General features: G+C 45.4%; 3 protein-coding genes across 6 annotated transcripts; 1 reads left to right on the top strand and 2 right to left on the bottom strand.

The window, feature by feature from the left end:
- Positions 1-12663: 12663 nt before the first annotated feature.
- On the bottom strand, positions 12664-15622 carry PIGBOS1 (PIGB opposite strand 1). Of its 3 annotated transcripts, none has more exons than XM_066592567.1 (2): positions 15288-15622; positions 12664-13110 (listed from the first exon to the last, which is right to left on the bottom strand). In XM_066592567.1, the coding sequence occupies exon 2, from the start codon at positions 13057-13059 to the stop codon at positions 12895-12897; it is 165 nt and encodes a 54-aa protein (XP_066448664.1). In that variant the 5' UTR covers positions 13060-13110; positions 15288-15622; the 3' UTR covers positions 12664-12894. The 3 variants fall into 3 exon arrangements, with proteins under 3 accessions (XP_066448664.1, XP_066448662.1, XP_066448663.1); XM_066592565.1 differs by having other exon boundaries at positions 15339-15604; XM_066592566.1 differs by lacking the exon at positions 15288-15622 and adding an exon at positions 13564-13826.
- Positions 15512-29170, top strand: PIGB (phosphatidylinositol glycan anchor biosynthesis class B). Its single transcript, XM_066592564.1, has 12 exons — positions 15512-15686; positions 17530-17665; positions 18120-18237; positions 19868-19972; positions 20644-20774; positions 20861-21001; positions 22065-22116; positions 23222-23433; positions 24818-24882; positions 26526-26727; positions 26835-27015; positions 28822-29170. Exons 1-12 carry the CDS (start codon positions 15590-15592, stop codon positions 28939-28941), a joined length of 1560 nt encoding a protein of 519 aa, XP_066448661.1. The 5' UTR covers positions 15512-15589; the 3' UTR covers positions 28942-29170.
- Positions 29140-67927, bottom strand: CCPG1 (cell cycle progression 1). Of its 2 annotated transcripts, XM_066592562.1 has the most exons (10): positions 67784-67927; positions 58968-59032; positions 56568-56682; positions 56410-56486; positions 48659-48899; positions 40840-41088; positions 39965-40086; positions 36903-37028; positions 33721-35090; positions 29140-29737 (listed from the first exon to the last, which is right to left on the bottom strand). In XM_066592562.1, exons 2-10 carry the CDS (start codon positions 59025-59027, stop codon positions 29563-29565), a joined length of 2535 nt encoding a protein of 844 aa, XP_066448659.1. In that variant the 5' UTR covers positions 59028-59032; positions 67784-67927; the 3' UTR covers positions 29140-29562. The 2 variants fall into 2 exon arrangements, with proteins under 2 accessions (XP_066448659.1, XP_066448660.1); XM_066592563.1 differs by lacking the exon at positions 36903-37028.
- Between the last annotated feature and the right edge of the window lie 3676 nt (positions 67928-71603).

Below are 71603 nucleotides of genomic sequence, written 5' to 3'. Positions count from 1 at the left end.
ATTTCCGCTGTAGGGAACGTTCCATATCGGCTATTCAAATGAATGACCATCCATGCAATGCATGAAGCATTAGCTCCATTCTGTTACATCATGGGAGGATGTCCATCTTGTATGTATCATAGGCCCCAATGGGGCATCTGGATGGGGATTGCTTTTATGAGACAACCCCTTTAAGAAGTAAGATTGATCCACAAATTTAGGTTTTGACTGCATTCGGACTTGTATTTAAATCTATATCATATGAATCCTATACACAGTAGTAATGCTTTTCAATGACATTGTGTATACCACCGTTTAAAAAGATGGCAAGACCCAGTGATTGTTATTCCTTCTTAATATCCCAAGCTGGAATGATATTTTCTCTTGCTTCACTAAGGCCCAATGTCCATGGGCAAATTTGATTTCTGGGACCTGCGCGGGAGGTCCACAAATCAAGCCGCCCATAGGGATAAGGCAAATGGAATCCTTGCGTGCAAGTGGACATGAGGCCTAACAGTGATTCTGCATCTCTGTGTTCAGTACTGTGTTACATTGTATTTATTGTGACATCATATTTTCCTCCTGTATTTACTTTAGGCTTTACTGTAACCCTTTCATGACCAAGGGTTATTAATGCTCCTGTGTCTAGGTAACAATCCATTTTGATTCAGTTCTCAGACTTTAAAGTGCCATAAAAAGGGTTAAAAGATGCAATCTGAGTTACCTCTGATCTCGGCTGTTGGAGCGAGCTCGCCTACCGAACTGCTGCATACACATCTATGTAAACATCTACATATGTCCTAACTGTATGGGGTACGTGTAGTTAGAAGGTATATAGCTGTATTTATGATGGGAAGGGGTAATAGTTTCAGGCAATATTCTGTTAAAAGAGATTGTGCCAAAGTGCACAATTCCATTGAGAATGTGAGGCTCATGCCATGTCCTGCTCTTGGCACTTCAGGCAAATGGTTGATTTTGCAGGGTGAAGCCTCAGCCAGCCTGTCATTTTTCCTGCAGCTGGAAATGTAGCATTTAGTATTGCAGTTTGGCCATTCACATGAATGTCCGTCCAGTAATCCAGAAGGTCCGCAAGGACAGGAACCACAGTTACTATATGGCTCTTCATTCTGACATGTAGAGTTTGTTCTGAGTGGTTTCTCCACTCTATTATGTTTGTATGCTGTAATAGGTCATATAATCAGCAAATGCCATCTTGGCACAACCCCTTTAATTAATTTACCATGCCAGATTTGATGCACATAGTACATTAATTTTTTTTTGTTACCTCGATTATGTGTCTAGATCTGTGATCTCCAACCTTTCTTAACTTGAGAGCCATATTCACCACCAATTGTCAGTGCCGTAGACTTTTAATGGAGCAGCAGGGCATATGGTCCATCGCCGCACTATTCAATTTCCTCCTAGTTGCAACCTGGCGTCTGGTGGGAATAGGGTCTTCTGTTCAGGTGATCAGTGGGGATCATGGAGATTGGACGTTAATCATATAGCATTCATCCCCTACCTGATGGATAAGTGATATATGCTTTTAACTGGAATATGTCTTTGGTTTTTTTATAGGGCCTCTCACTATCCAAGCCAGAATCCTACTGCACACTAATGAGGGTCAAAAACCCGGAAACAGAGGTCTGTATATGATATTCTGGCTTGATTTTCCATTCTCAACCATTGTTATAAAAACCTGTACAGTCGGACATTGATTTGCAGGAATGCTGCCATCCAGTAGATGGCGCTGCAGAGGTATTGTTCCATCTTCCTTATTTGCATATTACCCAGAGGAGCATGCATGGCCTTATTAGTCTCCTCACTCGCCTTCTAGGTGCTCTCCTTAAGGAGAGATGATACCCCTCCTGATTCACAGTGAGGCACAGATGGCTGGGGTCAGAAGTAGGATCAGGACACTAACCAGACAAGAAGCACAGCATAGATATTGGCTATCATGCCATGAGTGAGGCAGCTGACAGGGTAGATATAGCAGAGCCTAATTGAAAACGGCAAATAGGTGATGAATGTTGGAGTCCAAAACAGGAAAGGCTTAAGGCCAGCTGCACATGAGCGGGTCGGATTCCGGATGTGGGATCCCACAGAGGAATCCCACCCTGTCCCTGGTCGGTGACCCCGCATACCTATCAGTCATCTTCTTTCTTCTGTACTGCAGATGCTCTGGAAAGCTCACCATTAGACATGCACAGTACAGATTTTACTGCGCCTTCGCCTAGTGATGATGCAAAATCTGTGACCTGTCTGCAATGTTAATTGCGGATGGTCCGTGGGTTGGATGGCTTCCTTTGACTTGAAAATTGCAATTGATTTCCACCCGTGTGCAGGAAAAAGTGCTTTTTCATAGCATGCTATGGGTAGTATTTGCTGTGGAACCCAGAGGTGGACGCCCGCTCCGGATTCTGCACTGCAAATCCGGCCGTGTGCAGTTGGCCTTACTGTTTCTTGATTGGAGATGTTATATAGAAGAGAAATAGAACAGCAGAGCCATGGTACAGAGAAGTAGATTCACTGGGTTCAACTACTATAAAGTTTCCAAAGTTCATGACACTAGTTCTCTAGTTTTTTTTTGGGGGGGGGGGGTGACTCCTGAATTTTCGCTAACATTATACTATGTGGAGTTTTTTTTTTGTTTTTTTTATCTTAGACTGTATCATATATGCATAATAACAGTCCATGTGGGAACTGTATGTATAATACTAACACTGGATCAAATGAGACTGCAGAAAACCTTTCCCAAATCTGGCACCAAATGCTCCCACAGAGCTGTGTTACGCTGATGATTGTACTGTAATGCAATGAAAGGTTGTATTCTACTGCCATCTACTGGTGAAGCAGGAAATAAGAATTATGCTTTTCTCAGGATCTAATTGCAGCCAATTCAGAAATAAGAGTATCATTTCAAATTAGAAACTTTAAATGAACTGTTTCTGATTTTCCAAACCTTAAGGCCAGCTGCACACGGACATATTTGCATAGCGGAATCCAGAGCGGGCGTCCGCCTATGGATTCCGCAGCAAATACTGCCCATAGCATGCTAAGGAAAAGTGCTTTTTCTTGCACACAAGGGGAAATTAATTGCGATTTTCCGCTCGCTGAGGAAAAATAACAGCATGCTCTATTTTTAAGTAGATTCCACATGGATGGCTTCTATTGAACACAGGGATTTAAGAAAAGGAAGGAAAAAACTACAACAAAAACTACTGTGCATGTCTGACTGCTCGCCATACGAACCATCCACAGTGCAGAAAAGAAGATAAGACAGGTACGCTCAGATGCCAGCTGGGCACAGGGTCGGATTCTGTTGAGGGCTCCTGCATGCGGAATCCGACCTGGTCGTGTACAGTCGGTCTAGAAGACACACTGAAAACTGCCGGCATACCTTTAGGCCTCCTGTCCACGGGCGTTGTGAAATCCTGCGGCGAATCTCCGCCGCAGGAGCCGACAGGCGGGTCTCCGCGGTCAGCCTGTCTGACAGATAGGCTGACCGCGGAGTATCACGGCAATTCGCAGCATGCTGCGAGTTGCGGGCTGCGAGCGGAGAATCGCTATGATTCTCTGCTCGTGGACAGGGGGGAAGTGCTTTTCATAGCAATGCTGGAAAGCGTGCATTGCGTATCGCCGCGTGGAACGCAATTCAAAAACGCACATGGACAGGGAGCCTTACAGCTGCTGTTTTACTGATTCCTTTTTATTCTTTTCCTCCTAACGTCACCCTCTCTCCATCCACCCAACACCAGTGCCGTTCATTCAGCACCTTACACTAGTTTTGGATTGTTAGAAATTGGGTGCTGAAACTAACAGCACCATTTTAAAGTTACATGGTGAAGGGGGCATAGATAGCAAAAACTGCTGTGGAATGGGTGAAGTTATGCATGTGAGTTGTGTGGGGATGTGACAGGTCCTCTTCAATCATTCCTGATTGTTTTCTCTAAATAGCAGCATGAACTCCTGGCCATAGGACATAAAGTAAACTATGAGATTCCACAGCGTGAAGCCTCGTGTATGTCATCCATCATCGAGAACCGCATTGCGTACAGTATTGTGACACGTATCTCCCCATGGGGTGTTTTATCTCGGATAAGACTTCCTTCTAGAAGTGCATAGAATGGTGATGCCATTATAGAAGTCTCTTCGGTATATAACAAAGGGAGCAGGCTGCAATTTTTGAAGAGAATCTTTTTAAACCTCTGTATTTTTATACAGGGTATAGTGAAAAAGATGGATCCAGCACTATATTTCTATACTGGTGTCCTACATTGAAGTAACAGTAGCGTAACTGAATAAGGGCTCCTGCCCACAGACAGATATTTGCTGCAGAATCTGCGGTGGGCGTCTGTACTGCAGATCTGCAGCAAATAGCGCCCATAGCATGCTGATCGGTGTTTGGGTACTGGCCTGCTCTGCACTCAGGGTGTTCCTGATCGGTGTTTAGGTACCAGCCTGCTCTGTACTCAGGGTGTTCCTGATTAGTGTTTGGGTACTGGCCTGCTCTGGACTTGGGATGTTCCTGATCGGTGTTTGGGTACAGGACTGCTCTGCACTCGGGGTGTTCCTGATCGGTGTTTAGGTACTGGCCTGCTCTGTACTCAGGGTGTTCCTGATTGGTGTTTGGGTACCGGCCTGCTCTGGACTTCGGATGTTCCTGATCAGTGTTTGGGTACAGGCCTGCTCTGGACTTGGGGTGTTCCTGATCGGTGTTTAGGTACCGGCCTGCTCTGTACTCAGGGTGTTCCAGATTGGTGTTTGGGTACCGGCCTGCTCTGGACTAGGGATGTTCCTGATTGGTGTTTGGGTACAGGCCTGCTCTGGACTTGGGGTGTTCCTGATCAGTGTTTGGGTACAGGCTTGCTCTAGACTTGGGGTGTTCCTGATTGGTGTTTGGGTACCGGCCTGCTCTGGACTAGGGATGTTCCTGATTGGTGTTTGGGTACAGGCCTGCTCTGGACTTGGGGTGTTCCTGATCAGTGTTTGGGTACAGGCTTGCTCTAGACTTGGAGTGTTCCTGATCGGTGTTTAGGTACCGGCCTGCTCTGTACTCAGGGTGTTCCTGATTGGTGTTTGGGCACCGGCCTGCTCTGGACTTGGGATGTTCCTGATCGGTGTTTGGGTACAGGCCTGCTCTGGACTCGGGGTGTTCCTGATTGGTGTTTGGGTACCGGCCTGCTCTGGACTAGGGATGTTCCTGATTGGTGTTTGGGTACAGGCCTGCTCTGGACTTGGGGTGTTCCTGATCAGTGTTTGGGTACAGGCTTGCTCTAGACTTGGGGTGTTCCTGATCGGTGTTTAGGTACCGGCCTGCTCTGTACTCAGGGTGTTCCTGATTGGTGTTTGGGCACCAGCCTGCTCTGGACTTGGGATGTTCCTGATCGGTGTTTGGGTACAGGCCTGCTCTGGACTTGGGGTGTTCCTGATCAGTGTTTGGGTACAGTCCTGCTCTGGACTCGGGGTGCTCCTGATCGGTGTTTGGGTACCGGCCTGCTCTAGACTTGGGGTGTTCCTGATCGGTGTTTAGGTACCGGCCTGCTCTGTACTCAGGGTGTTCCTGATTGGTGTTTGGGCACCGGCCTGCTCTGGACTTGGGATGTTCCTGATCGGTGTTTAGGTACCGGCCTGCTCTGGACTCAGGGTGTTGCAGATTGGTGTTTGGGTACCGGCCTGCTCTGGACTAGGGATGTTCCTGATTGGTGTTTGGGTACAGGCCTGCTCTGGACTTGGGGTGTTCCTGATCAGTGTTTGGGTACAGGCTTGCTCTAGACTTGGGGTGTTCCTGGTCGGTGTTTAGGTCCCGGCCTGCTCTGTACTCAGGGTGTTCCTGATTGGTGTTTGGGCACCGGCCTGCTCTGGACTTGGGATGTTCCTGATCGGTGTTTGGGTACAGGCCTGCTCTGGACTGGGGGTGTTCCTGATCAGTGTTTGGGTACAGTCCTGCTCTGGACTCGGGGTGCTCCTGATCGGTGTTTGGGTACCGGCCTGGTCTAGACTTGGGGTGTTACTGATCGCTGTTTGGGTACAGGTCTGCTCTGGACTTGGGGTGTTCCTAATCGGTGTTTGGGTATCAGCCTGTTCTGAACTCGGGATGTTCCTGATCGGTGTTTGGGGACTGGGCTGCTCTGGACTCAGGATGTTCCTGATCAGTGTTTGGGAACTGGGCTGCTCTGGACTCGGGATGTTCCTGATCGGTGTTTGGGTACAGGCCTGCTATGGACTCGGAGTGTTCCAGTTCGGTGTTTGGGTACAGGGTTGCTTTGAGTTGAAGTGTTCGGAGTTTCTTTTCTTTGTTCTTTATTAGGTACAACCATAGTATTGTGTAATAACATTGCATTTGCAGTTTTAAGTCCTCTGTATCTACAAGATTATTTTAGTTGGTTTCTCTTACTGAAAACAATCACACTTTGAAGTAAGGAAAGCATACTTGCAGTGGTCTCCTTCTACTATGATATGGGCAGATCATGCAGGAAGTCATACACTGTCTTCTGCAGGAGATTCAGGTACCCATCTGCGTAGAGAGACCCTGGAATTAACACAGTTAATGTCGGCTCCACACACATATCATAGCAGGAGGCAGCCATAATTATTTATACTTACCTCAGAGTTTTTTTGGTTCGGCACGTGTGAGGAACCTGCTTCCATCTGAGCCTTACCACCCACCCTGCATGATCTGCGAGTAGACATCACAGAAACCATTGCATCAGTCAATCGTGATACAGAATATATATGGCAGGATCCCGACTAGAGGCTCGATTTAAGTCGAATGCCAAAGGGGTCACATTGATCACCTCTGTTGTGGAAATATTTTTGATGTTGTGCAACAAAACTGTTAGTTTGTTTCCATTGATATCAAATTTATGTATCTGAGTGTCATTAAACCTGAGTTATGAGGGTTCAAATCAGAATCATTTGTAATAACTAGAGATGAGCGACCCTACTCGATAAGGCAGTTACTCTCACTCTTCCTCCCACTCCGCCCCGCCCCCGCAGCCCACCCGAGCCTGCTCTGATCACTAAGCAGTTACTCGAGAAGAGCAATGCTTTTCTTACATTTTCTGTTAATTTTATTTCAGTTTGTCTCCACTCTGTCCTGCATCTGTCTGCTGTCAGCTCTGTCTGGTTCTGTGTATTACTCCTTCAGGGATAGTCAGGTCCGAGGTTCCAGGGCAGGGCTGCCTTCATCGAGGCGATCCCCTTGCTTACAGGTAGGGTTCTGCCATTCTCCCTGCAGCTTGGGGTCAGCTGTCTTGCTAATGTAGGGACTTGCAAGACAATGAGGAGCCTTGTAGTGGCTTGCAGGCTTAAGTGACTTGGCCAATCCACTAACCAATACCTCGTACATTCATAGAATTTCCATCTGTTATGTGTGCTGGTATGCAAGGTGAGTGTTTGGGTCCTGTTGGCAGTCCTTATCTCTGGTAAAGTTCCTGTGGGCCTGTTGCTCACTTGCCCACATGAACGTAACAGAATGCCCCTCTTTTGACACTGGGAGGCGTTGTATTATGTTATATCATACCATGTTAGTAACCTGTCCATTTTAGTAACATGTCTCTGTTACGTTATGTTGGTGATCCGTCTGGGTTACATGCAGTCTGGTATGTCCGTTTGCTCCTTTTTCATAACTTTGCTTTGCACCTTGTTCATGTCCATGTCTGCCAGTATTCGTAACAATATATAAATGTGTAATTTTGGAGGAATGAACAAAATGTACATGTTTCAGGTGGGATTGTACGTGTCATTTGGGCCCCTCCTCTGTGGTGTGTTATGTCTGTCCTTGAGTACAGTTTTTCGAGTTTCTGTGTTCCTGAGTTCTTCTGTGAACTGGACTTAACAGAGTGCATATCTATTGAGGTAGGAGTGACTAGACCTCAATGTTACCCAAGAACATGATTAAAACAAGGCTAGACAAAACAGAAAAAAGGATTGTTTAGATAACAGTAAATATTGAAGGATATAGAATGATGGAATGTATTAAGAGGGGGAAAGTTAAAAAGAAAGGGTTATATATACTGAAAGTTAGTGAATGAAGATAATAGGAAGGAGGATATAGAAATATGGAAGGTATTAAGAAAAGAAAGATATAAATGAAGGGTTATATATATTGAAGGTTAGTGAATGAAGAGTATAAGAAGGATAGTGAAGGAAAAACTGTTATACAAAGAAAAGAAAGTAAAAGATGGACATCTCAATAGTACCTAACGCAAGCTGTGCACGGCCTAAGCGTATTTATGCATAATTTGCGCTGCGATGAACGTGTGTGCATATATTGTGCGTATTTTTGTGCACGCATGCCCTGTGTATTTGTACGTGCAAAAATACACAAAAGTTTGCTCCTATTAATTTCAATAGGAAATTAAGTTTAATATGTGCTATTTTTGTGCACAATATGCATGAAAATAGGACATGGTGCATTTTTCTTTTGTGCAACCAAAATGCGCAAGCAATAAACACACCTGACCAAAGCCTTTGAAATTAATGGGTTCTATTCACTGCGTATTGCACATGAAAATTTTGCACACTTAATAAGTAGCGCAAAAGCTTTTTGATGAGTCCTTAGGTTACGTTCACAGTTGTTTACAAATCTCAGAATTTTACCCCTTTGGCTGGCTGCACAAGAGCTGGTCGGATTCCACACACAGGAGCCTGCAGTGGAATCTGACCCTGTGACCAGCCGGCATCCGTGCGTACTTGCTTTTCTTCTTGACCGGCTGTACTGCGGATGGTTGTCACAGCGAGCCATAACACATGCGCAGTACAGTTTTTCTTTTATTTTTTTTTTAATTCCCGCGTCCTTTACCACAATCTCATTGAAGGGCTGCGTGTTGTACAGCTTCCAATGACTAAAATGAAAGCAGTCTGTGCAGAAGCCGCACAGGTATAGAGCATGCTGCGATTTTTTTTTCCCTCTGCAAGCGGGAAAAAAAATTGCAATTTATATCCGCTCTTGTATAGGAAAAAGTGTTTTGCCATAGCATGCTATGGGCGGTATTTGCTGTGGAATTCGGAAGTGGATTCCTGCTCCCGATTCTGCAATGCAAATCCACCCGTGTGCAGGCGGCCTTTAAGTACCAGCCACTTTTTAGGTTTTGCTTTTATCATCCTTCTGTTCCAAGAGCTATAACTTTATTTTACCATTGACATACCTGTATGAGGGTTTTTTATTTTTACTTGTGGGATGAGTTGTATTTTTTAACGATCCAATGTAATGCACCACATAATGCAAAACATTTAAATATTTTTAAGTGGGATGAAATAAAAAAAACAAAACTTAAATGTTTTATTTTTTCAGGTGCGTTTTGCTTTTGCGGCATTCATGGTGCGTTAAGAATGGCGCTAACTTAATTTTATAGGTCAGTACTGTGATGATGATATGGTTAGGTTTATAGTTTAGGTTTATATTTTATTTAATTAATAGCCCTTTTATTTAGAAAATGCTCTTTTACCGTCATATGCTGAGCTCCATAACTTTTATATTTTTCCACTGATGGCACTGTATGAGGGCTTGTTTTTTTAAAGGGTGAGCTGTAGTTTTTTTGTTGCTACCATTTTTGGGTATACAAACTTGTTTATTGCTGGTATTGCTTTTATTTATTGAGTTAAATAATATACTTTGTTTAGGCTTCTTTTGACTCAGTTCTACCATTTTTTTTCTATTGTTTAGACTGTTCTGTAGGAAAAGGAAGGGGGTTGAATTTGAAATTTGTTTTTTTTTTCATTCAGCTTTTGCATTTTTCTAGTGCCCTTAGGAGACGTGAACTTGCAATGATTTGATCCCTTCTACAACATACAGTACTACAATACTTAGTATTGTAGTATATTGTAATTTTAACGATCACATATTAAGCCCTGCCATTTGCAGGGCTTAAAGGGGTTGTCCCGCGCCGAAACGGGTTTTTTTTTTTTTCAACCCCCCCCCCCCCCGTTCGGCGCGAGACAACCCCGATGCAGGGACCTATAGAAAAATCCGCAGAGCGCTTACCTGAATCCCCGCGCTCCGGTGACTTCTTACTTACCGGCTGAAGATGGCCGCCGGCATCTTCTCCCTCGGTGGACCGCAGGGCTTCTGTGCGGTCCATTGCCGATTCCAGCCTCCTGATTGGCTGGAATCGGCACGTGACGGGGCGGAGCTACACGGAGCTACACGGAGCCCCATAGAGATAAGAAGAAGACCCGGACTGCGCAAGCGCGGCTAATTTGGCCATTAGACGGCGAAAATTAGTCGGCTCCATGGAAACGAGGACGCTAGCAACGGAGCAGGTAAGTGAAAAACTTCTTATAACTTCTGTATGGCTCATAATTAATGCACAATGTACATTACAAAGTGCATTAATATGGCCATACAGAAGTGTATAGACCCACTTGCTGCCGCGGGACAACCCCTTTAATATAGTTGCACACATGGCAGCCCTGGGAGCCTACACTCAGACCAAGGCTACCATGGCACCCCACGATCGCATCACAGAGGGCAGATGGTGAGTTGAGACCCCACCTTCCAGATGACAGCTTACATGCCTTGATCTGGATTGATAGCACATGTAAGTTTTTAAACATTCGCAATTGGAGTTAGCTCCAATCACAATTGTTTCAAATGGTGAGCACTTGCCTGGTATGCAGCAGACTCTGTTCCCGAACCCGCTCCCGTGCCCACCCTGCACCTCTGTGACGTACATAGTGGGAAAGGCTTAAAACTTGGTTAACCTATTGGTAAACATTGTGGCAAATTTAGGATTTGCATGTGCCCTATGTGTTTAATCTGTCACAGCATCCATCACTGCCATTCACTGTCACACTTCCTAAATTACCACACTTATTCTATGGCACGGTCCGTGGGGAGCAGAGATGTAGCTTTATTGCAACTTTGATGTGTTGAGATCCTGGCCAAGTCGTTAGCAACACATACTTTTCCCTCCATAAACTTTGTGGTTGGCTTTAATAGTTTTTCTCCAAAAACACATTTTGCAGCAAAAGACGCTGCAACCAAGTGTTAGCTGTAGGTCAGTAGGGAATTATGAACTACAAACAATGGGGCACATTTACTAACACCGGTTATATTGTGCAAAGTAAAGGCTCATACCCACGGCCGGATCAAATTTCGACTGTGAAATCTCGCAGCAGAATCAGACCCAGCACCCCACAGAGACCCCATACTCACCACACCGGATCTGCCGCGAGTGTCTCAGCTGGCGCACATGACGCGTCAGCACTGAGCAATGACATGGATTCGTGCAATACTTCCGCTGTGCTCAAGTATTGCGGTACGGGCAGCTTCCATTGACTCCAATGGGAGCCATCTGTGCGATTTTATGCACAGAATAGAACATACTGCAATTCTCCCCGGCGAGCGGAAAATCGCAGTTAATTTCCCCTCGTGGGCAGGGGAGATTCGTTTACCATTGCATGTCTATGGATGGTCACTGCTGTGGAATTCGCTGGGGGGGCATCTGGCTGTGAACCCCTCAGCGATAATCTGTCCATGGGCATTAGCCCTAAGACAGCCAGTCTGAAAATTCACCAGATTCATCACAGCTGGATGGTAAATCTGTCAAATTTTAAGGCTGTTTAGTCTAAGTTTATACCACCTATTAGCTGGCTTAGTTTATGCCAAAAATGTTAGCAAAATTTAGTGCAATTTTGAGCACACCCCTCTTTCTAAAAATCAGAAAAAGTGTCTAAAAATACATAGCAAATGTGGTTCAATACACGCAAGACAGTTTTCTGGTGCAATATGCTACAGCAGCTCTTAAGACGAAAGTAGACAACATGCAGCATGTCAATCGGTAAGTGTTCACACGAGCGATGAGTTGTCATGCTGGTTTCATCGCAGCCAAAATGTGCATTTTCTCGTCCAGTGAGAGCTTGCCGGCTCTGATTAGCTGAGCCAGTCAATGAAGGGCTGTGATTGGGCATCGAGCCAGCGCCGAGAACCAATCACAGCAATCTATTGCTGGAGGCGGCGTTCTCAAACCTGGCCTACGGCAATAGACTTGTGAGTGCAGTGGGAGCCCGGATCAGCGGCTAGTTGAATTTTACCTTTTTTTTTTCCCTCTATCTAGTGTAGCTCGGACTGATTTTCAGGGTAGGGCTTATATTGCAAGCCCTCCCCCCCGAAAATCGGTGTGCGGTTAACGCTGCCAAAAACGTGGCACCAAGTGTTGCCGTGTTTTCAGTAGTGCTGAAACCGCTGCTCATTCATTTCAATGGGCGACGCAGGGCTGAAAATGCCCAAAAATAGAACATGCATCGCTGTCAAAGGCAGGGTTGAAGACGCTGTGTTTTCAGCCCTGTGTTAGCAGCCCAATTGAAATAAATGGGTATGCCGGAATAGCGTTTAAAGCAGCGCTGAAAATGCAGCGCTAAACGCTGTACAAAAACGCCTGTGTGAGTGAGGCTTAACGAGTATCGCAGACTGAATGGAGGCAGACTGGGCCAGGGATCATTCCGGCACACCTCCATTCACAGTAAGCAGGCAATCGTTCAAAAGTGAATGACTGCCTGTTTACACGCAACGATCCGTAGCTCGGTTTTCTGCATGCAGAAACTGAACAACACACGAGAAGTGAATGAGTTCTCGTTTGTCGTTCAGTCGCTTCATGCATTTCTACTGGAGGATAATTCTTCAGATTCTTGCTGGGTCGCGGGAATCCAAGCAATAAGCGGTCCGTGTAAAGGCAGCTATAAAGAAAGCCATCTGTGTGGCTGCTTGCAAACACTGAAAAACCAGCTGTTTATTTAGGAGTTTGTACATCACAATCAGTAGGAACAGGAAAGTATGTGCTGGAGTTTCCTTTCATTCCCAGAATATAAAAATATTTTCCCTTTTTCTGAAATTGAGGGATACATTGAAGAAACCTCTAGATACATTGTTACAAGTCAGCGCCGGCCATTATAAGTCTGTCTGTAAAGGCTTCATTCATTTTCTTGTTTCCCAGCATCTGCGGTGGGAACATCAGAGTCTAGTGCCTTCCTCTGGGATAGGTACTTCTCAAACATGGGCTTGTAGATGTAGACACCGCCTGCAAACCCTAGTAACATCCCCAAGAAGAGCTGGCCGTAGGTAAGCCGGCGTATCATGGTGGCCAATATTAGCGTCTCATCCAAAGGAGAAACTCGCACGTTCTGAACCTGTCAGGAATTAAGGAAAAACAGGAGTCAATAATAGGTTACAAATGAGGCACAGCGCTAGTTTAGGCAATACCAGTTCAGCCTGAGGGAGGGGACAGATTGATTACTTTTTATATTCCCCAGGATAGAACATGCTGTGATTTTTTTTTCTTACGTACGTGACACACGCAATGACTATACGCCAGTGTGAATGGATGAATGAAAATCCATTCCCTTCCATGTGCTCCATTCACCATTAAGTGTACGATATACATGAGCGTAATGTGTGGTGAAAATACGCCCAAGTCCCATTAATACTCACAATTTAGCGCTAATTTCCAGGCTGCAACCTGCACTTGAATTGTCAGCGCAGCAACTTATCGGTAAATCACTAGCGGAGCTCGTGTAATAGCCCCCGTAGGCCAGGCTCGCACGAATGATCCCGCAACAGAATCTGGCTGTGACCCCGCCTACCTTCTCTTTCTGTACTGCGGACGGTCCCCGTCGGTCATGTAAAGTACAGATTTTTTTTTATTATTATATTTGTATATCCCACACCATCGCTAGGCGATAATGCGGGTAGCCGCAGCCTGCACGCAATGTTAATTGTGGATGGACTGCGGGTCGGATGGCCTCCATTGACTTCAATGGAGGATGACAGCAGTAGAATAGAGTATGCTTTTTTTCTTTCCTCCACTCGCGGAAATCACTATTCGTTTTCGTGAGTCTGAAGAAAAAAAAATTTACATTATAACCAATGGGGTTGTGTAACTACAGGGGAGCCGGCGGCACGGACTGCGGAGTTACATCAGTAACCTATGAGGTTGTGTGACTACAGGGGAGCCGGCGGCACGGACTGCGGAGTTACATCAGTAACCAATGGGGTTGTGTGACTACAGGGGAGCCGGGGGCACGGACTGCGGAGTTACATCAGTAACCAATGAGGTTGTGTGACTGCAGGAGAGACGGCGGCACGGACTGCGGAGTTACATCAGTGACCAATGGGGTTGTGTGACTACAGGGGAGCCGGGGGCACGGACTGCGGAGTTACATCTATAACCAATGGGGTTGTGTGACAACAGAGGAGCCGGAGGCACACGCTGCGGAGTTACATCAGTAACCAATGGGGTTGTGTGACTACAGGGGAGCCGGCGGCACGGACTGCGGAGTTACATCAGTAACCAATGGGGTTGTGTGACTACAGGGGAGCCGGCGGCACGGACTGCGGAGTTACATCAGTAGGCAATGGGGTTGTGTGACTACAAGGGAGCCGGTGGCACGGACTGCGGAGTTACATCAGTGACCAATGGGGTTGTGTGACTACAGGGGAGCCGGCGGCACCGACTGCAGAGTTACATCAGTAACCAATGGGGTTGTGTGACTACAGGGGAGCCGGGGGCACGGACTGCGGAGTTACATCTATAACCAATGGGGTTGTGTGACAACAGAGGAGCCGGCGGCACGCGCTGCGGAGTTACATCAGTAACCAATGGGGTTGTGTGACTACAGGGGAGCCGGCGGCACGCGCTGCGGAGTTACATCAGTAACCAATGGGGTTGAGTGACTACAGGGGAGCCGGCGGCACGGACTGCGGAGTTACATCAGTGACCAATGGGGTTGTGTGACTACAGGGGAGCCGGGGGCACGGACTGCGGAGTTACATCTATAACCAATGGGGTTGTGTGACAACAGAGGAGCCGGAGGCACACGCTGCGGAGTTACATCAGTAACCAATGGGGTTGTGTGACTACAGGGGAGCCGGCGGCACGGACTGCGGAGTTACATCAGTAACCAATGGGGTTGAGTGACTACAGGGGAGCCGGCGGCACGGACTGCGGAGTTACATCAGTAACCAATGGGGTTGTGTGACTACAGGGGAGCCGGCGGCACGGACTGCGGAGTTACATCAGTAGGCAATGGGGTTGTGTGACTACAGGGGAGCCGGCGGCACGGACTGCGGAGTTACATCAGTGACCAATGGGGTTGTGTGACTACAGGGGAGTCGGGGGCACGGACTGCGGAGTTACATCAGTAACCCTGGGATTTCTTGCGGTTTTTATGTGTGTAAAACCCACCAATAACCAGCACTACGCTGTGAATCAGTCCGTGAACATGCTGCGTATTTACACAACCCGCCGGTGTGAATGAGCCCTAGACACAGGAAAGAGGAGTGCAGAGTGCGATCCCTGGGGGCAGACCTTGGAACCACTCTGTGCTGGGCCTTGTAGTACTACAAGCACGGCTCCTACCTGGCCGGGATCAGTCACACGTGTGGCCACCACATGACGGCCGGATCAGGTGACCTTCCTCTTCACGCTGTCTCCAGTGATGAGGGGGCCGCCATGTTGCTGGAGATCACTGCCGTAAAGCGGCGCTGGGACTCGCCGCCATCTTGTCGGAGCCCAGGCAGCGGACAGCGATGCGTCTTGGTTCTTTTCCAGGAGGCCAGTGGTTGGTTGTCTTGAAAGTGACAGCGGGCGGCGTGCAGTGAGCACGGGCTATGGAGGCGATGAGGAGCCGGAGAGCGGGCGCCGTGCAGCTCAGGAAGCGGAGGTCCAAGCTGTACAGCAAGGAGGAGGCGGCGGCCGGAGCAGCAGGTGACCCGGGGGGCCGGCGGTCTACTAGAGGGCTGCCAAGCATTAGGGGATCAGGGGAGTGCAGCAGGACGGTGGGGTCCGCAGACTGCGGGGTCATAGTAATAATATATATATATATATATATATATATACACATATATATATATATATATACACACACGTGCCCAGTGGAGCCGTTCCTACAGACTGGACTGTGGACCGCAGGCTGCCTCTCCTCCACAGTCCGCCCACAGACACTCCTCCCTGGCCTGTTACATTGCACTACAGCTACACGGTGCAGCCCAAGGCTGATTGAGACACAGCGATTATCGCTCAAAAGCCGTCTTTTGAGCGATAATCGTTGTCTAACTGCACATTGTGAAAGCGCTTGCATATTAGGCAAATCCCAATAAGGAAGATGGAACAATAGCTCTGCAGCGCCCCCTATGGGATGGCAGCAGTCCTTAGCGCATAAGCAATGTAGTTGCCTGCGAGTTACCACATATCACACGGGCGTACAGAGCCGTCGTAATACACGGTAATCATACGGTGGTGTGAGCCCAGCCTAAGTGCAGATACCATTCTGCAGTAATATCGGCCCCTGTGGACAGCTTCCCACAGATCTGACATGCTCCAGATTCTGCCCTCCCAGCAGCATGGGGCCACAGACCTCTGATCCCTCTGACCAGGTGATGTTCTCCCACCACACAGAGATCCGGCTTTTAGGCTCTCTTGCCCCCTGGAGTCTTGCATTTGTGTTCCCCACCTCCAGTCCTCAGAGACCCCAGCGGGTCATGTTTCAGGATATCCTACTTTAAGAACCCCTGTGCGATACTGAGGAGATCCTGAAAACCTGACCCGCTGGGGTCCGTGAGGAGTGGGGTTGGGAAACGCTGATCTAAGCAATGACACTGACACTTGTTGCCCGCTGTTATACCCCATCTGTGCCAAGGAACGTTGAATTCCTTAGTTGGAGCATCAGCTGCGATTTGCTCGCCCATGAGCCCTTTGTGTAACATCCCTAGGATCCCCTTTCACTGACATCCCATCCACAGACACCCCATTCTGGGCGTCCTCTGATACCGTTACACGAGGAAACCCCACAAAGTTGGCATCTTTTGAAATTCTGACCCAAAGCTGGTCTAGCAGCGATGTTGGCAAGTGGTGGGGAGCGGCGGAGATGGTCAGATTTTCCCGCTCTACCGTGGGTGGACCCTGAGAACCTGCTTACTAGATGTTATACCGCGCTCCGGGGTCACAGGTCTTATACAGAGAGCTGAAACCATGAAAGGGCCGGCGCCTGTAATAACAGGGTCATTCAGTGGTATTCCCACATCACAGCCTTGGGACATTTTTACACTCCTGATAGCCAGTTACACCTGAGATTCTCGGGCGCAGCACACGGACGCCCCTCCATGTGGGATGTGAGACCGCAAAACTGTAAAACTAAATGAAATGTTTTCAAAATTAACTCCTGTAGTCGTAAAATATGTTCCCTTTCTGAAATGGTGACTTAGAGACATGACACGTACTGTGGGCGATTGGGATGGGGTTAGGGACAGCGGTGAGGCTGGGTTCACATGGGGTGGGCGAGATTTTGAAAATTTTGTCCACAAGCTGCAGAAGAGAAAAAACGTGCGAAAACTGACTTGTGGTGCGAAATTCAATCTGCTTCCTGTCTGTCAGTCATCGCCTCCACTGTGGCAGTCACCCTTTCTCAATGAGGGGGTGAATTCCGCACAGGAATTTGCAATGAAACCCACACCAAATGGTGCAGCTCTGCAGGCGGGCACTCTGCAGCAGGATGTAAGTGGTAGTAACGTTGTCTTTCAGGTTGTGATTGGCATCTCTTTTCTTCCCACAGGCCTCTTCGGAGAAAGCGTTTACTTTGTCGTGTTCGCGGTGGTATTTCGGGTTGTGAATTGCGGTTTAGTACAGACCAGCTTTGTCCCTGATGAATACTGGCAGGCCATTGAAGTGGCACATAATATGACTTTCAAATATCCTTTACTGAAAAATCAGTATTCCTTATCTGTTGATAAGTCCCTCCATAACTCCATGAACAAGCGTTTCTACCCTGGCTGAGTACTAATCGCACTTTGTACGGGTGTTGGCACGATGTCAATCATCTCAACACGATGCTGTGCCAGAAGAACGTCTCTTGGTCAATCGTATCCATTGTTTGGCTTTAACCAGTAATTCAACCCAAGCCAAAAAAAGTCCGTGTTGGCATCACCCTCTGCTCCCCCCTTGCCCACAAGTTACATGAGTTTTGTGGTAGACAAGATCTTCCCTGCTAACCTCATTTATTTCTCTTCTGTCAGTCTTCCATCAGTGATGCCAGGCAGTGGGGGGTTACCCAGAACATCTCCCCCATCTCAGCTATAGGAAGCCAATAGCTGACATGCTATAACATACCCCAGAATGTGACTCTATTGACCTTAACAATCATAATTATGGCTACTTAACATGGGAGTGGAATGAAGGGTTGAGGGGGTTCACATACCCCCTGCTGTTTGCTGTTCTTTATAAAGTGTTATATTGGACTGGCAAGGATGACGTCTCCTTTCTGGTAAGTGTACCACATCTCCTCGTGTAGTGTGAGGGTGATATTTAGGATACTCAGTAGATACAGTCTTCTAGTAATTGGGTCATCATAAATGCTGAAATAGAACCCGTCAGCCTGTCGCACTGCCCCAACTGCAGGCAACTTCATTTAGTGACTCCCAACCTATTAAACTGTGTGATGCTTTACAGTGCTGTAGCTTTTTAGAAGAAACCTGGCTTGATCGCCTGATTCTGGCCAGTCTTACAGCATATCTGAGTTTTCAAAAGCAGTCCAGGTCTTCATTTGCCGCTGCTGTTTGCACCCAGTTTGAGCTCTACTATTTCAGTTTTTCATGTAGATTTTCCTATTTTTCTTCTGCCCTGCTGTTTGCAATCCACTTACAGGTGGGGGTGTCCTAAGCAGCCATTCTGCCGGTACTGTACAGTCTAGGACTTTCTCTCCCACACTCCCCATGCTGCCTTCCAATAGCCCTGCTCCAATCAGCTGCAAGACGGCATCTGAATGCCCATCCCTCTTTTCCATCTAGTAACTAGCAGTGTCCTCATGCCCCTGTTACTAGAGAAGCCAATGTCTAACAACAGGCTGTGGATTGTAAAGGTGCTGGAAGGAGGCCACCAGTAGCAGCCTCTTCAAACTTGATTTGTGTCTATTTAATTGTTGGGATCAAGAAGTTTCTGCTTGGCTGCTCAAGCCACCCTCCACTCGGCTAAGCATGACTGCTAGTTCTCTCCCTATTTTTGCATAGGGCACAGTAAAGCAAAGTTCAGTAGGATTGGGCACCTGTCACTAGATAATGCTGCCCACACTTGGAGCAGCACAATCATACAGACCTCTGTGAGGTCAGCTTCAGCTGCTGGAAGTAACCGAAAACCAGTGAAAGTAGTTGCAGGAGCGCAGCGCTGCAGCCCCCTTATTCTTGCTATTAGCGAGAGTTTAAGCAACAGGATCACCACTGATCAATACTTTTGACATGTCCCTATGGTGATAAGTTCGCCAAAAGTGTAGTTACTCTTACACAATTCTTAGTGATACATGGTAATTATAATTGCATGAGTAATTTGCACGCCGTGGAAACCTGCTTTTAAATGTGCTCATTTCTGCCGTGGATTTCCATGGAAATTTGTGTTGGATTTTTCCAGTGCGGAAAGGGAATGTTTCCGCACCGGAAAGCTGCTACGATCTGCACACTGATTTATCCCAGTTCACCGGGATGAAGCCATACGCAAAATTTTCAGAGCATCTTACTAATTTACTTATTCATCTTGATTAGTGCACAGGTCATGGGATTTACAATGAAGGGGGATGGGGGGGGGGGGGGGGGGGGAGGTGCAGCATGCATGTTCTGGACATCTCATACATGGAAGATCTCCTTCTGGAGGAGATGCTGCCTGACTTTTCACCTGTGTTTGATATGAGGAAGTTGTATCGCACCTGCATTTCAGCGTTTTGTCACCTTTTCCTTACAGCCTCTAGAGTCCCTTTGCAATGAGTTGCGGAATATAAATGTCCTCAGTATGTGTATTATTTCAGCTCTGTCTTACATATGTTCTCATAATTGGAAGATAGATGAGTTATGTCTTGTTTACGGTAGTAAGTTACATATCTTAGTCACTGAATTGTGCTTTTTCTGCAGATTTGGCTTCCACGACTCCTACAGGCTGTGTTCTCCAGCATCGCGGATGTCAGACTATACGGTCTAGTGAGGCGCATGGAGAATTCACATGTGGCAAAATGGGTGGTACGTGCTACTATGTTGAAGATTTCACGTAGCTTTGTAGTGACTAATAAGGCAAAGTTCCTACTGGTGTAATTAGCTCTATTACTTGTTTACCACAGACATGGCATAATCTGCAGGACTATTTTGGCAGTCAGAGATACCGGAAACCTGATGGGGGTTCCCATTATAAGTAATTGGGGTCTATCAGGATTCATTGTGGTCTAGTTGGAAACGTATCCATTATATCGTCTCTGAACTGAAACCCTTATGCTAGTGTGACCAAGCCTAATAAGTGGACATAGCATATTTTGTTTGCACATATGCAGACACGGAAGGTTCCAGAAATAACTGGATAGCGGGGTAGTTTTGGTAATTTATCCTCTGTACTCCACAATGGATTTGAAATAAAGTCCTCAATATCTGATTGAAGTGTAGAATTCAGTTTCAAAGGGGTTATCCCACCAAAAGCCTTATTCTCTTACCCACACAATAGGGGATAAATGAATGTTCGCTGGGAGACAGAGTACTGGGAACCCCAAAACGGCGCACCCTATATCTTAGTGGTGCCCACTGCTCCATTCTGCAGCTCTGTATCCCTGTAGACATAGCCTAATCCTGGTTACAGATGGCGATGTTCAGATCTTGACTGTTTGGCATGTATAATCCGGGTGACATTAGTTCTCATGTTTCAGTACTTAAGTCAGCTGTGCTCTTGGTTTACATGGTACTGCTCCTCCAGAACCCTAACCAATACAATGGAGACCGTGCTTGGCACTCTGGCTTTGTATTACTACCCCCTGGAAGGGTCACCTACGAAGAACAGGTGAGACGTCTTCATAGACTGCTGTAGACACTCTTCTCGCACTACTTATCTTGGGTATTAAGAAGGTAACTCTTCTTGTTTTCTAGCACCAAGTACTTGCTCTTCGTGGCTCTGGCCTTTCTTGTCCGGCCGACTGCACTAATTCTTTGGGTTCCGCTGCTTTTATACCATTTTTCTAAAGAGCAGAAGAAATTAGACTTACTAATTCATCAGTGTCTACCAGTTGGGTAAGTATTAACTCTGTAAGGACACAGCCTTGTTTCACGCTTAAAGGGGTTGTCCAAGATCTGTTTCTCTATAAAACCCAGCTCCCCTCTGCCATGAAATGGCCATGTACTCCCCTATGGGGCCAGCAGCGGGGAGAGGTGAGAATAAGTCTTTGTTGTTTTATGGCAGGGGTAGCTGCCTTTCTATAGTTTATTTTTAAAAAATGCTCTCTGACAACCCCTTTAATGATGCAATGATTTTTTAAATTTTTTTGGACCTTTTTTTTTTTTTTTTTCTTTTCTTTTCAGAAGTCATAGCATTTTTTTGGTTTATTCCCCTTTCCACCCTCGATGTAGCCGTATGAGGGCTTGATTTTGCAGGACAATTTGTATGTATTTATTTATTTATTTGACACCATTTTGGGATACAAATGTAGTATTATATATGTTTTAGCAAACTTATTGGGTGAAGGACTAAAAAAAAATTTTGAAGTTTCACCATTTTTAACTTTATTTTGCAGGTTGTTAGGATTGCGAAAATGGCAAAGATTTAGTGTTTTTTTGTTTGTTTTGTTTTTTGTGTGTTTTTGCATTTAATTTTTCTACTTTTGCACAATAAAAAACAGTGCTTTTGAAAATAAATAACTTTAGTGACTGGGGAAGGCAATGGCAAAACACTCCGCAAAAACAATCTGCCAAGAGAACCTCACGATGTGACGTCACCCTAGGTGTCGGTCATGACTTGGTGCTTGCACCAGGGGACTTTACCTTTTTATGGATGTGATAGCACCTATTAAGCCACATTCAGCCTTCCATATAAGAGTTGCGCCTGAAATTTGCCAAGTTGCATCAAATAGCACCCGGAAACATGTCTGTGTGCTGGCTGATCTCTGCAGACAGTGGACATTGCATGTTCTAAGCTCGTCCGTGATATGGACCAAAGTAGGACTTGCTGAAATGTTGTTTTTTTTTTGTGTGAAAATTCACATGCGGATAACCTAATGGGTCCGTGAAATACAACTGTCTGCATATGGCCTTATGTATATCTTTCATTCTATATATCGATGTTGTACGTATTTTGCAGATTACTTACACTTGGAGGCTCGCTAATAATTGACTGGATGTACTATGGCAAGGTAAGATTAATCCATTTTATCTAGTCTGTTTTATCCACCTAATTTCAGTGTCCCAAAGCAATCCTTAAAATGTCCCACTTTTTATAGTAAAAGGGCAGTGTAGTGATATATGCCGTTAATATGGGTTCTAAAACCTAGCCAGTTTCAAACTGCAGGAGGCATTCACATGATGTTGGGATTAACATGGCAAGGAGAGTCCACAGTACATGCTATGAAATGGTTCACATAGATGAACCTATTAATCATGACATGTAAAGTCCATATACTCCATCAATCTCTTCCAGTTTTATCAAACAACGTTTCAGTCCATCCTGGATCTTTATAAAGTTGTATGTTCACTGAGGACAACCGTACTGTAATTACCATAAGATAGAAGTACGCAAGGCTCTAAGGGTCTGGTACATTGTATATTGGTATATAGTAATTATCTGGATTAAGTCTTAAAGGGGGTCTTCCAAGCATTGACTTTGATGACCTACAAACGTATGGGCTATGTGCTTAATGTATAAACTAAAAACAGTACGTGTGCTTAAAATTGCATACGTTTGTGTACTTTATTTTATTTTTTTCCTTAATCTACATTAAATGTACATTAAAAAGGTGATCCTTTCAACAGTGGCCAGCTTCTCAATTTTACCTAGGTAGACGTTTTGTTCACTAGTGGCCATAACGGCCCTATGGTCCACACTAGTGACCTTAGCCTCTTATTACACTGCGTACCATGCATAGTCACATAATGCACATATTTGTACCCATCGCTGCTCCTTGTTGAGGTTTTAAGACTTGATTCAATGCTGAAGTGGAATTGTTGCTTCCTGAGTGCGGTGGATTCTCCTTGCCGTTACGTGGATTGCAGATTCCTCCAGCAGAGCGCCTACAACTACCTGGTGTGTAGAGCCATTTCCTCGTGTTAGCGGGATTAACATGGACAGTTGTCATAGACCGGCGCGATGACCTTATATTCTGCCCCAGTGTCCTGGATGGCGTTCTGTCATTTCTGTGCTCACAGTTTTGTTGCGCAGTCCCGTGTCCGCCGGTGAAGAGACGCGGGGGAATTGTCATAATTGGAAGACTAAGTAAATGTTTGGCCTTTTTTCTCTTGCAGTGGACAATCGTTCAGTGGAATTTTTTGAAGTTTAATGTGGTCCAAAATCTTGGCTCTTTCTATGGGTCTCACCCCTGGCACTGGTACGTCACTCAGGGATTTCCAGTCATCATTGGCACACACTTGCCATTCTTTGTACACGGCTGTATGGTGGCACCAAGAAGATACCGTATTCTACTAGTAGCTATCGTTTGGACTCTCCTAATATATAGGTAAGTGGTACAATGGATATTTTGGGATGAAATGCAAGTGGAGAAATTTACCAACCTGCATAGAACAACTATCATGTAATAACAGCTCTTAACCGGTTGTAGATTTTACAGAATAAGGCCGGCTTCACACAACTACGCTTTAGGCGCATTTGCGAAATGGGCGTTGCATATGTATGTGTGTGCTTTAGGCCTCATGTCCACGGGTAAATTATTATTTAAAATCTGCAGCGGTTTTCCCGCACGCGACTCTGCGCCCCATAGGGATGCATTGGACACCCGCAGGTAGTTAAATACCTGTGGATGTCATTTTTCCCGTCGGGCGCGGATCCGCGTGCGGGAAAAAATGGACATGCTCCATTTTCGTGCGGGTCTCCCGCGGGGACGGCTTCCGCAGGCTTCTATAGAAGCCGTCCGGATCCGCGGGAGACCCGTACCAGAATTAAACTCACCTGCTCCGGACGATGCGAATCTTACTTCCTTTGCGACCAGATCTTCTTTCTTCGGCCCGGCAGATGTGCCCGGGACGCCGGCGGCGTACCGAGCACATCCGCCGACCTGAAGAAAGAAGATCCGGCCGCGAAGGAAGGAAGATCCGCATCGTCCGGAGCAGGTGAGTTTATTCTGATTTTTAGCCTCATGTCCGCGGGGCAGGAGGGACCCGCTACGGATTCTACATGGAGAATCCGCGGCGGGCCTGATTTTTTTTTTTTAATTCTCCCCCCCCCCCCGTGGACATGAGGCCTTACTGTACACAAAAAAATAACATGCAACCATACTCTCATAATTAGTATAATTAGTTCAATATGTGCTCTTTCGCTGCAGGGAAATAATGCATGCTGCATATTTTTTGCATGACTAAAATACTTATGTGAATGAACCCACGGTAATCAATGGGTCCTATTCACTGCATGCATATTGCACTGCCCAAATCCATTCTTGTGAATCTGGCCTAAGAGTTTGAAACTCAAGTAAGGCTTTCTGTCTGCGGGCAATATTTCATCGCTTGATCCGCGGCAATAAATCACACGTGGATAACGCTTTCCATAGGATAACTATGGAAAGCGCAGCCTGATGTACATGAGTGGGAAATCCATAGCGATTTTCCACTCGCGTCTAAAAATTGCAGCATGCTGCGATGAGCATATCATTAAGATGGGCTCATTGCGGTGACCTTTAGCTTTCTGCCCAGCTGGCTGGCTTTAGGACTTAAGAAAAAGCGTTGCAGGCCAGTATTTTCAGTGGCATCTGTGGCAGAACCTCCAACCGGAGATCCCAATGCAGATGCGGGGACCCCCCTTAGCCTAGGATAGTGCAGTCTTTTGCAGCATTAGATGGATTTTAGCAGTCTTGTAGAATACTATAAGCTCCGTCTTTGTGTTTTTAGCACTTTGAGCCATAAAGAATTCCGCTTTATCTACCCGGTGCTCCCGCTCTGCATGATCTTCTGCGGTAAGAATTGCCTCTTTTTCCATCACATTGTTTGCTGTATATCTTTTGTTGGATAATTTATCTACCTTTAAGTCGTAGAGTTGCAGAATAGTTGATTGATTTGTCACATTGATAAAAAAATGTTTATTGATTTATTTTTTATTTATTTATTTTTTTCTTCAGTTTTCTACTTTTAGAAATAAATAAAAAATTGTTGAAAAAAACCCCATGCCTGCTACAGTAACAGAAAAAAGAAAATTCCTATCGGCGATTCAGACTACTAAATTCTAATGTGTTTGCGGACGTTAGAAGGGTATTCTGGTATTTTACTATTGATGGCTTGTCTTCAGGATAGTCGAGTAGAAGTGGGGAAAAAAGCGGGCAGAGCGTCCCAGACAGGTCAATAAGAGCTGGTGTGAGCAGACACAAATGTGTGGGTATAAAGCAGAGCAGGTCCTGCTGGCCTTGTATGCTGGGGGACCAATGGTCTTATCAGTGTCTTTGGAATTGGAGAAGTGAAAAAACTAGGAATCGCATGCAACCTATAGTTGGAGTCGTCTTATAGAACGAACAAGTGATTTACTCGTATTCTTTTATCTTCCTAAGGCTAGTTTCACATGGGTAATGGCGATATTGGCCGTGATTCACGGCCTGATATCACACATTCCAGCATGTGAAAACCCCATGGATGTGAGGCATTTTCATGTGAAATCCGCCTCGCATTACAGTGGGAGATCCCTTCATCCTACTGCAGTGCTGGCCCCATTGAAAGCAATGGGAGAACCCTGGGACAGCAGTGGATTCCTTTGCTTTCAACAGGGCCGATGCTGCTGCCGCCGGCCCCATTAAAAACAATGGATGATATTATAGGAAGATAGAACATGCTGTGATTTTCTCGTGCGATATTCCATCGTCGTGCCATGCGGGGAAAGATCGCTAATGTGTATAAACTCATCTAGATGGCTAGCACACTGAAAACTTACATGAGTGGCACAGCAAGTTGAAAAACAGAAAAGGGGGAAAAAAGACAAATTGCATAATGTTGTGGTAAAAATATAAAAGTATGTAAATTTAACAAATTCTAGACAAATTAACATTGAAAAAAGTGCACTTTGAGGTGATAGGACTGGACTTCTGTGTCCGATCAATAGTTAATTGGCAGGGGTGTGGCACTTGGGATCTCTGCTGATCAGGTTATCCTGCAGCCGGCTGGCAGTGCAGCAGGGTCAGCTGTTCATATTGGTGGTCATGGCCGGAAGTGTAATAAACTGCCTCGCTCCCATTAAAATAAGTTGGAGTGATGCTTTCTTTTACAGTTCTGTCCCTGACAGCAACGAGATGAATTATAATGGAAGGCCAACTATTACACTTCCGTCTCTGACCACTGCTGTGGACTTCTGGCCCTGTTGCACTGAACAGCTAATCGGTGGAGATCCCAAGAGACAGACCCCCGCGATCAACTATTGCTGACCTATCCTGAGGGGAGACCATCAATAATGGAATACCCCTTTAAACCCTGTAATCCTATGATTGAGTTGTGATGCATTGGTTTGCACGACTTCTCTTGCTGTAGTCACTTGGAGAGAGGCGCTGTTGTTCTTGTCACATTTTTTTATGACTGATACGTTTTGTGTTGTAGATTTCCATATACCTTCTTTCTTCAGGTTTTTCATTTTCAAATATTAAACGCTGGAAGAAAGCAGCCATTGGTCTTCTAGTTTTATCAAATCTGCTGCCTGCTCTCTACACGGGGCTGATTCACCAGAGAGGAGCCTTGGACATAATGACCAACGTTCAACAGCTATGTCACAAGGAGAATTCCTCCCTTCTAGTTCTCATGCCTTGTCACTCTATTCCCTACTACAGGTAAGTCATGTTATAACCTAAATAGGGCATAGAGCAAAAAACCTGAGTTTTAATAGTTGAAGAAAAGGCAAATTTATCTGTATCTAGTGCTTTTTTTTTTTTTTCAGCCATGTTCATTGCCCCATTAAGATGAACTTCCTTGAGTGTCCTCCGGATTTAGAAGACCATGATACATATATTGATGAAGCTGATGTATTTTATGCGAGTCCCCTGGCCTGGCTCAATGCAGAATTTTATGATTCCAGGCGCTTACCAACACACTTAGTTCTGTTCAGTGTTCTGGAACAGGTGAGTATATCTAACCCAAGAGAAACCTGGTTGTCTGTTACCCACCTACTTACCAGGGAGCGTTCACATTTCTGCATCACAATGTTATCCAAATGGGTTTTGAATTCCACAGCTGTTAAAATCCGTGTGTCTTTACTTGAAAACCGCAAGATTAAATTCCACAGTGGAAAGGCTTTCTGCTGCGGAATAAAGGAAATCTTGCAGAATTGTTGCTGCAGACTTTTAAACATATAGGAAATGTAATTCTGCGATTAACGTCTGCAGGAAAAAAAACGTAATGAATTCTGCAAGAGTTTCTGCAGAAAACCTTACACCGTAAAAGACGCAACAAAACCCCCATCTGCACTGCAGCCAATTCTGTCCCATACAGAGGCCCCATAACTGGTTGAGCCAAGAGTGCAAGGCTGTGGATGTGTGCATCAACACTATGGTTCCCGTGTATGGACACCTAAATAAGTGCAACCAATTTTGTGTGGAAACTCTTTACTATAAGCAGTTTACTGCAAGACACATGGGGTGGGCACATGTTCAGAATAGCAGGAGGGGAGAGGCAGTGGTGTCACAAATCCATCTTCTACACTGACCTTTCGGAAATCTTGTCTCAGAACGGCAACTTGCTGACATAGAAAAAAAAAACTTAAGAGACATAAAGTAAAGGAAGGATATGAAAAACAAAGCTAGACAGCGCACAAAAAACGTGAAATAAATGTATGCAGGTGAACATTGGGCCACTCACACAGGTTTTTTTTTTTTCTTTCACCGCATTTAGTGGGTGTTTAAAACGCATACTAAAATCGCTGTACTGAACCAGGCACTAGGCTGCTATGGCAACCTGCAATCTCATCACTGTGAGGCAGATTAGGACCCTGCAAAACGAATGGGGCATTTAAATGCTGTTGCTGGAAATGGGTTAACAGCTGCATCCTGTGTCAAGGGCTTAAATATGTGATAAAGCAGAAAAAAATCTATAAAACCCAACGTATAATCCTGCCACTTGATCCAGAGGAAGTCGGTCACATAACACAATAACATGGGGTAATTTCCTTAAGAGGAAACCTTCCTTCTGACTACATTATGGCAGTCAGAATGAACCCTTGGATCAGCATCCTGTCTCCAGAAATCTAGTACCCGTAATATTACATGACATCCAGCCCCTCAAGAACTTGTTTAATGAATCAACCATCACCATATTGTGTAGCTGAGTTCAATAGTCTCACTGCTCTTACAGTAAAGAATCCTCCTCTAGGATGACATTGAAATCTTCTTTCCTCTAGTTGTAGAGGATGCTTACAACTCCAAGTATAGAAAGATCTCTGTACTGTTAATTTGTATCTTTGTATAATCTTTTTCCAGATGAAATAATAAAATGAACCGTCTGTTTTGGTACTATCCACCTTTTCCCTTAAATGCAATACATTGGCTGACTTCTCTGCACCTGCTCTACCGTGTTTCCCCGAAAAGAAGACCCTGTCTTAAATATTTGCCCCAAAAGAGGCAGTGTCTTATTTTCAGGGGGTGTCTTGTAATACTTGCCTAGCAGCCGGGCGGGACCCGCACGGACTGCTTCCATTGAAGTTAATGGATACCGCGGCAACGGTGCAGGGAAATCTGTACTGCGCAAGCGCGCCGGCCCATCCGCGTAACAGAGAGAAAAGTGCAGGTATGCAGTGGTCACTGGCCACGGTCAGGGTGGGATTCCGCTGTCTGAATCTGACCTGCCATGTGCAGTAGGCCTTGGTTGGATGCATGTTTGAGATTGTTGTTGCAGCACTCAAAACTTTACGATTTCCCTTTTCGTCTTGCTAGGAAATTAGCCCATTTCTGACCAGAAACAATTATGTAAGAGCAGCTTCAGTATTCCACACTCATCTACCGGAAGGTCGAATTGGAAGTCACATCTACTTATATGAACAGCAAGTGCTATGAAGACCAGAGTCCATTGGACCAATGTTGGATGTGTGATCAGGTGGAGCGCGGACCACCGGAGGACTTATTACAAAGCTGTGACAATATTGCCATTCCTTCTAGTCTCTGACCTTACACCATTCCAGCTGCACCTTGGAGGAATGCAGAAATGCCTTGTGTGTGTGTATATATGTATAAATGACCTTACAAACAACAAAATGGTTTTAAATAAAGCTTTTTTTTTTTTTTATTTCGTCTCTATTATCTTACAAATAATGAGAGAACAATGTTTTAGAACTGCAAGGAGGATGGCAGAGAGAAGTAACAACTGCTCAATAAGTAACCAGAATTCCATTAGAAACCGGTGAAGACTGCACATGTAATAGCACAACAAACAATAGACATTATTATTTTGGATTCAGAGATCAGAGGTGACGTTGAATCATGCAAGCAAATTAAAAGTAATCTGTTCGTTACTAAATGAAACCTTTTAGCAAAGCTCAAACAGATTGTACAACAGAGAACACCAGACACTTTGTGCTCGGATAAGACGTCCGTGACTACAGCATTTACATCAGTAGATTCTCATCCTGCATTTATTCTTATCGCTATGCCTTTAAGATTTAAAGGGATCCATTCGGGTCAATATTTCGGATCAAAGGGCAGCTGCCCTAGTTCTATTTCCACATTTACCATCTGTCTTCCATTGGCACGCTTGTTCCATTTACCTTCCCTCTTATATTGCGCCTGCCGCTTTTCTTCCACCTTTCTGTGATTTTTATTTTCTGCGTTGTAAGGAATTATTCTTTCGGGTTTTCTGCAATAGAACAAGATTATAATTATAAGCAGGAAGGCTTCATTGTAACATGTACACCATTCCTTCTACACTACAAACTATTCTTCTGGAGGTGCAGCTCTTGGGGCCCCTTCACATGGGTCGCTTATCACTGGACCGTGGGAATCGGCGATAATTGTCTGGTGTAAATGCTGCCAGCGACTTAACAACGGAGAAGTTTAGACATACAGAAAAAACTGGACAATAACGGCCTGTGTAAACAACGGCCTGTTTTCTGTGAATGGAGGCTGGTGGACGGAAGCTAGCTCTGGCCCGCCTCCATTCACTGAGTTATCGCTCCAGTGCGAATGTAAGAGTGTTATCGCTGGACGACTGTTGGATGCTTTAGGGCCCAAGAACTGTCCCATGTAAAAAGATCCTTATAGAAGTAGGAAATGTATCAGCTGCTGCTCATGGGGACTTTCGGGAAGTATGAGAGGGTGAGCTTGTAACGGAGAACACATGACTGCTGACCGTGCATACTAAATGGCCATCCAACCTGCTTTTCATCATATTCATAGCTACATATGTGGATGGAGCTGAAGACCATACTCTATCCTTTCTACTATCAGGAGACGTGTGAGGGCTACGTTAAAGGGGTTGGCAGAGATTTTATTTATTTTTCAAAAAACATGTTCCTCATTCAAAAACAAACAGGCATATACTGTCCTCTCCCTGCATCGCGGCTCCAGGTCTCTCCCCATGACATCAAGCTGCTGCAGCCTGTAAGCAAGCAGTGAGCATAGAGAACTAAGCAGCGAAACTGGAGATGGAGAAAGCTAGGAGAGGTTTGTTGCATGAGGAACATGTTTTTTTGGGGGAAAAAAACTCTGCATACCCCGCAGCAGTACCGGAATTGTAAACAAACGAAGGCGGCGGCGGCTGCTGCTGCTGATCGCGGACTATCGTGAGGCTTTCTGCAGTCTCCATCAAGGCTATATTAATGGAGACCTCCCATGGGAAATAGAACATGCCACATTTTTTTCACTGCGTGCGTAAATCTGCAGTAAAATCACACGTCGGCATTGGCTGGCAGAAAAGCTATTGGGTTCAATAGACCTATTGAATCAATTGTTCATAATGACAATTCTAGAACTGCTGTTTATCAACTGGGGAAATGCTTGAAAAAAATGCATTTCCACCACCAGCGGACATCATATACTACAGAGACCTGCAGCTTTGATAAGAGACACCGCTGTAGCTGTACTCATCCCTCACTGATACTCCCAGATTTGTTCAGTGTTTTGCATTTGTTCTTTAAAAGGGGTTCCTCTACAAAATTCATAAGTCAACCACTATCCACAGGACAGGGGATAACTAGCTGGTAGCCTAACCGCTGGGACCACCACTGGTGATGAAACTAGGGGTCCCAACAGGACCCGGCTTAATAGACCAATGGTCCTGCTTGCACACTACCCATGGGACTACTGAAGATGTCCAAATTGGAGCTCCTAGCTATCGCTGGCAGCCCCCTTAAATGAATGGAGCACCACCATCCGGGCACTACTTTTCTCATAACTGGTGGGGGACCCAGCTGTTGGATTCCCAGAAACAGACAATTATCCCCTAAGCTATTAATAGGTCCTACCTTAAGTTTTTAGGACAACTCCTTTAAAGCCAAAATTGTGAGGGAATGTAAAAATGTACTACTTTTACAAATATGAAGCTTTTGTGAGCTTTTTTTATTTTAATTTAATTTTTTTTGGTGTACACTGTACAAGATAGTACTTTATAGTATGGGTCATTAGGAACATGGCAACTCCAATTTTTTAGCTTTTTTTTTTCTTAACATTTTTTATTTTATATTGTGTTTTATTAGAAAAAGCCATTTTTTAATTTCTTGTAAAAACCATTTTATTCACTTTTTTTTTACCACAGTTCACTTCTTCAAGTCCCTTTGTGAAGCTACCCTTTGATCTACTTATGTAGTACAGGGCATTGTTACAAACTAATTTTTTTACTGACAGTATAGCCTATTACTTTCAGTGAAGAAGTGACCCTCAATGGCCACCGTACATGGCAGACCCAGAGACCATGATTTGGCTGCTGGTTGCCATAGCAACCACCAGCACAATATGATCTGATTGCAGGGTGCCGATAAGATTAGCTCTCCTCCCTCTCCAAACCCCCTAGATGCCGATGTCTAAAGGGTTAAACGGCTAGGATCAGAGCTAGGCTTGATCCTAGTGGCTGCAGTGGGACCCCAGCTGTCAGATTCAGGAACCATCCCCCACTGGTTACTGCGTGCTCAGCACTGTACAACCATAGTGCAATGAGGGGACGCGTGGAGGGAAGGGGTTAGGACAAAGAGGGGTGTCCCTGCCCGGAACCCCTCTGAGTCGGAAAGGAGAGCCAGTCTGCAAATTGCTCCTGTTGTGGAGGACTAAATCCATCCTTGTCTGACATGGATAGTTCCAAAATACAGAGTACCTCTTACTGTAACACAATGAGCTGTTTTCCAAAAGCGCCTCCTGGAGCTGTGGTCTCTGATGGGACGACATCAATATATTTAGTGCAAGTAAGTGTGCTGCTGTTGTATATGACACGCAGATTCATCGCAATTACAGACTATTTCAGTTATTTTAAGTCTTGTCTTAGGAGTAGTTTGAACATCAGGGCCCCCACTGATCAATTCTTTTGACAGGTCTTCATGACATGTCAAAAGTTAGTTACTCTTTAGCCCCTTAGTGACCACCCTATAGTGTTTTTACGTCTTGTGGTTGCAGGACGTGTATGGATGGAGATCATGCTGCGACCTTCCTCCATAGATCGCGGGTATCAGCTGTTTCTTACAGCTGACACCCACAGGCAACACCCCCGACATGCCACGCGACCAATCGGGGCTGTTAACCCTTTAAATGCCACTGTTAATTCTGACAGCTTCATTTAAATCCCCCGAACTTTGTTTGGGGGTTCCGTACCCACCCCCTGCAATGAGATTGCAGGGAGCCATGTGGGTGTCATAGCAGCCGGGGGCCTTCTGAAAGGCCCCAGGGCTGTCTTGGCAGTATACCTATCAAGCCATCCCTGTGGGGTGGCTTGATAGACTGCCTACCCGATAGCAGTATGATGTAATGCTGTGGCATTACATCATACTGCAGGAGCGATCAAAGCATTGCAAGTTGTTGTCCGCTAGGGGCACTGAAAGAAAATGTAAAACTAAGAACAATAAAATTTACTAATTATTAAAAAAAAGGAATAAAAGTTGCACTAAAATAATATAATAAAAATACATATTTGGTATTGCTGCGTCCGTAAAAGTCTGATCTATCAAAGTAATGCATTATTTACTACACACAATGAATGTCGTCCGAAAAAAAAAAAAAGAGCACCAGAAATGCGCTTTTTTTGGTCACCCTGTCTCCAAGATGTATCAAAAAGCGATCAAAAAGTTGTATGTATTAAAAAAAATGGTACCAACGGAAACTATAAGAGATACTGCACAAAATGAGCCCTCACACAACTATGTTGACAGAAAACTAAAAACGTTATGCGCAGAAGATGGAGACAGAAAATAATTTTTTAAAAATTAAGTATCGTTCAAAAAAATTACAAGTAGTACAGCAAAAAAAAACCCAAAAAACAACCATATAAGTTTGGTATCATAGTAATCGTACTGACCCATAAAATAAAGTTATGTTATTTTTGTTGCAGTTTGTGCCCCGTAGAAACAAGACGCACCGAAAGATGTTGGAATTTCGGGGGGTTTTCCCATTTCTCTCCACTTAGAATTTTTTTTTTTTTTTCAGTACATTATTTGATACATTATATAATACCACTGAAAAATACAACTCGTCTCGCAGAAAACAAGCCAACATACAGCAACGTCAATGTATAAATAAAGGAGTTACAATTTTTTAAAATGGGGGAGAAAAAAACTAAAATTGAAAAAAAAAAAAAAAGCTCTATCATTAAGGGGTTAAGTGTTAGCATACAAAGAGGAGTTCTAGAGACTATCCACCAACCTTGGTCCATAAGGTGTAGAATATGTATTCCCAAAGTAGTGTCTGTACACAAACTCATCCAGATCTTCAAAGACCCCTCCAGTGTTGGTCTGATACTCCTTCATATCTTCAAGATAATCCTCAACATTTTTCACAAAATCAGTGAAAAGCATCTGATCATGAATGAAGACACCATTTGGAAAAAATCTATTAATGAACTGTTCTAGTTCTTCCCAGTGTTGGAAATTATCTACTTGTTCCTGCAAATATACTTGCATCAAGTCATTGAACTCTTCTACTCTCACAGGGTCCAAAACTTTGTTGAAGAGGCTGATGGACTCCTGGTGAGCACAATCATAAACTCCGGAGCAGCCCTTTTTATTGGGGTTATTATTGACCTTCTCATCATTTGATTTCCAGGCCGCTGTACCTTCAAACTGTTTACTGCTTGGGTCATCTTGTGGTTCTTCATATTGGTGGCGGCTAGCTGTTGCCTTGTTAGGATACATTTTCTCAGCATCAGGTTTGTACTCGTGGCGCACTGTGCGAGCTCCCTTGCTTTCTTCCCTCTTCCTTTCTGCATGCTTCCTATTGCGGTTTTTATCAAACATCCCTCTAGTGGTGTCTTTAAAGTGCCTGAAAGTATTTTTTACAGAATCTGAGAACTTCTTCAAATTCTCCTTCACCGCTTCTTTTGCTTGTTTGATTTTTTCCTTGTGATGTCTCACAAACTCCTTGGTAGAATTCTTCATGGCATCAAAAGTATCTTTCACGGAATTGAAGAAGGTATCCTTTCCTTTCTTTTTTGTTTTATCTTTTGATTTTCCCTCCTTAGGTTGATCAGTTCCTTGCTGGGAATTTCTAGCTTCCAGTTTCTCATTTTGTTCCTTGGTTTCGATGTAAAGTCTTTCCCACAAATCTGACCTCTGCTGTTCGAAATTTAGTTTTTTCTCCAACTCAGAAAGACGGTCCATCAAATGTTCTATCTCATGGTCACTTTCGAAAGAGGTGGCAGAGGATCTCCTTTTACTTATTTCCTCAAGTTCTACCCTGAGAGAGTCAGTAATTCTTCGCTCATTATCCAACTCTTTTCTTAGCAATTGGGCTTCATTTAGGAGGGTCTCCTTCTGTGTTCGGAAGCTCCGAAGTTTTTGCCTTTCCTCTTTGAGATGTTCTTTTAGCTTCTGATTCTCTAACATCATGATCTCATGCCTGCCTTTCTCATCGAGGTTTCTGATCTGCTCTCTTAGTTTTCTGAGCTCCTCTTTCAGCGAAGATAATGTCTGTTCCTCTTTCTCCAAAGACTCCCTCAGATGTTGGTTTTCCAGTGCAAGGGTTTTCTTTTGTAACTCAGTAGTTTTCAGGGAAGTTGAAAGGTCGTCAGCTTCTAACTGAAATAGTCAAATTAAAATGGATTACTTATGGTTTTCTATTTCTTATTCATGATTGAAAATTATGTTTATAACTTAATAAAACAGCTCTTCTCACAATGGCATCATGGCTTCCTCTTATGAAGCAAGCCATAATGATGCTTCTGGGTCATACGATAGATTAGCACTGTACACTGCACTACTTCCAATAAAAGTGATAGAAACCCTAATGGAGCGTTATAGCGCTAGTGTCACCACAGCAACATGCGTATTTGAAGTAAAATCCTTGCATCCAAGCTGGAGGACTGGTCCAACCAGTCTATGCGGTCGCTCAAAAGCCTCACTAATCCTGCAGTAATTCTCTACCAATAACATAGGCTTACTTCCAAAGTGATCTCATCTCTGTTTTTCCTTTTCATTTGTAGAAGATGAAATTTCACAAGAGAAACATTAGCAAATGATAAAATATCAGCAGTTGACCCATAAACTAATGTTGCCAATACTCATTAGGGTCATAGGAGTTTGACTTAATGTGTATGGGAGGGGGGGTTGTGGTTGCACGATAACCTTGGGTGTTAGCTCCCCGGGAAAAAATTAGGAATGTTTTGACAAGACTCTGTCTAATCTGACTTTAAAAAATAAATATGTAAGGATACACACAAAAAAAATGTATAACATTTATGCATGTCCATTTATATGATGTCAATACTTGAGGCATGCGTTGATATCCATGGGTGTATAAATGAGTGCGTGAGCACAGTTTTGGCTATGCTTAAAAAAGGCTTTGCTCAGCTGATATGTTGCATAAGTCCGCGCACAAAGAAAGTTAGTCTGCATAGTCTCACAGGCTATAATGGGGCTGTATGATGCCTGTGAATCAACAAGCTAGTGTGCCAGAAGCCTAAAGAAGAACTTGTTAAGCAGGGCAAGGAGAGAATAATTGTCTACGGTGGCCACCTGCAGACTGTGCAAGCCATCAGGTATGTATGAAACCATTTCTGTCAGCTAACCCTCTTTGACCAAAATACCTTCACAGTGCTAAGGAATAGGTTAGCAAGAAGCAAATGGGAGGGGAAGATCATTTATATGGATTAGTAAACATCAAAGCTTGTTGCTATGCAATGGAGTGCAGCTTTAGGGGTTTTGATTATCAGAAAAAAACTGTTAAATAGATAGAAATCCCACTGCAGTTTATGATGTTGCCTGATTTCCTCAACTCACTTGGCTCAATAAGTCACATAGATGGGGTAAAAAATATTTAAAGGGGTATTCTGGTTATGTAAAATTGCTGTCAAATGAATGATAATCAAAAGTTATTAAAGTTTGCAATGTTGTTCTGCTTTGGATTTTAAGTCTGTAGCTCTAAAAACTATTAACTTCTCCCGGCACATCAGAAGTGTTTATTCCCAGGTTGCCCCTGGATACGTCCTGTAGGCATTCCAGCACTACAGGTCGGGCGTGCTCAGTAGGAAGGACCTGGGATGGCTTTTTTCTTTTCAGCTCTTGCAATTGGATTACTGACCAATAGCAGGGCAGCGCTTAGCAGGAACAAACACAGGTAGAAAGTACTGAGTGGGGAATTGTGAGAGATGCAGTTTAAAGCTGTATATCGGCAGGGATGTGGTGAGCTTCTTGGAAAATAGTGATGCTTATAAACATTAGAAATGGAGGGCAGGATAAGAAGGTAATGACTGCGCGATTTATACCTCTAGGTGCATAAATATGGCACAAAAGCCTTTTCTACATGGAATTTATAAAAATTTGCTTTGCACTGGGAATACCCCTTTAGTTTTGCACTAGAATTGTAAAATCTGCAAACATTATAGTAAGCACCTTTAGGTCACTCTGTTTTTGTTGAAGTATGTGGTTTTCTTTGGTGATTTTGTCCATTAGGCCTTTGAGAGATAGTACCATGTCTTGTCTCTCCTCAAGGTCTTCTGTAAGCTGTTCTACAACTTCCTGTGAGTACAAAAGCAAATAAACTGAGGTTTTATTGTGTCTAATAATTCTGACTTATTACTATGTATTATTAGTATGCACAGCTGCTGCTAATGATAGCGAATATACAGTAAAGCCCCACTTACACGCAAAGATGATAGCTCAAAATTTGTTCAAAAGATACGTTGAATGACAGTTTTTAGCGATCATTTTGTATTAACTACTAAGTAGCTTCTTAGTAGCGTATTAGCTTCATTTGCATGTAAATCAGCCTCTTTGCTGTATGCAGATAACAGCAGGAGGTCTGTTATCTGCATACAGTTCTATTGTTCTCCCACGGGACAGTAGCTGAAAACAATTTTATCAGCACTCCCGTGGAGAATCACAGCATGTGGTCCCTGCAAAAGCTGGCCGGCCAATGATGAACTAAAAATCATCATTTGGCTGAAAGGCAAACAATGGTGGCATTTACAGGCAACGATTATCACTCAAAAGCCATCGTTTGAACGAATTGAGCAATAATCATTGTGTGTAAATGAGCCTTAAGACTTAGATTAGTAATTTCTCATGTAAATACTGTAAATGTAAATGAAGAATAGCAAGAACCTTTCCTTTTTACCTTTAGAAAGCAGCCATAACACCAGCCTCACAATATTTTAGAATTCTGCCAAACAATTACAGTAAAAGTAGGCACTTAAAGGGGTTGTCTCACGAAAGCAAGTGGGGTTATACACTTCTGTATGGCCATATTAATGCACTTTGTAATATACATCGTGCATTAAATATGAGCCATACAGAAGTTATTCACTTACCTGCTCCGTTGCTGGCGTCCCCGTCTCCATGGCTCCGTCTAATTCTGATGTCTTCTGGCGTTTTTAGACGCGCTTGCGCTGTGCGGTCTTCTGCTTCTGGTTGGTCCAGGCACGAGCGGCGTTATGGCTCCGCCCCCTTTTACACGTCATCACGTAGCTCCGCCCCGTCATTGTGCCGATTCCAGCCAATCAGGAGGCTGGAATCGGCAATGGAACTCACAGAGCCCATGGGGCACCATGGGAGAAGACCCGCGGTGCACCATGGGAGAAAACCGCAGTGCATCCCTGGGAAAGGACCGGCGGCCATCTTGGGAGAAGATTTTATAAGTTCATCTTTCATCACATCGGTGAGCAGCAAGCGGTCTAAAAACCGCTTTAAAATGCTATTTTATGCCAGGGGGGTGACAGGGGGAATGGGCTAATGTAAAGTTTTGATGTTTGCCCCTTTAATAATCCAGTGTCCATGGAAAAAAAATCCAGAAGGCCAAATTAATTCAGATTTGTTTGATGATCTGGATTTAATGGCCATCAGTGTACAAAGATGGACATAAAGCACAACAAAGAAATCGTTATTTGGGTGGTCAATTGTGGGAAGAATCCTAAAAAGTGAATTTAAAATACATCTGTTGCAAGACTTATGTGTTCCGATGAATGTAACAAATGGAAAATGAATTCAAATACAGCAATATATAAAAAGATGTATTTTTCCCATCTTCTATCAGGCCTTTCTGTAACAAACTTAACTGTTAACACTTCCTCCCGGACCAAATAGGAAGCCTAGCGTTGGCCTGATTGACATTGCCTGACTTTTGTCTCATCTAACTATGGTCTGCTACCTTCCTACTTGACATTCTTTCCCCATTGGTATGTACTAGGGTGCCTTCTCTATCTGTCCATAGCAACAATACCTGCAATCCATTTCCATTGTGTCTGGTCCAACTTCTACTAAACATTATCTAAGGAATCAATTACCAGATCAGACTAGGCCACCCGACCTTTAAAGACCCTAAATAAAGTCATGGGAAAAGGGAGTCTAAAATATGGTGTCTGTTTAATTATTTTCTTGGGTAGCAAAGTACACTTTTACACTGAAAGGATTTAGAGCCATTACTGCATATACATATGTAATATTTTTAATTAGCACTCATTATCACCCATGCAAAAAAGTAAATGGCCCCTAATTTGCTTAAAAACTGACCTGATGTAAATTACATTTGTTTGAACAATCCTGTTCACACTATGCAGCACAGAGTTAAGGCCCATTTACATGCAATAATTATCGTTTAAAACTAACAAAAGTGAGCGATAATCGTTACATGTAAACACGAAGCCATCGCTCACCATTTGTTTCAGCCTGCATAAAAATAGTTGTGAGATTGTTCGCTTGTCATTAGGTTTAGACGCCATTTGTTCAGTCTTTCAAACAACTTGAGGGGAGGGGTGATTGTTTGCCCAGCTAAACACAATGACTCATGCCTCAGTAGACCAGGGCTTTTCCTTGCACTAGCTAAAAACCTCCCACTAGAGATTCTTCATATAAACACACACCCACCTGAGCAAACAACATATACACTGTTCACATAGCTAATGAGGGAAATAGCGAGGATTTCAAACGTTTATTTGAACGTAAAGACGTTCGAACGACAATCGTTGCGTGTAAATGGGGCTTTATTCAGATTCTGGGACTTGCTGCATTTAAGCTCAGATTCCACCATCGCTAGCACTTTTCTTACCGCTTACATCAGTACATCATTTTCACTACGCTGTGGGATTCCCTCTGGGGCTCAATTAGCAGGTGCTGAAAACAGCATTGTGATAGAACCTCCGAATGGAAACAAATGGAACCTTTCACGGTCGTTAGTGAAACAAACACCACTCTGGTGTCCATTTTACAAGGCTTCCTTTATGTTGTTGTATACTTCAAATCTAGTCAGCTACACTATTCTATACTCCAAATGATGTAAAGAATGATCAGACTATCTAAAGCTGCGAACATCTGGATGATCTTGGTACCTATTAAATATGAGGTTTTTTTCTTTAAAAACATGGCAAATCCTCGACCAGCAGGAATTAGGACGGAGTTTAATGGCTAGAGATAACTTCAAATGGTTTACCAGGAGCTGCAGGAAGCAGTGAGTCACTCACCTTATGTTCAATTGTGGTTTCTTGGTCCCTTTGACATTGAAACAGATCATCCTTCATGTCATTAAGTTCGTTCTCATGGATTTTTTCTGCATATCGTTGGCGTTCTAATATCTGTATAGTACCTTTTATGAAAACAACAAACCTCTTTTAAACTAGGTTGAACATCAGTTACTTCACACGTTTAGAGGATCAAGCAAGACACCACAAATTGTATCAAGGAACATTACAGGGTTCCAGATGACAACGTCACCAATGCACCAAAGATTTTGCAAATGGCAACTATGTTTTTCAGTTTTGTCGCCATTTGCAACTACTCCCTCCACAATGATGTACAGCTACTAAAGGGAAAAAAAGGCCTGGCTGCTATTTAGTGACTAGGGGAAGGTAGCCTGGCAGCTAGTGATGTGATTGGGGAGGGGGAAAGTGAGAGCTGCTGATTTCTGCAGGAAGCAAATAGCTTTGCTTCCGGCTTAGTATTGCAGGACAGGTTTACACATATATGAATGGCCTGCAAAACCAAGCTGGATCACTGCAGTAGGAATGGAGCTATCTGCAGAAATCAGCTCAGTGCATAAGCGCATCAGCCTAGCAAACAGCAGATCAGCAAGGGGGTTCCAAGCCATAGATACCCACTAATTTACTACTGATGACCTATCATGAGGATAGGCCCTTGATAGTTTGCAACTGCACAACCCTTTGAAGTTTGGCAACTTGCCAAAATTTGGGCAGCATTAAAAAAATTACAATAGTGAATGATGTTTGAGTGTAGAACAATCCTGTATGGGGATCATTCTAACCAAGTGTATGAGCAGCCCCTATTCAGGGGTTAACATCTGGGAGTAGGGCTAAATACATCTTATTGTAAAAACACTTACCATAAAAATGTCCGAAGCCCATGCTTATTGCTATAACTAGAGACAGGATAATGCACTTATTTAGGCCGCTACTCATCCACCTCCATGCTCTTGGAGCAGGAGCAACGGGTGGCTCAGCTGATGTTCTGTTCTCACACTCGGATGCAGATGTCACTGATTTCTTAGAACGCCGGCGTCGCAGAACAGGACCAGAATCATCACTTGCTTCATCGTTACTTGAGTCTTCTTCACTGGGCTGGGATGTAAAAACTGTTGAGACAAACCAACTCTTTGATATCTAATAGGTAAGTGCAACATGTATAAAACCAAATTCTTCCACTTGCAAACAAGACGAAAAGATATTAAAGAGTTCATCTATTTCTTCTTTTTACACAGTACAGAAATTTGCGTTATAACGCCTACTATAAAGTAAAAGGAGCTTCCATACTGTATACGGTATTGAAGGAAACAGCTCATGCTTTGCCCCCTTTTCTCCGTTCTGTCAGTGATACACAGCAGGCAAATGCAGTAAATTCAAACAAAAGGTGGAAAAGTTTTCAGAGAAGTCCATATTTAAATTATCACATAAGCCACGTATTATTTTATTACATAACTCAAGGCACACATTAAGAGAGTTCCGCATGAGCAACATGATTGTTTTCACTTGATTACACGTATTGTAGGAGTTCTTTCAAGCTGATTAATAAACGGATTTAGAAATGTTGCCATCACGTCACATTCTTGAAAAAATTGTAACAATAATAATAATAATAATACACTCTTAATGCCACTGAATGACCTTCTGAAATCCCATCAAGCACTGAGCTACAACACGGGTCTGAAAATACATTTTGTACATTCACATCTAAACTTCTTTCGCCCAAATCTTGGTGACGTCAGCGATGACCAAGGAGAACGCTTCCACCAAGTCAGTTACCAGGGCAAGTGGAGCAAAGAAATGTTGGGCAAATATTGCTGGACAATGATTTCAGAAATGGCAGAAACATTATAAAAAGTCAAAATCAGCAAGAAAAAAATTACATTGCGGATTTGCGGGCGGATACTTCTCAGACTGCTTGGAGACCAGGCAGGGAGGTGAGGAAAGACACCATTGAGCTTGTGATTTTTTTTTGCCGGGCGAACGATCCACGTGGAAAGATCATCGAATCCCCGATCGCCTGCAAGCATTTAAAATTACTTTCCACAATGAATCGCAGGTCTTCCGCGGCAGAAAGCCACATGCGGAATCCACCTCTTGTTATACCTATGATTTGTATCTCCTTTTACTAATCATGAAACTAAAAAAGTGCATTTTTTTAATTCTCCTGACATGATGGAAACATTTCTTACATTAGTTGTAACCAAAAAAACAGACAAATCCTAAATGTTAAAAATTATAATCAGGAGGGGTTAAGTCCTCTGTTGTTCCCTCTACATGCTGGCAAATGCCTGGTCTGTCATGTGACCTCAAAATCACAAAAGTAACCATAAAAGTACTTCTACTATGTATCATATTTGCTAAGTATCCTGTTCTACAATTTCCGTATTACTAGCTGCTATTGTGATAGGAAAGTCTTCAATGTCAAAGTATGCTTTATGTCACCATTAGAGATGAGCGAACGTACTCGTTTCGAGTAATTACTCGATCGAGTACCGCCATTTTCGAGTACTTCAGTACTCGAGTGAAAAGTACTCGGGTGCGCTGTGGGTGAGCAGGGGGTTGCAGCAGGGAGTGGGGGGGAGAGGGAGAGAGGGGGCTCCCCCCTGTTCCCCGCTACTACCCCCCACTCCCCTCTGCAACCCCCCGCCCCACAGCGCACCCGAGTACTTTTCACCCAAGTAGTGAAGTACTCGAAAATCGCGGTGCTCGATTGCGTAATCGCCCTTACCGAGTACGTTCGCTCATCTCTAGTCACCATCATTACATACCCAGCATTTCATCATGAGAAAATACATTTACGATTACAACCTGGGAGCAAATAGTTAAAGATTAGACTATTTTAAAGAAACCACATTTATCCATTTTCTGAAAACTTATGACGTCAAAGATTTTGATTGGTAGGGATCCGGGTACTGAAACTAAAACAAGTAAAGCAGAAGCACCAATCATCACTGTACCTGATCGGCTCTAGCTCTCTTTGGAGCAGTATACTGGCTCAGACGTAAGTCTATGAGTGTACATCGCTTGCCGATCACAGGAGAAGGCGTACAACTCTTGGCTGAACACTTCTGCCCTTTGTTTAAATGCCTGGTGCAGCTCGCAGCACTTGGACACTCACTGCTCAAACTTTCTTACATGTCACTGTGACAAGTCAGAAGTTTTCAAAATGTTTATTAACAAAATGGAAGTGGAAACAGTCTTTGTGTACACCGTATATTTTATGGCTTAAGCATCGTGCTTGCAGCCATTTATCTCTTTATGTGTGAAGTCCGCCAGCTGTTCTGCAATATCCTCTTCCACAAATACATTTTTCAAAAGAACGAATACTTTTATCACAGTGGCACCTACTTCTATAAACATTAACCATATTGACACTAGGGCCATTGTACAGAGCGCAGCATCTCTCCTTCCCAGCCTGAACACAAGTTTTTACATTTTAAAGGGGACATTTCCCATAATAGAACTTCAAGATTTTTAAAGAGGACTCATAAAAGGGTACTGACAAGCCTAAAAGCAGGTATGAGATATATATATATATATATATATATATATATGACACACATACAAACATATATTATATATATAACACACATACATACATATACACACACACATTATATATATACACACACACAGATGTGTCTTTTTTTAAAAGTGAACCTACAGGCCTGGAGAAACGCAGATGGCCACATCAGCTTCTCCGACTACCTGATGCACGCTGTATAAATTAGTCTAAGAAGCTACACCTGCTTTGGGTAATCATTGCTGCCCAGATAAGCCGTGCTTCCAGTCAGAGCAGCATGTAGTGGCTTAAAAGCCATTTACACGGGACGATAATTGCTCAAAATTCATTTAAGCGAACAAAATTAAGCGATAATCGTCCCGTGTAAATGCAAACAAAACGTTCACTGTTCATTACTCGTTATTGTGGACTTTCAGTCAGCTGGATGGCGAGATTCTTGCTGAGTGTAAATGCTGTCGTCTTAGCAAGAAGCCAACAATCCAGCGGTGAACTTTGTCTAAACGCTCAGCATGAGTGTTAACGACCTTAGCGGTGACGTCAGCGCTTGTGCCATTATTTAGAGTAGTGATGCATGCTATACACAGCGTGCATCAGGTAGTCAAAGAACTGGTTCAGCCATCTTTGTTTCTCCAAGCCCAGAGGTCACTTTAACTTGTCTCTAAACCAAAATATCCCGAGATGTATGACACAAGATGCTAAACAAACATAAAAAAAACATAAGCAGTATGTAGGCTCTCATATTAAAAACAGTATAACTTAATCCTAACATCTTCCTACATTCTGATTGAAGCTTGTACAGCTCCACTGTCAGAAGACGTCCGACAGGGTATTTTTACCGTCTATTGCAGCCGCTGTCGGAGATTCACTGTTGCACACACACTGGCTTTAGCTAGCAGATGGCACCCTTGTATAACAGCAAAAAGAGAAAGCCTTTTAGGAAACTCTGAATCCAAAATTGGATTGGAAAGGGTTAATATATACATTTTATTCTACGGGATAGCCATGACGGATGATATCCGTCAGCCATCCATCACCAATCGGCTGCCTTGTTAAAAACACACGATCAAAGTAAACCATCTTTATTGAATGGCGTGAGGTTGTATTGAATTGGTATCATGACAAATTGCATTACTTAATGGTGAGCACATCTGAATATTAGATATAGTACACACTTCCTACAATTCTAGGGCTATCATGTATATGTACTATATATCCCCAGTTTTCTAATACAAGTAATGCCATTCATTCCTGGTGTAACCTACTAAAACCGTTTCCTGCAGAACTGCCATTTAATTCTTTTTATGTACAAGGTGTAAGCCACAATAAAAATCCCCAATATGCAAGGCACTCCAAAGAATATAAAGGATAAGCTGACTATACAGGTCACATGTATTCACGGACTCCTATGACTACCATGTAGAGGACGCGTCACACATGTACTATTCTCGTGCATCAGTTAGTAGTTTGGTGGCAGAGATGCATTACTGGTGTTAGCAGATTTATTTTAGAGGGGCTAGCCCACGAAAAACATTTACTACCTACTCGAAGTCTACGGGACAGCTGCTTCCAGCTTTCCGCTATCTCCGTCTCCATAAAAGCTAATGATTGTGGGGGTCCCAGCAATCACACATTTATCACCTTTCCTATGGATAAGTGATAACCGTTTTTCATGGGATAACTCCTTTTAGATAAGGTCACAAAATCATACACATGCTCACTGAACCACTGCCCTTACATTCATAGGCTTCTTCCTCACTGCTCCACGGAGTCCCCCTTTATGCACGGCACAAAGAGGTCAACATATTGAGAGAAAAAGAAAGCCAAGCGTGGAAAATCAAATCAGGAAGGGAAAAGAAAATTGCATATTAAATTACACAACAACATCGTTAACAACATTGTGCATAGTATAAAAGTATGAAGAATGGAAAGATATGCTTGTGTATCCACTGCTACATATCACACATATGGGTGGTATGTAGGCAGTTTGGAGCAATCTTTCATGGACACAGCTTCAGGTGGTCTTGTAAAGTAGGTTTTGATTCGAGCCCCAGTTACATTTTGGCCAGCGCTATAACTTGATGTCGGCACATCCTGCTTTATGTTTAATCTCATCTCAACAGCCACATTGTGTTTCACCTGTATCAGGGTCCAAATTTGTCTCTAAACGTATAGTAGAGTCAAGAATATATATTATACACACACATGTACACACTAAGCGGACATTTACTTAACTTATAATAAAACCGCCACTAGGCTAAGAAAGAATAGTTAAGATACATTATCCAATGCCATTAAATTTAAATAGAAAAGGCGCGTTACAGAAAACAAATTAAGTATAAGGAAGGGTATCGTTTCTCCTTAGGGAGAGCACCTAGAAGACATGAGGAGACCTTATAAGGCCATTCATGCTCCTCTGGGAAATATGCAAATTGAAAACAGCGCCACCTATTGGAAGGCAGCATTCCTGCAAGTCAATGTTAGACTTTTTAGACAAGTCTTGTAACAATGACTGAATCGTAAGCTAAAGCCAGAAACCATACACATACAGCTGTTTCGGGCAATTGCCCTTCATCATTGTGCACACACCTTCTAGATGCTCTCCTTAAGGAGAAACAATACCCTTCCTGACCCACTTCTATAGGCCTCTCATTAGCCAAGCCAGAAACCTACTGCACACTGATGAGGGGGCAATCACTCCAAAACAGTCTGCTTGTACATGGTTATCTTTTCCTTCTGGATAATGATCTGGCTTTGGTTGATCATTCTCAGTCACTGTTACAAGACTTGCCAAAAAAGTCTAACATTGACTTGCAAGAATGATGCCTTCCAATAGGTGGCGCTGCCGAGATATTGTTTCATCTTCCCATTCAAAAAATTATAAGTGTTACGACCTCTGTAGGACTATGTTCATCTAAGTCTGTTGTTAGCAAGGAACACTTCAATCAGATTTTATCATTCTCCAAGGAAAATAGATACTTGGCAATCAGGGAGATTTATCAAAACTACAGCAAAAGAAGTGGTGCAGCTGCCATAGTAACCAATCAGACTGTAGCCTTGATTTAACAAGAAAAGAAAATGAGACATGAATCTGGTTGGTTGCAATGGATTTACATACTGTGGTAATAATCTACTAGTGCGTGTAAAAGAATGTCAGGAGGTTTTACATCTATGGCTGATTTATTCCTCTCTCCCCGCTGCGGTCTTCATCCCTGTGTCACTATATACAGTAGTGGATTTCCTATTGGAGAGCTTATAGGGAGAGTTGTGAAGTATTAAACATGTTCTGCTATGGCGGGTGACATCACAGCATAGCGAGAAATCATTCCCATTCTGTAGGTTTAGGTTTAATATCTATTATATAAAATTGGAGGAGATACAAGTTCAGCATCTGCTGGAAACTGTGAGAGGAGCATAATTACAGTGTCTATTTAGGGATGGTATCGGATGTCTGCTATGGGAGGAGGCCAGAAACATTAACAAAAAAAATGAAAGGAGGGAGACGAGCAAGATCTCCATTATTTCTGAAGAAAAGAACCCCCCTCTGCAACGCTTCACTGATTGTCAAAAATACCAGAAAACTGACAGAAAGCTTAAAAGACAAAAGGGGTCCTCCAGCATTAGTAATTACCCCTGTGCAAACAGATCCAGTACAGCGTATCACAGCTATGTCATCTAGAGATCAAATGGAGGTTTACTACATTCATTAAAATTAATGGCCTATCCTTGGGATTTAGAGGTACTAGTGTAGTATGTCTCCACGGGAAGACATTGGTTGGCCAGGCTGAGCTACAGGTAATGGCCAGGTCACGCCCACAGCTGCCGATTGGCTCACACACTCACACACACACACACACACACACACACACACACACCTCCACAGATTTCCCACGTCCGTACATCTTGTACACATCTCAGCATACTTGCATGTACCGGCCATCCCCTTGACAGCTCACGCATCTCCGCAATCCCCCCCCGTCCCCCGCCGGCCTCGCTCTCACTATTCATGCCACGGTCCCACCATCTTCGGGCTGTAGTCTCCTCTCCCCACGTACTTGGCCATCCCACTAACAGCGCACACACCTCTGCTCCCCCGCCGGTCCCGCTCTTACTGTCCATGCCGCGCCCCCCCCCCTCTCCGGGCTGTAGTCTCCTTCCCCCGCCACATACATGTCCTATCCAGGGGAATGCTCTGCAGATCACACAGGTCCTGGGGCGAGATGCTCAGCTCAGAGCTCGCTCGGACGTGGGTGTGAGAAGTCTGTGAAGGTGTGTGTGTGGGAGCCAATCTGCAGCTGTGGGCATGACCTAGGCACTACCTGCAGCTCAGCTCGGCCAACCCATGTCTTCCGGTGGAGACATACTACACTAGAACCAGACTTAGCACACCCCAACACCAATTAGCTTTTTAAAGGAGCCATTGCACCCCGGCAAACAATGTGGCCCCTTCATTGCTTATCAGGTAAAGCTCTGTACTTTTAGTAGTGGTTGTGCTCAAGATTACAATATGCTTCAGCTTCATCACATTTAAGTAAATTAAACTAAGCTGTAATACCAGACACAGCCATTACTAGACATACAGAGCTGTGTTGTGAACAACAAAGGAGACGAACAGTTTGCAAGAGCACTGGGGCCCCTTTAAACAGATGATTAGTCGAGGTGATGGAAGTCTGACTTCCATCAATTTAATACTGATGGCCTATCCTAAGGATAAGCCATCAATGTTAAAGAACCAGATAATCCCTGTGAGTTATACTTATTTCTCTCTCCTTTGTAGCAATCTATTTATCTAATGCTAATTTAGACGTAAAGATTATTGTTCAAAAAAATCGTTAAAATAAGAGAAAGTGAATAATAATCGTCCGGATTAAATGCGACCCAAATGAAAATTGTTGAATCGCTCACTTTTCATTCATCGGTCAGTTTCAGCAGGACTAAAGTTCATCATTGGCTCGCTCACTTCTTGTTGCATTTATACATTCCCCGTTTAGAGCTTTACATAGGAATATTAAACACTAAATGAGAAGCGAGTGATTCTCAACAATTATCTGTCTGTCTAAACAGGTTGAGCGAGTTAGCGGTGACATCACTCACTCGTTCAAATGCGAATTGGCTCGTCTAAAGGGGGCATAAGAGAGAATAGATGTACAGCATCTTACCAGCTTCTGGTTGGCTGAAGGTGTACTGGCTACTAGAAGAAAAGCTCATGTTAAGATCGCTGTTTCCAGACAAATCTTCTGGAATCACTTCTTCTTCCTCGGGCCCAACTTCATCCACTTTGGGCGTTTCCAGGGTGACAATATCAGAGTCATCACTAACAGCCTCGCAGGGACTATCCTCAGCTACAGTGCCCTCCTCACCAGGATGTTCGGCCTCCACAGGTGAGATGTAAGACAATAGCTGCAACAGAGATAAAAAATGCATGCGGTATTAGTAGCATCTTCCCCACACATTAGATTTACGCTAAAGCTTAAAGAGGAACAGACAGCACTACCGCTTTCCCCACTTTTGCAGATACTTGTATTCCCGGTGAAATAAGAATGCTAGAGCATATTTCCCTAAAATCCAGCATTGTGCTGTTCCTCTGTTATTCCTCCTGGATATTTCTGAGTAAGTGTAGCACATTATCGCTGCTAGAAAGTAAAAAAAATTGTTGAAATATTGGAGTGGTGGAGTATTTAACAAGTAGGTAAATATTTTTTTACTCTACTAAAGAGAACCGGTCACCATGTTCATGCCGCCAGAAAGAAAAAATGGCTGTGTCATTATGGGTTAAAGGAATTATCCCATAAAACAAAAATATTCCCTATCCACAGAATAGGGGATGACTATTAGAACAGTGGGGGCCCAACTGCTAGCTCTGCGACTGATCCTGAGATTGGGTATCCCGGAGGTTCACAAATCAATGGATCGGCAGTCGAGGATGTACACTGCCACTCTACTCATTACGATGGGACTGTTGGAGATAGCCATGCTTGGGTAGGGGATAATTTTATTTCTCGCTTGTGTCATTGGGGTACACAGCAAAGACCGTGGGATATAGCTTCTGCCACTAGGAGGCGACACTAAGCACAAAAAGTTAGCTCCGCCCTCTGGCTATATTCCTCCTGCCGACAGCAGGCTAATTAGTTTTTAGCTTAGTGTCTCGTAGGAGGACGGTCGTGCCCGTTAGGGCTGCTTTAAGGGCCAGGGTTAGACGGGGAGGCAGGACGCTCCCCATCAAACCCGAACGGAGAGGAGGGCGAACAACCTCGGGTTTGTCCAGGTTGCTTCTTGCCCGGCCCGCCTCAGAAGAAAAGGTGGCACATCCGGGTCATATATATCCGCATGTGGCCCGCCAGCGAGAGCCCCCCATGTTTGGTGCAGAGGTCCGCATCCCCTCTCCATGGGCAGGCGATGTTACAGGGGTAGGCTGCTGGAACTGGGGAGCCGCTTTTTCTTCCAGCAAGAACGCAGGAGGTAAGTATGCACTGGCGACCCCCCCGCCCCCACCCCCCTCTTCCACTCCCTTCCCTGGCTCTCCCAGTATGTCGCTTTTGCATGTGTACCTTGTGAGCTGCAGCGAGGCGCAGGAATAGGCGCAGGCGGACAGGCTCCTTTTCGCGGGGGTTGTATCCGCTATGTATGGCTGCGGCAGCAGAGGGCATTATTCAGGGCACTGGTTCCAGGCACAAGCCGGCGGGGGGGGGGGGGGGGGCGTGGCCTCGTGGGCATGGCACCTCAGGCGGCAGCAACAACTGCCAGTATGCCCTGGCCTTCCAGCTCCCTGCAAAGGCTCCCAGCAGGAGTTCCTGCGATGTGGGGGCTCAATGGAGGGGCTGCAGTGCAGCCCCGGGCGAGGCAATGCCAGGAGCGGAGGGGACGTGGCCACGCCCATATGACGTGTGGGGGCGTGGCTTCACGGCGGGCCTCCATGGAGGGCGTGGCCATGCCTGTGTGATGCTGGGGGCGTGGCTTCGTGGCGTGGGTGCGGCAGAATGCTGCCTTCATTGACTCCATGTAGGGGACGTGACCTTATCGGCAATGCACGCCGCCCTGCCTCTCCCCCTTCCTCCCTCAGCACAGGTGAAGGGGGATGACATCAGAGAAGCAGCCTATTGGGGACAGCGCGCCAGGACTTAAAAACCTCCCTGCTGCTCCACTCCTTGCTGCCTTTTTCTGCTCAGCTTATACGCTGTACAGCTCAAGCTCCAGGAAAGAAAGCCCTTCAGCACCTGCAGTCTCCCAACCCAGCGGCTCCCCGGACCTCTTCGGACCTCGGCAAGGACCTGGGTAAGCTCTGCCTGGCGGCTAGCTCTCCTCTTTCGCTGCGTATCCCTCCTGCCGGCGGTTGGCATAGCAGAGGATAGCTCGCAGTTTTCTTTGCCCAGTGAAAGCCCAGCACCATGTCCGACCCCAGAGCCCTGGAGGCTGGACCAGGGACAGCAAGAGTAACGCACTTTGCTTGCTCACGCTGTAACCTAAAGTTCGCATGTGGACAGGCTGAGCCCTTTTGTAGAGATTGTTCCCATGCGAAACAGGCGGCTGTGCAGGGCATCCCCCCCGCAGTTCAGCCCCCAGCTATAGCCGAGCCGGAGTGGGCCCGCTCTTTGTCAATGGCGGTGTCTGACCTCACTCGGGCATCTGGCGCAATTTTGGAAAAATTAACGCAGGACGCCACCGGTTCATGTGAGGAGCGCGGCTGTAGACTTAAACGGGTCAGGCCTTCGGACTCACGGCGGCCCTTCCGGTCACCATCCTCCTCGCCGCTTTTGCGCTCTTCTGGTACTAGGTCGCAGCGCTCGTCGGCAGAAGAGGATGTTTCGGACGAGGAATGGTCTGAATCTTCCTCAGACTCTGTTGTGGAGGAGGATCAGGTCCCAAAATTTTCGGCAATGGTGGATAGCTTAGTGGCTGCTGTGCGTGACACTTTTCAGCTCACTGAACAGGAACCACAGGCATCTGGGATATCGTTTTCTTTCAGGCAGCCTAGACGCTCTCCAAAAACTTTTTCCTCCTCATGAGGACTTTGACAAGGTCCTATCTAAGGAGTGGAAGGCACCGAATAAGCGGTTTTCCAAGATAGGTTACTTGGACGGAAAATATTCCTTCCCGCAGGACTTAGTGGAGAAGTGGTCAGTTCCACTGCTAGTAGATCCGCCCATTTCGCGCCTGGCTAAACACACGGTGCTACCCACGGCAGAGTCCTCCTCCCTCAGGGATCCCAAGGATCGAGGAGTCGAGGCCTTAGCAAAGACCGTTTTTGAGGCGGCAAGGTCAGCTCTTAGGCCTGTGTTTTCCTCGTCCTGGGTCAGTAAGGCTGTTACTGACTGGGCAAAGCGGTTACGGGAAGGAATCCTCGAAGGGGCGGCGTCCGAGGATCTGGTGGGCATTACACACCAGATTGAACAAGCGGGCATGTTTCTCTGTGAGGCCTCTATGGATACAGCCAGGCTGGCGGCCCGAGCCTCCGCGGCATCGGTGGCGACTCGCCGGACCCTATGGTTAAAATCGTGGGATGCGGACGCTTCCTCCAAGGGGTCGTTAATCAGTATGCCCTTTGTAGGATCTCGTCTTTTCGGCGCCAAGCTAGACGAGCTAATCTCAGAAGCTACGGGTGGAAAGAGCTCGCTTTCGCCACAGAACCGTCCAAAGCGGTCATCTCCGCAGCACAGACGTTTTCATTCCTATCGCCGGACGAGTCCTCGTAGGGTGGAGAGGAAGGGTCCACAGGAGCGGGAACAAAGGAAGGTTCCTTCCTTTAAGCCAAGGTCCTCTTGGCGGGGGCCCCAGCCCGCAAAGGGTACTAAAAGCAAGCCCTCCGCATGAGGGACTGCCCCCACCTGTTTCGGACAAGGTGGGGGGACGGCTTCTCCAATTCAGCCAGGTCTGGTCATCTCAGATCTCAGACACTTGGGTACAGGAGGTCGTGTCCAAGGGCTATGCGATAGAGTTCCTTTCACAACCGCACGACCGCTTCTTTCGGTCCAGAACCCCGGGGGACCCAGGGAAGGCAGCAGCTTTTCTCGGAGCGGTCCGCTCTCTCTATTTACAGGGGGTAGTGGTGCGAGTGCCCCCCGAGCAATACTTCACGGGGTTCTACTCAAATCTTTTTGTGGTCCCCAAAAAGGATGGCTCCGTCCGTCCGGTTCTGGACCTAAAGAAGCTGAACAAGTTCGTAGCGGTCCGTCATTTCCGCATGGAGTCGGTACGAGCGGTCATCGCATCCTTGGAGGCAGGGGAATTCCTGTCCTCGATAGACATCCAGGATGCATATTTACATATCCCCATTTGTCAGGCACACCAGCGCTTCCTCCGGTTCGCAGTATAGGAGGAGCACTTCCAATTTGCAGCATTGCCATTCGGGCTGGCGACAGCTCCCAGGGTGTTTACAAGAGTCTTAGCGGCAGTGATAGCAATCTTGCATTCCAGGGGGGTCGTTGCCATGCCGTATCTAGACGACATTCTGGTGAAAGCCCCGACCCAGCGGGACAACCTGGAGAGCCTGCAGATTGCCCTGGACACGCTTACCAGGTTCGGTTGGCTGATCAATTTCAAGAAATCATCTCTTGTGCCAGCTCAACGCATGCTGTACCTGGGGATGTGCTTCGACACGGCACTAGGTCGAGTGACTCTCCCGGAAGCAAAATGTCAGCTGCTTCAGAGGCAGGTGCGGTCCCTTCTATCGCAGCGACGGGTGGCGATCCGCCATGCGATGAGGGTTTTGGGACTGATGGTATCGTCTTTCGAGGCGATTCCATTTTCCCAGTTCCACTCCCGCCCTTTGCAGTGGGTGATACTGTCAAGGTGGGACAGGTTAGCACGATCCCTCGAGCGGAAGATAAGGATTCCGCCAGGTGTTCAGCAGTCACTCCAGTGGTGGTTGGACTCGCCACGTATCCAGCAGGGCAGGTCGTTCCTGCCCCTGCAGTGGCAGGTACTGGCTACAGACGCCAGCATGACAGGCTGGGGGTGCACGCTGGGGGATCTGGTAGCACAGGGAACCTGGTCCACGCAGGAGTCCGGTCTCCAGATAAACGTCCTGGAGCTGTGAGCAATACTCCGGGCCTTACAGCATTTCGTGCATCGGCTGGAGGGAACTCCAGTGTGAATCCAGTCAGACAACGCGACTGCGGTGGCTTACATAAACCATCGAGGCGGAACCCGCAGCAGGGGAGCCATGAAGGAAGTAGAGGGAATTCTGTCATGGGCCGAGAAACATCTTCCAGCGATATCGGCAGTCTTCATTCCCGGGGTCGAAAATTGGGCGGCCGACTTCCTCAGCAGGAAGGAGGTCGACCCAGGAGAGTGGGGGCTACATCCCGAGGTATTTCAGGAAGTATGCCTGAGATGGAGCTGGCCAGACGTGGACCTGATGGCGTCTCGCTTCAATCAGAAGCTTCCAGCCTATCTGGCCAGGTCAAGGGACCCCAGAGCTCTAGCAGCAGATGCGCTAACGGCTCCATGGACGGGGTTTCATTACCCCTATGTCTTCCCACCAATTCCTCTCATTCCACGGCTGCTCAGGAGAATCAGGAAGGAAGGGCTACCAGTGATTCTCATAGCCCCAGATTGGCCGCGAAGAACGTGGTACGCGGAGCTCATGGACATGGTAGCAGACGCGCCCTGGCGATTACCCCTGCGAAAGGATCTTCTCTCTCAGAGTCCCCTCTACCACCAGAATTTAGCTACACTGCGTTTGACGGCGTGGCAGTTGAGACCGCGGTACTGAGAGCAAGGGGCTTCTCAGACCCGGTTATCCAGACGATGATTAGGGCTAGGAAGCCGTCGTCATTGAAAGTATATCACTGGGTGTGGAGAACATTCTTTCGCTGGTGCGAGTAGAAAGGGGCGCACCCGATGCATTTTTCGTTGGCCCGTCTCCTGTCGTTTCTCCAAGACGGGTTGGGCTTGGGCCTGAGCCTCAGCTCCCTTAAGGGACAGGTTTCGGCTTTGTCAGTTTTGTTTCAGCGACCTTTGGCTTCAAGGTCGGCGGTGCGCACCTTTTTACAGGGAGTCGCTCATACGGCACCCCCTTTCCGGTCTCCGGTGCCACCTTGGGACCTTAACCTGGTTCTGGATGCCTTGCTGGCCCATCCGTTTGAACCATTAGCGGACGTACCGTGGCGCTTGCTGTCCTGGAAGGTCTCTTTCCTTGTGGCAGTTACCTCCCTTCGTAGGGTTTCGGAGATTGCAGCGCTATCGGCAAAACCACCCTTTACGGTTTTTCACCAAGATAAGGTGGTGTTGCGACCGGTGCAATCTTTTCTCCCAAAGGTGGTGTCTACCTTTCACATTAATGAGGACATTGTACTGCCATCATTTTGTCCAAAGGCGATTCACCCTAGGGAACGGGCTCTGCACACCTTAGACCTAATCCGCGCCCTGAGGACATTTTTGGACCAGACCGCGTCTTTCCGGCGCTCGGATTCCCTGTTCGTGATACCGGATGGTCCGAGACGTGGCCTTGCAGCATCAAAGGTGACTATTGCTCGCTGGATCCGTTCGGCAGTGGTGGAGGCCTACCGGGCTAAGGGTGAGGCACCGCCGTTCCAGGTGACGGTACATTCCGCCAGAGCGGTGGGGGCTTCATGGGCGGTCAATCACGGTGCCTCAGTATCACAGGTGTGTAAGGCAGCTACCTGGGCATCCCTGCACACCTTTTCTAAGTTTTATCAGTTACATACGTTTGCGTCAGCTGACGCTTCGCTGGGTCGAAAGGTTTTACAGACGGCTGTAAACTGACCGCATGCGCTTTCATTTATTTGTACCCACCCTCGGGGACGGCTGTGGGACGTCCCACGGTCTTTGCTGTGTACCCCAATGACACGAGCGAGAAAAGAGGATTTTTTACTCACCGTAAAATCTCTTTCTCGTCTCGTCATTGGGGGACACAGCACCCACCCCTCTTTCTTGATATGACACAGTGGTGGTCCTAGTCGGATTCCGGATTCTGAAAGTCGCACATGGTGCTGCGTGTTTTTCATTACAGTTAAATTTTTTGTTGATGTGTCATATGACTAACTATTGTTGTCTCTCTGTTCCTGCATGGCTATTCCAACTGCTGGCATGACAAACTAATTAGCCTGCTGTCGGCAGGAGGGATATAGCCAGAGGGCGGAGCTAACTTTTTGTGCTTAGTGTCGCCTCCTAGTGGCAGAAGCTATATCCCACGGTCTTTGCTGTGTCCCCCAATGACGAGATGAGAAAGAGATTTTACGGTGAGTAAAAAATCCTCTTTTAGTTGGATAACAGCTATAACATACCAGATGGCCATTTTCTGAACCACTCATCTTTCACGGATGACTGATCAATCTCCGTGTTTATCTGTGGTATAGTCTAGCCCTCAACTAATCAGTCTTTGCATCTGGCATGAACAACTTTTCAAGAACTGCCCTTAAAGTGGGTTTTCCAGACAAAATACTTCTGAAGACGTGTCCTCATGATAGGTCATCAATAGTTGAGGGTCTGCTGTTCAGGAACCCTGCCAATCAGCTAAGTGGGAGTCCACTGTCAACACCGATACCTACAGGGGTCACAGTGGAAGCTGCGGCTCCGAATCCAATGTAATGGCTGGGGCTTGTAGCTGCAGGCGCAGCTCCCACCGATTTTAATGAGAGCTGTGTCTGCTACCGCTCCGAGCCCTGTGTATAGCAGCGCCGATGGCAGGCGCTGCTTAGCTGATCGTCTGGAGTCCTGAAGAGTGGTTGCAGCTGATTAGCTATTGATAAACTACCCTAAGGACAGGTCATCAACAATATTCTGCCTGGAAAACCCCTTAAAACAAGGACAAAAAAGTAGGATTTTTCTATAAGTTATGAAAAAACAGTGGGCGATCCTGGATGTCTACAGCCAATGACACTGGATAGTGTGCAATTATGGTTTGTCAATGATATGCAATCTGATTTGTCATTCAATATGCAGTACCTACCTCTGCGGTCCCCTGCTGATCTGATGTGGAGTGAAGATTTTCCACATTTGATGTAGCAACCTCATTGCTGCAGACATCTGCATTGAATATAACAGTGTCACTAGCTCCATGTTATTATCTGCGTGAACGTCTCAGAAGCAATGCTTGTATTTCATTACCTGCCAACGGAGGTGTAGCATCAGGCCGCACATCTTCACCAAGCGCTGAACAGGGATCTGAAGACTGCTCTGCACATGGTTCAGCTTCAGAGTGCAGGGTCTCTATGTCCGAGCCCTAAAATACATAGAAGGACTATATTAGGACACCTCTGGTTGAAAAAAGTGTTTTCCATCCGCAGTACACTTATTAGAGGCCTATTAAATTATCTTGGAAAAAAAACATTTTGGAATTGTTAAAATAACCAGTCGCTTCTGCCCGCTAACACTCCGAGGGCAAACATTTAGTAAGCAATTTACGGTTTCCTGATCAGAAGAGGATGGCCTTCTAATAGGAAGCGACCAGTCTTATGAGCCATAGTCAGCCTCTAGTCTAGTTCTCAGAAACGATTTTACGTGTTAGCCAGGAAATGTCCCCATCATGGTCCTATTCTAAAAACACACAAGTGTAATTAGCAGAAATACTTGATATATTTTGTATTCTTCTTCTCTGACAAACTTGGCATGTTAGATATAACTATTAGAGATGAGCGAGCACGCTCAGACAAGGCAGTTACTCGAGCGAGCATTGCTCTTCTCGAGTAACTGCATTTTCATACAAGAATGAGTCGGGGGGGCTGTGGGGGGGGGAGAGATCCACACCTCGTAAGTCCTCCAAAATTTAGCCAATAAAAAGCTACACGGCACATGTACAATAAGGGTTCTTTTGTAACAAACTCCAACTTGACATCTAATGGGTTGCATATTGTGATGAGGCAAACATTACATCTTCAGTGACATCCCAGATGTTAGGGTTCGTTCACATCAGTGGAGGAGGTTCTGTTCAGCTGCCATAGGGACTGCCAAGAGGACATGGGAGATGCCAGGACCGCAGTGACAGGGAGGCTAGTCATTAGCATACACAACATGGGGTTGCTACTAAAGTTTGTATTTGTTACATAAAATATTTGTAAAGGCAGGTTCACAAGAGCGTAATTTCATTGTATATTATGCGCACATGATGCACGGTGGAGAGAGTCAATGAAAGCACACTGATTTTCATTGATCCATTCACACTTGCTTAAATTCATTGCGTATAATACCTGTGAAAAAAGAACACAAGTTCTATTTTTCTGCATTTTATGCGCGATAGAGCCCTATTGTCCTCCAATGGTGCGTTATAAACGTTGCACATATGCAATGTTGCTAAGCAATGTCGCAAGACATTAAAAAAAAAAATGCAGTGATATGCCGCCTCACACCGCGGTAAAACGCTGCATTATATACACAGTATATTACCACACTGTGTGCCCGGAATCAGTCAGCTATCAATTGGTTTCAATCAGCGTGATTCAAAAGTTTACCGCTTTTTCAGCACTGCCGAAAACGTGGCACAACTTAGTACCGCAGTTTTGGCAGCGCTAAACACCCTAGCTACACTACCTGAGGGGAAAAAAAAAACAAAAAACTCACCTGGCTGTCGCCGTCGGGGTCCCTGCCGTTGTTTTCCGTAGTTCCGGGCCAGCTGCCGGGCTCTTGTCAAGGCGGCAAAGCATCTATTGCTAGTGACAGGGATTGAAATCCCCACCTCCAGCAAGGGATTGCTCTGATTGGCTGGGCCAAGTGAGTGACAGCCGGCTCAGCCAATCACAGCCAGTGCTTTAAAGTTATGGCTCTTTTTCTCCATGTACCATGAGCCCTATTCTTTTCTATGGGCAGCATATGCAACCCTGTCCACACGCAATACATTGCATACGGCTGACGATATATACGCAACCCCGCTATGAGACAGGGCGGGGAATTAAAAAAGACAAAAGTTGCGCATGACATTGCGCATGACAGGTCATGTGTAGTGCACTCACTGCCATATGAGGTGGTAACTGTCACTCCGCCAGCATCACACAGACCAGTAAAACGCTGTGGGACCCCTGTTTTATGCATACAGTTGTGTGAATGAGCTCAGGTAACAGTTGATGTGCCTAAACCTATGAAGTCTTGTCGGTGCCCCGTAGGTCATAGTTTAATCATGAAATTGCCCTTAAAAGAAGTTCCCTAGGAACACGTAACTATGAAAACAATACCAGGGTGCCATATATGTGCTAATATTCTCAAGTAACTTCTGCTCCTGAATGTGCAGACAGCAAAAGCTGGTGATTATTACAACACATCTGTAAGGCTACTCTGGACATGGAATGTATAGCGCAAATGTCATCCAACTATCAGCAAAGAAACACCTGATAGTTAGAATACACCAGCACTCTGTTATTGTATAGCTCTTTCTAGAGGACCCTTGAGCGTTTGGCTGACGGACGTTTCACCTGGTGGGAATACCTACGGTACGCATCTGGCATCTGGGGTGGCTTTGTCTAGAGTCGACTACCCTCACACCACCAGTAGAGAAGTCATATAAAGAAAGTCACGTACCTCATGGTTGATAATTGTCCATCCACATGATGATTCGCTATCACTTGAGTTTCCAGACATTTTCGCTGTAAATACAGAAAAAAAGTTAATTAGGAATTCTTCATCTCATCTGTGAGGACAAAAGTGGCTTGTGAAGGTACTTTATTACAGCACAGCAGCGATCCGGTAATGATTGCTTGTAGACTAATGGATGTGTTCAGTCATCTGTATGGGACGCACCCCACACCTTCTACCCCATATACAGATATAACACACAAGATGCAGTACAGCTTCCTGTGGTGGGGGCGGTAACCGGCAGAAAGCAAACAGCGGAACACCGTTTGTTGTTACCACATTGCTGACAGGGTGCAGCTTCTCTGATGGTCTACTGTCAGCACCAGATCCTTCCCTTTAAATGTGAAAATGGCTTCAGAAAACATCCCACAATGTCCAGAACATCTATGTATATCAAACTGAAGAGGACAACGGCCTCCTTCACACAGCACTTGTTTTCAGGGTTTTAAAGTGAATGTAAAAAAATTGTAATTGTAGATGTTTGGGGGTTTTAGTTTTTTTTATGTCTTCTACAACAGTTTGTGACGATTTTTATTTTTGTTCAGGAGCTTTTCCGGGCATTTTTTAAAATCTACGAGAAGTCTATGAAGAAAAAAACCATACCTAGCTATAATATAATACCACCATACCAGCGATATGATAAAATCACTAATGTCCCCCCAAAAAACAGAATAAAAGCCACAAACCATAATGCTAGGTATAGACATTTTCATATCTCACTATACTGTTTCACACTGTTGACCACAAACTTCTCCACAATATGCTTTGCTCCATTGGCCTAAAGGACACTGCCCTCTCCTGGTTCTCCTCCTACCTATCTGACCGCTCTTTCAGTGTCTCCTTTGCTGGCTCTACCTCCCCTCCTCTTCCCCTTGCTGTTGGAGTCCCCCAGGGTTCGGTTCTGGCCCCCTCCTCTTCCCCTTGCTGTTGGGGTCCCCCAGGGCTCGGTCCTCGGCCCCCTCCTCTTCTCCATCTACACAGTCCCTATTGGACAAACCATCAGGAGATTTGGCCTCCAATACCACCTCTATGCTGAGGACACCCAGCTATACACCTCCTCCCGTGACATCTCTGAACCATTCCTCCAGAACGCCACCATTGTCTCTAACACTATATCCTCTCTCTACCTAAAAACTGAAACTCTCAAAAACTGACCTACTGGTGTTTCCACCCTCCACTAACCGACCTCATCCTGACATCTCCATCTCAGTGTGTAGCACCACTATAACTCCCAGACGCCTGCTGTCTTGGGGTTATATTCGACTGTGATCTCTCCTTTACCCCCTACATCCAATCTGTTGCCCGAACATGTCAGCTGAACCTCATGCAAATAAAACAGATGGAACAACCTATTGGATGTCAGCATTCCTTCAAATCAATGTACGACTTTTTAACAAGTCTGTAAAACAATGCTTGGGAATAGGAAACCAAGCCAGAACCTATACGCAGACAGCTGTTTCGGGGTGTTTGCCCCTCATCAGTGCGCAGTAGGCTTCTAGCTTGGCTGGTGAGAGGCCTGTGACATGGGTCAAGAGGGTTGTCGTCTCTCCTTAAGGAGAGCACCTAAAAAGTGTGTGGAGACACCTAGGGGGTGAGTGGGTTGGGGGATGGCATCGTCTCTCCCCAAGGAAAGCACCCAGGAGGGGTGTGAGAGGACTTATAAGGCCATGCGTGCCATGCCACGCATGATTTTCTGGCTTGGTTTCCTATTCCCAATCATAGTTTTGCAGACTTGTTAAAAAGTCGTACATTGATTTGAAGGAATGCTGCCATCCAAAAAATGGCGCTGCAGAGGTATTGTTCCATCTTCCTTATTTACATAAATTACCTAGAGCAGCGTGCATGGCCTTATAAGTCATCTCACACCCCTTCTGGGTGCTCTCCTTAAAGAGAGACGACACCCTTCTTGACCCTCACCTCAAGAACTTCGCTAGAATACGCCCTTTTCTCACCATGGACACACTAAAAACTTGCCCTCATTCACTCTTGACTCGATTATTGCAACTCACTGCTGATCTGCCTCCCCCACGCCAGACTCTCCCCTCCCCTATCCATCCTGAATGCAGCAGCCAGGCTCATCTTCCTGTCCAGCCGCTACTCAGACGCCTCTGCCCTGTGCCAGTCACTGCACTGGCTCCCCGTGAAATACAGAATTCAATTTAAACTCATTACCTTCATCCATAAAGCTCTCCATATCACTGCACCACCCTACATTGCCTCCCTCATCTCAATCCACCACCCAGACCATGCCCTCCACTCCACCAACGAAATTAGATTAAGCGCTCCTTTAACTCGAACCTCTCATTCTTGCCTCTAAGACTTCTCCATAGCAGCACCAGTCCTTTGAAACGCACTACCCAAAACCATCTGGGCAATCCCAAACACGTAAAACTTCTGGTGTGCTCTAAAAACGCACCTCTTCACGAAGGCATACCATATCCCCTAAACGAAACCCCTCTGTACTCCACCTGATAACATGCTCCCTGTCCTACCAACTGCAATTCCTGCTAGCCACAATCAACCGCCCCCCGCAGTCACAATCTGACCATTGTCAATGGGTATAGCATCCCACGCTCTTCACCTCGCCATACCATGCACATCTCCAGTCCCTTTACCTTCGGTGTTGTTATTAGCTGTTTAGTCATTTATGACCCTCGGCAACCCTAAAGGCGAGCTCCCTCCATGTTACCTTCTGTATCACCCCACTATTTGTAGTATGTAAGCTCGTTGGAGCAGGACCCTCACCGCTATTGTTTCCAGCAACTGATTACTATGTAACCGTGGTTTTCTTTGTTTCCCTCTGCCTTGTAAGCTCTGCAGAATATGTTGGCGCTATATAAATAAAGATTATTATTATACATCTCTCATTTACAAATAGTCACAGCATTTTAGCCTCTCAAAAATATGACAAAAAATTCTGCTGAGAAGGCTGAAAACTATTTTGTAGGAAACCTGCCCCAGGCCGGGCTCACACGGGCGTACGATTACATGTGCGCTGTATACCTGCGTGATCCGCTCCCATTAGTGTGTCAGAATTGCATAATACATGAGCGCAAGAAAGAACACCGCATATTCTATTTCACCGCATATGCAGGAGATCGAGCTATTGTTCTCTATGGGCGTGTATATACCAGCGGCGTGTATATCCACCACATGGGAAATAGAAACAAGAAAACAAAGAACAGGTGTGAGTCCGGCCTGGGGCAGGTTTTTGGCGTTTTTTGTTTTTTTTAATATATAGATATTTTTGACATGTACTATTTTCAGGCTCGGTTACCCCTAGAGACTAGAAGCCTGAAAAATAAAAAACGCCATACCTAGCGCATGCTGCACGGGCAAAACAATGTCCAGTGAAGAAAGCTTCCATGAAAAACCTACGCTGTTTTTAGTGTGTCAACCATTTTCCTATTGGCTTTCGCATCGCTTCTGTCCACCACAGCGGTTTTTGTTGCATTTTTTTTGAAAAACAAAAAACAGCTGTATTTATTCTAAAAATTGTTATCTGTGAGACTCATACGGTGTTAAACCATCTACTGCACACGTTTTGGCGTGTTTCTCTAGACACACAAAGTGACATTTGCAGGAGGGTTTTTCCAGTTTTTATGTGACAGTTATGGAGGGAGGAGGTTAAAGAAAATGAAGACAGTGAAGTGTATGTAAATTTATGCCAGAAAGCTCTTCCTGTGGTTACACATCCTGTGCACTCATCTGCTGGCGTCTGCTTAGTTCACGGGTAGCTTTATATGGGCCTACTAGCCGCCGAAAAATCACTGAAATTAGCAATTTTGCCTGACAGTTGTTCTGTGTCAAAAGGGGACCCGACAGCGTCGCTTTTTAGGTGATTGAAACGAAGCGACTGGTAAGTGACTTCTCGCTCGGTGTAAACAGCCAGGCATTTATCTGAACGACTGCCTGTTCGCAGTGAATGGAGGCGGGTGGCTGGAAGAGATCTCCAGCGTGCTCCCCTCCATTCACACAGACCGCTCTCGCACAGCCATTGATTTCAATGGGGCTCCCCAGACAAGCGTTCTAATGCGGCGTTTCTAACGCCACAGTTTTAGAGAGCTGTCTGTTCTGTTCCTGGGCGTTTCAGTGTTTTTAAACGTGATGCGTTGCCCATTGAGATGAATCAGGAGCGTTCTCAACGTTGCCAAAAATGCGGTAGAACACAGTGCACAGCCAACGCCACACTGTGAACGCAGCGTTCTGTGCCACCGGGAGGGGAAGAGAAAGTGGTGACGGGAAAGCGCAGTAACAACGCAGGCAAGCGCTCACACTGAACGCTGTACAAAACAGCTCTGCCCTGGCAAAGACGATGCGTTACTGCTATCACCTGTGTGAGAGTAGCCTAGGGCCACTCTCACACAACGCCATGTTCAAAATCGCATCATTTTACCGCTATTTCGAGCTGCATTTTTGAACACAGTGCACAGCATTTTTTAACGCACTCCATCAATATGATGAGTGATGAGGTGAATTAAAAAAAAAAACGCACAAACATAGGACAGCGTTTGAAAACCGCGGCATTTGAGCGCTGGTCGGCGAGGCTCAAGTGAAATCAATGGGAGCATTGTACTGGCAAAAAGCATCCAGTGTGAGAGCAGCTTTACACTCCTATGAACAGGAGAGATAACTATGGGACAAATGGCGGGCCTTATGCACCCACTGTCATCCAGTGTAATACCACTCTTATACTGTACAGGGATTTAAAAGGGTGTCCTCATCTTATACAGCATATGCCATAAATGTCTGATAGATGGGGCTTGCATGTATCTCCAGAATGGGGTCACCGACACCCATCCTGCAGGGTGAAGCAGCCGGTGGTAGAACCAAGTTGGCCACGACTAGAAGCAGCGCGGCTCGTTGCACTATGCGGTTTTCACCATTTATACATGTCACTCACTGTCGTACTACGGTAGGAGCTACAATATATAGGAAAGCTCAGAGTTGGGTTTAGAGAAGTACAATTCTTGGTTCATTCGATGGAGTTTGAAATTGATTGAGATTTATCAGTCTAATGAGGAGTTTATCACCTCTGGCTTCTAATCAATAGACTGGGTTCTGACGTAATAGGGGATTTGCTAGATATTGGGAATATCGTTTGTCAGGAAAATTGTCTATTTCTGATTTTGTTAAAAAAAAGTTTTTTCAATAAAAATGGATTAAGCATAAATCTCATTGACTATTATAGGCGCTATGGAAGCTGGGCTATTTCCAGCTCTGATGGGGACCTGCAGCGAATGTCTGAGATGAGAACTCCCCTTGTAATGACACATAATTATGGTCCCGCTCCTGTACTCAGGCACTAACGTTTGTCTAGCTTTAAATGGCAAATGAGCCAAAACAGGAACTGCAGTAAAACTCTTGAGCCATCAGTCACATTTGTCCTTCCATATATAGACAACTTCAAGGTGTGTAAAATGTTTATACTAGAGGGGTAAAAAGCCGTGAGTGCAGATGTGTAATCCATCAGCTATACACAGCTTTATACACCTAAATAACAGTCTGCCCCATGCTTGCATTAGATGTGTGCCATCCTGGCCAGCCAAGCCAGAAACCTCATGCACACTGATGAGGGGCAAACACCCCGAAACAGCTGTCTGTGCATGGGTTCTGGCTTCGTTTCCTATTGCCAATCATTATTTGAAAGACTTGTTTAAAGAGTCGTACATTGATTTGAAGGAATGCTGCCATCCAATTGGTGGCGCTGCAGAGGTATTGTTCCATCTTCCTTATTTGCATATATCTAGGTGAATGTAACCTTCCATTAATTAGTCTCAAATCTTTTAACCAATTTGTGTATACAGGATTTTGTTGTTTAGGAGGGGTAACATCACTCCTTAAGGAGAGCACCTAAAAGGTGTGTGAGGAGAAACCTTGAAGGTGAGTGAGGGGACCTAAAGGGCCACACATGCTCCTCTGGGTAATAGAAGCAAATAAGGAAGATGAAACGGTATTATTGTATCTTGTCACCACCAGAAGTAGGGGTGAAGACAAGATTTAGGCTGCTTGACAGGCCAGTGACGCCCCCAGGAGCTGATTGGCTGAAGCAGTTGCTCACTGTCCCTGAACCAGCCCTGGTATTTGGGTGTCTGTGCCGGCCCTGCTATCCTATCTGTGATGTGCTGCAGTCCTCCGTCTCCCCGACGTGGAAGTGAGTGATTGCCTCCCATCTATAGACCTTGAGGCAGGAGATCCCCCGCTGTTCTGCTTGCTCCCGACCGCAGTGTCAGTGTGGTCGCTACCCCTGCCCTCAGTGCTGCTGTCAGTGTGGCCGCCGCAGCACTCTCTGCTTCACTGTCAGCGGCGGCTGTACTATGCAGGGACAGACCGCGGAGGGCTTGAGGATGACAGCGGTGAGCAGAGGTGCAAGCGCAGCAACGGAGTGGGGAGGAGAAGGACAGGGCTGCCAGCCTACAGTAGCAGGATGTGGCCAGACAGCTACTCCACTCCCCTGCCTCCTCTCTCTTCAGCAGCTGGCGCCGCTGCTCAGAGGCAGATGGGGAGCGGAGTAGCCCTCAGCGACCGCATCTCGGCGCTACAACACGGAGGAGGACAGCTTTGGCAGCGGCGGCGAGGTGTATCTTTCCTGCCCGAACAAGTATTTTCCCAGCCGTCTGGACAACAATACAGCCAATCGAGAGCTAGGGGCATGACAGGGGAGATCCTCCATGTAAGGGCTGTCAAACCCCTAGCTTCCGGTGGTGACAAGATACAATTATACCAGATGAAACAATACCTCTGCAGCGCCACCTACTGGATGGCAGCATTCCTGCAAATCAATGTCCAACCCTATATACAAGTCTTTGTAACAATGATTAGGAATTGACCACAAGCCAGAATTGATACACAGACAGCTGTTTCAGGGGGTTTGCCCCTCATCAGTGTGCAGTAGAATCCTAGCTTAACTAGTGGGAAGGCCTGTGATGTGGGTCGGGAGGGGTAACATCAGTCCTTTAGGAGAGCAGGATTTTTCTTGGCACACTTCCTTTGCCAAACCTATTCAGAAATGCCCTTTGATGTGGTTTAAATGAACGCGGTCGCCAATATTCACAAACAATAAACACACTGTTCAACTGAGTACATTTGTGGCACACGCAGTCAAGCCCGTTTGGCGGTCGTATCTCGACATCATGGGTACAGCCCACTTTATGATGTTTCAATAGACATAGAACGTCTGGTCTACTTCCGCCTAACACACTTTCTCTCTGACAACTCACTCCTCGACCCCTCCAGTCTGGTTTCCGCTCTTTAAACTCGACTAAAACCGCCCTCACAAAAGTATCAAATGCCCTGATGATGCCAAAGACTACTCCCTACTAATCCTCCTTGACCTCTCGATGTGATATTCTCATATACTGCATATTTGCACACACGGAAGGGCGTGTGTATTCACTGCATGTTTGCGCCAACCGATTCTCTTCAAAGGCCTATTGCGGTGTATAATATGCACCAAAATAGGTCATACGGTGTATTTTTTCGCACGATTGACTACTGCATGAAAAAAATACGCTCCTGTGAACGAACCTATTGAAAACAACGGTCTATATTCACAGCGGATTTTGCGCACAAAGATTGCATGCGTAATAGGCTACGCAAATACACTCGTGTGAATGAGCCCTAAGCCTGATGTGGGGCAGTTTGTTATCAAAACAACTCTGCCCTCACGTGGATGTATTATGTAACTACACGCTATGCCTCACACTCACTCATGATCACCATAGCATCTATAAGGTGGCCACATAGAAGTAGTCAGGCACCACACTCATAGGACAGCTCTCTAAATGAAAATCTGTCTTTGTTGCCCATAGCAACCAATCACAGCATTCCATTCATTTCATATATTGCTGAGGTAAAATGAAAGCTGCGCTGTGATTGGTCGCTGTGGGCATCGCAGATTTTCTTTTAGCCAGTTTCCATAAGAGTGTGGTGCCGGGATAATTTTCCATGGCCGACTGTACAACTAACGTAATTGGAGTGTTGTTACTAGGAAATATTTTATTTAGATGCACTAAGAATAAAGGAAAAGCCTGCGGAGGTTTCTGAAAGTAGGAGTGGGGAACACACAAAGGGACCGCCATGTTGGTTTCCCTGAGTGTTTCATGTATTCAAAACAGCTGACGCCTTTGCATTATAACTTCCTGAGACTTATATGTATACATTGCACTCGCCATCCTGGGACTGGCTCTCTACTGACATATATATATATATATATATATATATATATATATATATATATATATAGCTGCTTATCAAAAAACAGTTCAACCAGAAATTCATTCCCCCGGCCTGTGACCTTTCAGCTGTTGCAAAACTACAACTCCCAGCATGCTCTGCGCCTAGATAAGCACCCCATAGGGCCAAGCACGAGACACTAGATGGGACAATTGTTTATACCAACCAGAGGACAGATCTCATCCTCAACCTGCTCTGGATAGATGAGAGCCGCGTGCTGATTGGTGGCCTCCACCCCAGCAGGGTGCACATTATGTAATGGCCGATAATGCGCCGCCCCCTCCCTGCTGTCCCTTCAGTCCCCACCGAGTGTGATGTAATGTCCTGCAACATGTGGCAGCTGCCGCCATGCAGCCAGCGGGGTGATTAGTACGTGGAGTTCAGGATGCAGCGGTGACATATGGAGCCCGCCGCACACAACACATCTACAGCCTGATGTAACGTTACTCTATTAGTGCATCACCGGGGAGAATTAGGACTGCCACTACCCTCAATGTCACCGGCGCCCCCCGACAGACAAACATTACCGGTGAAGCAGGCCCTGGGGACCCCCACTCCTGGTGTTTACATGGACTGCGCTCCTCCGCCTGCCGCTCGGTAACTGTCACTTCCAGTCCCCAGTGACGTCTCTGCAAAACAACAGCGCTGGGAGAGCACCAGAAGCGGCTGGCCTAACAGGGGCGGGGACCGCTGCTGCTGGGAGTTGTAGTTTACCAGAACGTCTAAGGTGGGAGTTAAGGAAGAGACAACGTTCACAAGCAACTACATGTCCCAGAAAACATAGCGGCGCAGCAGCTCGTTGTCAACAAATGGGCGAGGCCTAGAGGTGGGACGCCGGGCCGGCATGGTTACTATGGCAACATAGGGGCACACAGCGCTGATCGTGAGGACTGAAGGCAGGGAGAACGGATCGGCCAAAGTCACTGACGAGGTAATGATGGGCTCCGAGCTGTGGATCGAGGAACATACCGTAGTGGTGGCTACGTAAAGGGAATGGCCGAGATTTTTCAAACTTTGCCATAGAGCAAAATATTCTTAAAATATTTTATTATTAATTTTGCCTCTTAACCCCTTCCTGCTTGAAGTACTTTTACACAGACGATTATGGTAAAAAAATCATGTAAACGAGCGAAAGAGAACGATTATTGCTCAGCCAACGATTGAATGCTAAATCGTTCACTTTTCATTCATGTTAAGCAGGCATAACAATCATGGTTGGCTCGTTCACTAATTATTTGGTTTACATACCGATCAATCAGTCCTTCTCACCTATACAATGAAGGTGAACGATTTATCATCTGAACGAGCCCCGATGCATCTGTCTGTATAAACTGGCTGCCTGAGCGTTCTCTGACGTCATTTGCTCTACACAGACCGTGAGGGCTGCCACCTTTTTCAGAAAAAAAAATACCAGCCAAGGTATTGAATGCATTTAGCTCAACTTTCAATAGACTGCAGGATGTTTTCCCCTGCAGTATGTTTACACTAGTTGCGAGGACAACAATGGAATGTGTTGGCAACTGTTTGTTCAGCTGGGAGTGTGATTCATCACATGCTGGGCTCTGCAAACAGCTCCTGGAGGTCCCTTTACATTAAAATGAAGATGATAAAGTGTTTATGGATATTAAAGCCATTAACACACTATATGCAAATAGATTGAAAGATTTAGCAATCTTTCCAGTTTGATTGATAACACAGGTCTGCAAAAAAAACTTTTAAAAAATTGTTTTGATTTTGTTAAATCATCTTTATGTAGTTTTTTGCACAGATTTCAAAAATTACACGGGGTTTTTTTTATCACGTAAGGCTTGCCTACAAAATAAAGTTGAAGTATTTGGAAAAAATACAAAAAACGGAAAATTTTTTATTTGTTTTTATTATTTTAACATGAAGTAAAAGCAAAAAGTCAACAATACCTAGCTAAAATAAGCATAAGGCCTTAGTCAGACGGGCGTTTTTAGCCGCGATTTGCGCATGCGCATGCGTCCGGGGATTTTATAAAACCATTGCTTTGCAATGGTATCGGACACATGAGCGCTTTTTATGCGCTCGTCCGATAAATTATAGAACAGAAATCGCAGATCGCACCTATCTGCGATCTGCGATTCCTGTTCTCTTCTCTATATGCGCTCAATGGGGCCGGCGGCAGTAGCGCCGACCCCATTGAGAACATATAGAACACAAATCATTCTTCTCTGCCACAGCTGTAACAGCTGTGGCAGAGAAGAACAATGTTTGCCCATTGAATTCAATGGAGCCGGCAATACAGCCGCTCCATTGAAAGCAATGGGCTGCCGGCGTGCGCGGGGTTAATTGTCGGGAAGGGCTTAAATATATAAGCCCTTCCCTGCAATTCATCCTAAAATGTGTTAAAATAAAAAAAAATTGTATACTCACCTTTCCGCTGCAGCCGGAGTCCAGCCGCGGCCGCTGTCAGTTCTCCTGAACTGCTTCTCGGCACTATCAGCCGGCGGGGCTTTAAAATCCCCGCCTGCTGAATGATCTGCCTCTGATTGGTCACAGCCCTGACCAATCAGAGGCAAGTTTCACTCACACACCCATTCATGAATTCATGAATGGGTGAGTGACTGCTGCCTCTCAGCGCTGAGCCAATCAGGGGCAGGTCTGACTCACATCCATTCATGAATTCATGAATGGGTGTGAGTGAGACATGCCTCTGATTGGCTCAGCGCTGAGCCAATCAGGGGGCAGGTCTGACTCACACCCCCTTCACACCCCCTGCAGGACGGCCGCGCGGAGCTCCGGCTGCCGGGAGAAGGTGAGTACATATATATTTATTATTTTTACACATTTTAGGATGAATTGCAGGGAAGGGCTTATATATTTAACTTGCGCGCAGCGGTCACACGATTTGCGGATGCGCATCCGTCATGCGATCCGCAAATCGCGCGAAAAAACGCCCGTCTGACTAAGGCCTAATAGTGATACACATGTGTTGCAAAGTTATTATAAGTCTTTGTAAAAACATTTTCTTTTTCCATCAAAGCTTCTTTTGGTACTTTTTCGGCTGTGTTCTTGTGAATTTTCCCTTTTTAACATCCAACAGTAGTCTGCCATCATGTTGACATTCCATCGACCTTGGTATCTGCGCTCCATTTCTCTTAGATCTTGATGGAAACGTTCTCCTTGTTCCTCACTTACAGCCCCAAGATTTTCTGGAAAGTAGTCCAGATGTGAGTGAAGGAAATGGACTTTGACACTCATGTTGCAGCCCAAGATTTTGTAGTTTTGTAACAATTCAGCAACCAAAGTTTTGTAGTTTGGGTCTTTTTTATTTCCAAGAAAGCCTGTTACAACAAGTTTAAATGAATTCCAGGCATTTTTTCTTCCATTTCCATTTTAGTGACAAAGATTTCATCTTTTAAAAGTTTTCTTATGTCAGGCCCAACAAAGACTCCCTCCTTCAGCTTAGCATCTGATAGACCAGGAAACTGTTCACAAAGATACTTGAAACACTCTCCTTCTTTGTGTAATGCTTTCACAAACTGTTTCATTAGTCCCAATTTGATATGAAGTGGTGGAAGTAAGATCTTTTTAGGATCCACTAAACTTTGTCTTTCTACATTTTTAACTCCAGGAATAAGAGCCTTTCTGATTGGCCAGGTCTGCTTGACATAGTGTTGTTTCCTGTCACGGCTATCCCATTCACAGAAGAAACATGGAAACTTTGTGTAACCACTTTGTTGACCTAGTAACATGGAAATAACTTTCAAATCCCCACAAATGGTCCATTTATGGTCAGAGTAGCTGAGCTTATTAAGAACAAACCCAAGATTTTCGTAGCATTCTTTCAAATGGACTGAGTGTCCAACAGGCACAGAAGCATATTGGTTACCATTGTGAAGAAGTACGGCTTTCAAACTCCTTTTTGACGAATCTATGAAAAGTCTCCATTCCTCTGGGTCATACGTTATGTTGAACATTTCCATGATTCCAGGTACATTGTTGCAGAAAACTAGTTCACCCTCTTGTAGAAAAAAAGGGACAAATTCCTTTTCGCTAAGTCGGTACCATGAAAATGAAACACCGGAGGCTAACATATGTCTTTCTTTAAGTCTAGACCCTAACCCTTCCGCTGAATCCTTTTGTAGGCCCAGATCTCGTACTAAATCGTTCAAGTCTGATTGAGAGAAAAGTTCAGGGTCATTGGTACCTGGATCATAGCCGTCATCATTATCGCTGCTACTATGTGACATTTGGTCTAAATCGTCTAAAATATTGTCCAGGGTATCCGGAGGTGAAGGAATAGGCAAGTCAGGTCCATGAGGAACAGGCCGAATAGCCGAACGTATGTTGGTTGGGTATGAAATGTCCTTCCTGTTTTTT

The sequence above is a fragment of the Eleutherodactylus coqui genome, chromosome 2 (genome assembly GCF_035609145.1).
Source record: "Eleutherodactylus coqui strain aEleCoq1 chromosome 2, aEleCoq1.hap1, whole genome shotgun sequence".
Lineage (NCBI taxonomy): Eukaryota > Metazoa > Chordata > Amphibia > Anura > Eleutherodactylidae > Eleutherodactylus > Eleutherodactylus coqui.
This window is presented reverse-complemented; position numbering and strand designations above follow the sequence as displayed.

Coding starts and splice junctions, on each gene's coding strand:
- PIGBOS1 (XM_066592567.1), bottom strand. CDS start 13,059: ATGATACGCCGGCTTACCTACGGCCAGCTCTTCTTGGGGATGTTACTA.
- PIGB (XM_066592564.1), top strand. CDS start 15,590: ATGGAGGCGATGAGGAGCCGGAGAGCGGGCGCCGTGCAGCTCAGGAAG. Junction 18,238..19,867: donor AGGATGACGTCTCCTTTCTG/GTAAGTGTACCA, acceptor CTTTTTCTGCAG/ATTTGGCTTCCACGACTCCT. Junction 22,117..23,221: donor ACTGGATGTACTATGGCAAG/GTAAGATTAATC, acceptor TTTCTCTTGCAG/TGGACAATCGTTCAGTGGAA.
- CCPG1 (XM_066592562.1), bottom strand. CDS start 59,027: ATGTCTGGAAACTCAAGTGATAGCGAATCATCATGTGGATGGACAATT. Junction 37,029..39,964: donor AAACCACAATTGAACATAAG/GTGAGTGACTCA, acceptor TTGTACTCACAG/GAAGTTGTAGAACAGCTTAC. Junction 29,738..33,720: donor TCTACACCTTATGGACCAAG/GTTGGTGGATAG, acceptor GTTCTATTGCAG/AAAACCCGAAAGAATAATTC.